This window comes from Phascolarctos cinereus, unplaced genomic scaffold, assembly GCF_003287225.1.
Source record: "Phascolarctos cinereus isolate Bilbo 61053 unplaced genomic scaffold, phaCin_HiC Scaffold_5;HRSCAF=322, whole genome shotgun sequence".
Lineage (NCBI taxonomy): Eukaryota > Metazoa > Chordata > Mammalia > Diprotodontia > Phascolarctidae > Phascolarctos > Phascolarctos cinereus.
In genome coordinates, this window is record NW_027555958.1 from 308,465,735 (window position 1) to 308,537,823 (window position 72,089).

Here is a 72,089-nt window from a genome sequence, read left to right on the forward strand (position 1 = left end):
TTGACCCTTCTATCTTCCATACACACTTTATTTAAGCATTCCTTTATTTCACTGAATATTTCTTATTCATTATCCCTTATGGTACAAAAATATACAACACTTTGATTAGCTATTTCTCAATCATTGGAGGCAGAGTTTGTTTCCATCTTATTTATTTTTTCAATTTACCTAATGGGAAGGCAACACATAAGAGGGTGCAGAAAAGCAAGAGAACGAGTGCTGGGGATATGTAGTACATGGTCATGATAGAGAAATTATGGGAGAATCAGCAGTGAAGCTAGGAGAGAAATGGAGACATAGTAAAACTGAGGTTGTTGAAGGCACCAGTGAGGCAAGGAGGATGGGAAGCATTCCCAGTGTGTAAAATCTAAAGGAAGAGTACAAGGGAGAAGTAAGCTTTCTAGATGAAGAGGTTTCTAGAGCATTGTAGAGAAAAACAAAAGCAGAAGAGTAAGGAGTACAGCTTGGAAAGGAATATAAGTCACTGAGTTAAGAAGAGTATGAACAATTTCATAACTTTTCCTATATAATTCCGTAGTTTTCAAAAATAGTGATAAGGGTTGCACTGGTGATTTAATTGGCATAAGGGATTCCCAGATGAAGAAGTGCTTTCTTTCAGTCTAGGCAGTCTTAGAGAGCTGTGTAGAACACTGAAACTTTAAGTGATCTCCCCAGAATCATACAAACAATGTATGTCAGAGTAAGGAATTGAACCCAGGTTTTTCTGGCTTAAAGGTTAGCTCCTTTATCTATTATACCACACTACCTCCTGTTTTCTAAAATAGTAAAAACAATTCATAGTTTTACCAGCAGTGAATTAGTATATCATTTTCCCACAGCTGTAGCAGTGGTGATTAAGGTGATTAAGGGAACCTGATCAATTTTTATTAGTTTCTCAAACCGATGAGATTATATATTAGTAGAATTATGCCTTCCACAAAAGTATACAAACAATAGAACTCCTATTGAACACATATAGATAATTTCTGCTTCCTTATGATTAATTGACTCAGGCTTGGGAGAAAGGGCTCTTGCTAGAGGAGACATCTTCTTTTCCTTTCCTTTTATTATTTTTTTTTCATTTTGTCTTGTATATCCAGAATGGAATGCATCAAAGTGGAGAGGGGATTTCTCCCTTTTAGTAACCCCCCCCAAAAAAATGAGGAGGTTATTGGTAGATTCTTTCAATTTCTATTTTACCCTTTAGTTTTGGGAAATTGGTGCAGTTTTTCCCTTATGCTTTATTGAAATATGATGTTTAGGCTGTTTCTTTGATTACGGCTCTCAGGCAGTCCAATAATTCTTAAATTATCTCTCCTTAATATATTTTCTAGATCAGATATTTTTCCAATGAAATATTTCATATTTTCTTCTATTTTTCATTCTTTTGACTTTGTTTTATTGTTCCTTGATGTCTCATGGAGTCATTAACTTCAATTTGACCAATTTTAATTGTTAAGAAATTCTTTAGTGAAGTTTTGTATCTCTTTTACCACTGGACCAATTCTGTTTTTAAGGTTTTTTTTTCTTCAGTATATTTTTTATGTCTGTTTTACTAAGTTGTTAATTGTCTTTTCATAATGTTCTTGTGTCATTCTCATTGCTTTTCTCAATTTTTCTAATTTGAGTTTGAAAATTTTTTTTGGCCTTTCTAGAAATTTTTTATTTTCCTTTGTGACATAGCTTATTACTGTTTTGACATCATTTTCTCCTAAGTTTATGTCTTGATCTTCCCTGTCACCATAGTACCTTTTGTATAGTTTAGTTCCTTCTTTGTATTTTAATGTTCGTTAATTTTTCCAATCTATTTCTTGACCTCAAACTTTATGTTAAAGTTGAGCTCTGTTCCCAAAGTTTAGGAGTTGGAGAAGCATACTGTCTGAAGCATCAGGCTTTTTTATGCTGGTGTTCTCAGAGGTAGTTCTGGGAGTTTGGAAGTTTTAGGAGTTTCCGAGGTGGTGTGATGTGAGGAGAGGAGTGGTCACTCCTGCTCTGAGTTCTGGCCCTTACCAAGGAAGGACCCCTTATCCCTTGCAGACATAAAAAAAAAAAAATAGTGCTGCTTCTCAGGGCCCTTGATCCCTTGGGATGGAAAGCAGTTCTACTCCTCAAGGCTTCTGCTCTCTTGGAACTGCAAGCAATACTGCTCCTCAAAGACCCTGATCCAGAGGTGGACCCAAGAAGCCAGAGTAAAGGGAGGGTCTCTCCTGAGTGCTCTGCCCAAAATCGTTCAAATACCTTTAAAATTACTCTAGATAAATGCTAGAGCAGTGGAACCCACAAAAAGATGGAGTGAAACAAATTTCCAGCCCAAGACAACTTGGAAGGTTGGCAGGAAATGTCTGTTGCACCTGGATGAGAGTGGAGTGCAGTCCAGTGCAGGCCACCCCAGCACAGCCCCAGCCACAGCAAATCAGAAGCAGGCCTTGAAAATGACTGAATAAGCAGGGGCAGTGGCTGCTTCTCAGGCCACTGACAGTAAGGGGGGCAAACAACTGGTCAGAAGGAGATTACAGGGTCTTTTTGCTAGCACTGGGGAAGGACTCTGGATTTATGTCAATTCCCTAGAGAATTTTTGATGTTCCACTTTTATGACAGATGTTTAATGTTAAAAAAAAACAAAAAAAACCTACATTAATGTCTTTTCTTCTGATTCTCCTTGTACAAAGTATTTTTTTATTTTGATATATTTAAAACAATTTTTAATCTTTTCTTCAATGTTGCATCTACTTCAGGTTTTTTTTTTCACCTTCTCTATAATCATAGATGATAAAAACTTTTATTCTCTCTCTTTTTTGATGATCTTACATTTTATATTAAAAGAATCCTTTTGGGATGTATTGTAGTACATGCTGTTAGATGCTTTTATGAATGCATTTTCTGTCAAACATCTTTCTAATTTTCCTTATATGTTTTGTTGAATAAACAGCCATTCCCAATAATTTGTGACTGGGGGCTAATTAAACATTATAGACATTTGGCTTTTAAATCTTGGTCATCTAATCTATTTCACTGATCTCTATGGCTATTTTTACTTAATATCAGATCATTAACATAATTATTTAATTTGGATAGTATTGTTGTCTTCATTATCCAACCCAGCCACGGATAGTAAATACTTCTTCATTGCCTTTATTTCCATAAAACATTGCTTGCATTTTTATAAGTTCATAATTTGTGTTTCAGTGTGCTAACTTCCAGATGTTTATCATATGTCATTATTTTAAATGCCATCTCTCTTTCTATCCATTTTCCTGGGTTTTGTTAGAATAAAGAAGAGTCATTTTCAAAAATGTATGTACAGATTAATTTAAATGTTGGTACCAAGGTTTTTCTTTGACAATCAGTGAATTTATTTAAAAAAAAATTAAGGAACTGAACCTCTGCCTTGTCATTCTCCCAAATATTTCATGTCACACAGAATGCATCCACTCCATGGGGTCAAATTTCTTTTCTTTTTTTCTTTTTTCCTTATGTTGTTTCTACCCAGAAGTTTTACTTTTGGGGAAGTTTCAAAATGTAATCTGGCTTCCATCCAAGCCTGAGTTGGTTTTATGTTCTGCTGTGTATTCCATACCTTGGAAACTGATATGATGTGTGATTGGCTGAGAGACCTCTGAGCTTCAGTCTGTGTTCCTGCTATATAGTTCTGGTGTTCTAGATACTTATAGGGAAAGACAGATACAAAAAAAGAGCTTCAGGAAAGAAGTTAAGAAATACTTTGAAAGAGGACTCCAGCCTTCTAAGCCACAGCCATGCTTTGGAGTTAGCTGTATGCATTTTCCTTGACCTCAGGGCCTGAAATTCTAGAGAGGTCTTCCCTAAGTGAAAGATTGTTCTCTCCTCCCTTTCTTTTCCTCACCTGTCCTTGTTTGTGCCTCCCTCCCCACAACTCTCTCTCTCTCTTTCTCCTGGGAGTTTATCTTAATCCCAGCTGAAGAGCTTATTTACTCTTAGGTATTACATGGGATATTCTTGCTTGTAGAATTTATCCAATTTCTGTTTGTTGTTTTGTTTGGATAAAAGTGTTTACTCATTATTTTCTATTTGTGATAGTCTTTTGTGCAACTAGAATTTATTGGTTAGGAGTTGATGGGAAAAAAATAATTTAAGAGCCATACCACCTCCTAAGAGTGATCTATGAAGCAACTTTCCTTCTAAATTCAGAATTGGACCTCTAAACTAGTGATATTTTATGTGTGTCAGGTAGATATATCTTGTTACCCCATTTAGAGACTGGAGAAGAAATTCCCTGCCTCTCCCCCACTTAGAATGTTGGTAGTGCAATCCTAGCCCCATCCCACATTCTGACTTTAGGGATGGACATCAGATACTATCTACCCATGCTGCCTTCAAGCTATATCTATCTATTTAGACAACCTATGGATATATATAAACTTACATGTGAATCCATAATCTATAGATATAATGTTTTTTTCTAGGCTTTCCCAAATGTAGGTAAAAAGGAGTCCAAATTACTAGATGACATTCATCTTATACAGTGAGTATCAGGTATGGGACAGCCTTTTGCCTTTATTTTGCTCACACAGGAAAAGAAAATACAAAAACTCATTGGAACCTGTGAATAGATACAAAAATATAGGAGACTCAAATAGCTCATTGGACTTCCTCTAAAAATTAGGCACTTAGCAGGATTAGGAGAAGGAGAGGCAGCCAGGCAACCAATGCCCTTCACAAGGACTACATTATTTGAATAATACACAGCAATAACAGCTTTGGTAGAGTCAGGATCCTTAGGTACTCTTCCTTCTTCCTCTCCTCCCCCTTGGGGTAGCTTTATTTTTTTTAGCTTTGTGGAGTGGTCTTATGATGGCAATATGCTTTTCCAGGAAGCAGGGTTGTTTAGTTGTTTCAGTCATGTCCAACTCTTTGTGACCTCTTTTGGGGTTTTCTTGGCAAAAATACTAGAGTGGTTTGTCATTTCCTTCTCCAATTCATTTTACAGAAGATGAAACTAAGGCAAGCAGGGTTAAGTGATTTGACTAAGGTCACACTGAGGCCAGATTTGCAATCAGGAAGATCAGTCTTCCTGACTCCAGGCCCAGCACTCTATCCACTGTGCCACCCAGCTACCTACTAAGGAAATCTTCCTTTGGAATTCTAGTGCCTAAATCCTCAAACTCAGGAACCCTCCAGCTTGCTCTTGACCATAAAGCTGCTCCCAAAGCTAGTGTTGCCCAGAGAATCTCCATTTTCTGACTAGAAAATTACACTCTGGGTTAATGTTGGCTAGAGATGTGATGGAATTGCTTAAATAATGGTATCAAAGGCAAAAAGAAACATTATTTCATGGAGTGCTTGGATATATTGCCTTTCAGGGCTTGCTCATGATAAGCCTATTCAAAAAGACCACCACAGACATTATTTTGAACTTACATGCCAACATCTGCTGCTAAAAAAGAAGAAATAAAGCAATTCTACAAAGGCTTTTATAAGATCCTCTAAACCAATTTAACTTGATATTTGATGTCTTCAGGCCTGCTAGTAGTATCTGTTAATATACATTTAAAGGGAAGTCTTTTGTTAGATGACAGCATGAGTGGCATGTTATCAATGTAGAACACCACTGGACGTTAATCAAAAATTAGAGAGACCGTTGCATCTCCTTACCCATCATTTCACTACACACACACACACACACACACACACACACACACGTATGTAACTAGAAATAGGGAAAGAGAGGAACAGGGAAAAAGAAAGGGAGAGGGACAGTGACAAAGAGAGAAAGAGAGAGAGTGAAAGGTTGACAAATGGATCTTACGAAGAAGATTAAGGAAAATATGTTTATTTTATATAAATCAGGTGATTCAAAATTTTATCATCTGATGTTCACTCAAATCGTAGTAACTAGCTCATCCTCTGACTACCAAAGATATTTTGCCATGTGGCTAGATGAACTAAAAATGTCCTAAAGTTTTGGATATGAGAAAATAAATTTCTTTTTTTTTATTATATTTTTTTTCTTAAGAGCCATCTCTGCTGTAGACAGATGTTGATATCTAAAGTCTCATAAAAAATTCTGAAAACCTATGACTTTAGAAAAGTAGATCAAAATTCTTATATTTGCTTCCTCATTCTGTCATCACCTTTCAAGATGAGATATTTTATTAGTGTGAAATGTGACCAAGAATGACTTCAGTCTGATAAGATATATCCATTTCCCTTTTAGGATATGAGATTACATGATTCTGCACTTATTGTATTTCCAACACTGCTAGGATTGATGAAGCTCTTTCATCTAGGTTAAGGTTCAGTATTCAGGTATAGATCCTTGTAGTGAGGGATTTTATATTCTTCTATACCTATGGTCTGTTCCATCTGGGGAAGAGGAAGGCTTGAAAAAAAGGTAGTCCAGGACATAGGTCTGTAACAGTCTAAGACTGAAGACAGTGAGATTAAATAAGAGCTAACCTAAGGATAACAGCTCTTAACTTATAAGAATTTTTTTGGGGGAGAGGGATTTCCAAAAAGGAAGAGGATTTTATTATTATATGGAAAGAATATTAATTACCTAAGACTTCACACATGGGACTGGATTCCCAACTGGTTGTGTGCTCACAGGAGAGATGGGTAGAAAGACAGACTAATTAAGAGTTTTAGGTTGTGGAAATTAATTTAAATAAATGCCTTTAGTTAGTCCTAGAGCATTTATTTGGGTTGGTTGATTTTGAAATATCTCAAGCCTACCCATGCTAGCCTCATTTCAATTCATTTGGATACAACAAATAGCCATTAAGTACTAGTCATGTGTCAGACACTGTGATAGACAGAGAGGACTCAAAAATAACCATTACTGCCATCAAGAAGCTCATGTTCAACTTGAGGGAAATAGTACATACCCAAATGATTAAATACAAAATATAGAATACAATATATTTTTGGTAGGGGGGAGCATTAGCATCTGTGAGAATCAAGGTTTTTGTGTAAGAGGTGACTTTGAACTAAGCTGTGAGGTAAACAAGAGATTAGGAGGGAGAGCATTCTATGTATAAGGACAGTCTGTGCCAAAGCATGAAGAGTAGAAGTGTTATAGCATGAGCAGGAACTCTAGCAGAGCTGGGTGCTGTTTATGACATTCCTGAATGTTTTCACTATAGGTTTGTTCCCAAGAGAAGAACCTTGAATTCTATTTTTTTTAAAAAAAATTCTTATCTAATGTTTATAGTTCTTAAGAGTATTTTAGAATGATGTCTTAAAGTATTTCTCAAAAAGGCAGCTAGGTGGCATAATGAGTATAGCATGTACCTGAATTTAAGTCTGACCTTAGACAGGTACTGTGTGACCTGTGTGCAAGCTGTGTAACTTTTGGTGAGTCACTGAACTTTTTTTTCTGTCTCAGTTTTGGAAAAAATAATAGCCCTTAGCTCATAGGATTGTCATGAGAATGAAATGAGATAATACTGGTAAAGCACGTAGCACAGTGAATGACACATAGTAGGTAGTTAATAAATGTGTGTATCCTTCTCATTTTTTGTCATTGTTTGTACCAAATCTAATGATTCTTACATTATCTCTCCTTGACTTCATTTTCAGGTCAGTTCTTTTCAATAGTAGATACCTAACCTAATCTTTTAATTTTTCAATCCTTTAAGTTTGCATTAATATGTAGGGTCCTCTCATCAAATCTGTCCTACTTTATAAGGAGTCAACTATTTGGAACAATTTTCTTAAAAAAAAAACCCTTCTTCCTAAGTTATTTATTCTCTTTCCAATTTTTTCCCTCAAGTTTTCTAATTTTATTTTATTTTTATCAAGTCAAGTCAATAAACATCAAGCACAAATAAATGCTTAATGCACCTATTATGTGATACGTACCATTCCAAATCCTTTTCTTCCTTCTACTTTTATATTCCTTGTGGTCAAGACATCTGTTTTTTCTTGAACTTATTGTGGAATTATTTTTTATTGTGTGGTTACCTCTTGGTCTTCTCTTTTCCTATTGTATTTCTTCATCATATATGATTCACTTAAATATGTAGTTTTCCTCTGTTTACTAGTATATCATCTTTTTTTTCTGGATTAGAACTTTGTGCCAGGGTCAAGATCTACCCCTTCTTGCATTTGCAGATGGAGTGGACAGGCCTTGCCTCATCCTATCTCTTCTGCAATTCGTATGTGTATCACTGCTGTTGTCATGTTTGGCTGCTGAATATCAGAGATCATGCTAGTTTTCAATACTCCTGGAATTCTTCCTCATATGACTGGGAGAAGAGTGGATACTTTCCCATCACTATCTCCCTCAGTAGGCCTCCTAACCTGACCTGGTTTTTGGCCCCTTCATGCCCCTTGGAAGGCTATAAAGTATTCACACACTATATAGGACAGTCATCTCAGTCTTTACACAGAGATTTATTGAAAGATTTTTGCCCCTAGCAGACTTCGTCTCTTGCTGAGGCTCTGACAGGCCAGGGATAAAATCCTAATGACTTCAGTCCTTCAGGCTTTTCTGTTGTGCTCTTGATCAGAACATCTGCAGTTTTATGGCCACCTTCTTGCAGAGACAATCCATAATCCATCTTGGAAAGCAGGGGGAAGGAAGTCAGGCCACCAACCTTCCCTTCCCCCCATTACCTTCTTTTCATCCCCACTCTGGCCTCAAGTTGCACATACCCTATCTAGGGTTGTGGCATTAATCATATGGCTTAGGTGAAATAGAACATACTAAGACCATTAGACCTTACAATCTTCCCTGACACTGCCTCCCAGCTCTGGCCTTGCCATCTGGCCTGCCTCCATGCCCTCCAGATGCTTATTACTGATATTTAAGCCTATGATATAATCTAAGGATCCCTGGGCACGCCATCCAACCTGACTCTACATCCTTAAGATTTCTAGGCCTTTCTATTTATTGTCTCCTCTAATCAGAAGAGGGTTTTTTTTTTCCTTGAAAAGGGATTTCCTCTTTCAGGAGTGTTTGTTTTTCTATTTATATCCTCACCACTTAGCACAGTGCACTAGGCACATAGCACTTACTACAAGAATTTTTGTTCATTCGCTATTCGTCATTGTTTCCCATGGTGCTCTTTTAAATCTTTGTTGGGAAGTTTCTGTGGTATCTTTTATCACCACAATGTTTTGATGCTGCTTGTGCTCCAAGGTCTTCCAACACTTTGCTTCTCTGGGATGAGTTGCCAAGTTTCCTTCAATGTAGCCAAAAACCCATAATAGAAAGAAAGAAAGAAAGAAAGAAAGAAAGAAAGAAAGAAAGAAAGAAAGAAAGAAAGAAAGAAAGAAAGAAAGCAAGCAAGGAAGCAAGAAAGAAAGAAAGAAGGAGAGAAAGAATAGTAAGCCACTAAAGGTGTCAGCTTACCTCACTGGAAGCAAGGAAACAATGGAATGACATCGGATGGCCTCGGATCTCTTCAACTCTCGGTGACTTTCAGGGTCTATATGTTTTCAAATGGCTTCCATTTTCTTCCCCAGTTCCACTTTAGCACCTCTCAGAGGGGTGTGAGACAATTAGAAACACCTGATAAACTAGGCTTTCATGAGGTGTGGAAAAGCAGTTCAACTCCATATTCAATCCATAACTCAAAGGTCACTTCATACCCTCTTTGCCTTGCTATATGGTAAAAGGTGTGCATTATATTCCAGTGCTGCAGATCTTGAAAGTTATTCTCTTTCCATTGCAAATACAGAGTATTTTAAAAAAAATGTGGTAGATACTTAAAAGCAACTCCCTTAAGAGAGCCCCATTTTGAGTTTGTTTGTTTTTTTTTGATGAAGCATTTGGGGTTAAGTGACTTGCTTAGAGTCATACAGCTAGTGAGTGTTATGCATCTGAGGTCAGATTTGAACTCAGGTCCTCCTGACTCCAGGGCCAGTGCTCCATCTACTGCGCCACCTGGCTCAATCTGAGGGCATTTTTTAAATGTTCAAAATTGCCTCTTAAATTCTTCTTCACAAGGTCCAAATAACTGTACCAAGATGACTAGTGGTTTTCATTTGATTTCATTTTAAATCTGCAAACACCCAGTCCCAGTTATGTCAAAGATTCTCTCCTACTTACCATATAATTAGAAATCTTTATATCTTCTATGCCTTGATTCTTTTGTGTTTGTGCACCCATGTACAACCTTTAAGGAAGGAGTGGTTTGATTCTGGCTAGAGTAAATCTAGACATTATAACAACATAAAGTTGATATAGAAGTTCCCCAGGCTTTACTCTTGGCTATATGGTTTTCAGAGAAAGTCAATCCTTTGGACTCTTGAGAAAAACAAACACTTTATGCCTGTTACAACCTTTTATGATGTCCATTTCTTGGGTTAACGGAATCCTATAAATCGACAATTTTATACATATTATTTGCTATGAGGACCTTTGAACTACTAGTTTAAGCGTCTGAGATTAAGATATTTACTCTAGGTAATGGCTTAGTGCTCTGTGAATCAGAAATGAAAGACCTGAATTCAAAAAGATAAATTTCAATTGGAGATTCCAGCTGAGTTGTTCTTTTTAAGGTCTTACTTATCACTGAATGGTGTGTTTAAATTTCAAGATTCTGTAGAACATTGAGTATAACCCAACTGACTTTAAGATCATTGAAAATGGTAAGACTTTAAATCATTTCCCAAATCTTGCTCCTCACCACTTCCCATCCCTCAAGGAAGGTTTTGCTTCCAAAAACTAGAGTATTATTTTCCATTCTCCTTGCTCTCTCTTGAGAATTCATTATTGTGTGACTTAATACCTTCCTTCCATATCATAAATATCTGTAGTCGAAAGTCACTTTTTCCTCATGTTTTATTTTTTTTCTAGCCTACTTCCAGAATATGATAGGAGATCATTCAACATCCTTCCTGCACTCCATCCCATATTCCCAGAGGTTCCCTTCCTTTCTTCCTTTAACCTCCTATGAAGATAATTGCTAGTAACATCTCTTACCAAACCAGACCTGTAACTCTCTCAACAAATCATAGGCTCAGTGAATTATAGATTTAGAGCACAGAGGTAATCAAATACAGCACCCTCATTTTAGAGTCAGGGAAACGGATGGTTCAATGACTAGTTGAATGTTACATAGATATTACTAATACAGGCTTCAAACCTAAGTCCTCTGAATCCAAATCCAATATTCTTTCCAATGTACCACACTGCTACACAGTAAAACATTTTCTAAAATAATCTCAAAACCTGAGTTTTATTTTAAAGATAAATGGTATAGTAATAGAACACTCAACTTGGAGACAGGAAGTCATGACAACTTTCAGACAGTTTTTAGTTATGTGAACTTGGGCAATTTATTTGACCCTTCAGATTTGGTTTTTAAAATAGGGACTCTGGACCCAATAGATTCTTTTTAGTCCTAAGTGCCTCAGATATGCCATCCAATGATGTCACTACCTTATTCACTGCCTCCTTCCAAACAAAAGCACTGGTTCCCCATTGTCTAGTGAACAAAATCCAAAATACTTGGGAGACTATGCAAAGCCCTAAATTCTCTGGTGTCATCCTTTCTTTCTAGCCTAATCTCCTACAAGTCCATGGACATGGACCCTTCACTACTGCACTTAAGGACCTACTATTCCCTGAAAATAACTCACATCTTCTCTACTTATCATAGGGTTCCTTCTGACTAGATCACCACCTTCCATAGATCTATCCCGCCTGTTAGGGTCTAGTTCCAAGTATAGATAATGCATGAAGACCTTCTGATCCTTACTCCTAATGGGTTTGTGTTCTCCTTAAGAACTCCCATAGATCTTTGGTTCTCTCTTCAGGCACTGACTAAATGTTGCTTTGAAATATAGTTATTTGTCCTATCTTTCATACAGTGTCTTATTCATTTTTCTTTATACCTTCAATGACACGTAACACAGACTCAGTACCCTTCAGTGCTTTTAAAATTATAGAATGAATAAGGCAAAGTGTCACAAAATCAAGCAACCAAACAATCTAAAAAGGTTGAGAATAATGGCTAAAAAGATTCTTTTTGGCATTGTTTTTACATTATCTGTCTTTCAAAGATTCCAGTAGTAAAAAGGTTAAAAAACGTATTACAATACCATTTTCTTTTTACTTTTTTGTTACTTTATGGACCTCTCAAAGCAATTGACAACCATTTTCACATAACACAAGGCTTTGTGGACAATAGTTGGTCAAGTAATATTTCCTGTGTGACTAGTTTCTCATTTCCATACATGTAGATATAACTACAGCTGTAGTTTTCCGTAGTTTTATTTATTCCTTTAAAATGCTAATAAATTTCCTGACCTTTCATAGTGATTTTGTCAAAGTTCAGAGATTGAAGGAGAAAAAAATAGCCTGTGGAGAAGTGATTTCTTTTGGCTTCATTAAGATAGAGGCTGAGTGGGTTAAAAAGAATTTTGGTAATTTTGCTAATTTTTGAACATACTCATTAGACTTCCTTTGAACCTGAACATCAGTAAAGGAAAAAGCCAGACTAAGAGGTAGGATGTAGAAACTGGTGTATTTGTCCATGAATGCAATGTTCAGAGTCAAGGATCATACTTAGTTACCTAAGTTCACCAATTATATGTCATCCTCAACTTCTTACCTAAACTCACTGTATATAACCAATCTGTTATCAAATTTTACTGTTTTAACCTTCATGCAATCTCTTATGCGTCTCTCTCTCTCTAACACAAATACCACCCTCATACAGGTCTTTATCACTTCTCATTTAAACTACTACAAGCATTTCAGTTGTTCCCTCTGCCAGTCTCTCTCTACTCAAATCCATTCTCTATTCAGCTGCCAAAGTTTTTTTTTTTTTTTCTGAAATGTTGGTGTGACAACAATCCCTACCTCCTCTAATAAACTCCATTGGCTCACTATTAAGTCCAGGATCAAATACCAAGCCCTTTATTTGGCATTCCCCTTTATTACCTAGGTCTGTCTTAACTTTTCCTATATTTTTCAAAGCTTGACTCCCCTCAGCACTTTCTACAATCCAGCTATGCTGGTTTACTGGCTGTTCCTCACAAACGACACTTTCTCTCCTCTCTCCTTGCTTAGCACTAGCTGCCCTTCTCTGCCTGGAATGGAGTTTATCAGAGGAGGCAGGGATTGTTGTCACACTAACATTTCAGGGAAAAAAACAAACAAACAAAACTTTGGCAGCTGAATAGAGAATGGATTTGAGTACAGAACTCCTGGCTTCCCAGTCTTTCTTCAAGATTTAGCCTAAACTTTACCTACTGCAGGAGATATGTTCTTGTCTACTTCCCTCATCCCCACTTTAATTGGCCTCCCTATGAAATTGCCTTTTATTTATGTTTTGTATATAGCTTATATGTATATGGCTATTTCAATGCTGTCTCTCCCAATAGAATGTGAATACTTTGAAAGAAGGGACAATGGTTTTATCTTTCTTTGGATCTCCAATGCTTACCAAAATGCCTGGCACACAGTAAATGTTTAATAAATGTTTATTAACTTGTTGCCACCCACATAACTCATAGGTCTATAAATACTATATGTATACAGGTATATGTGTGTATGTACATACGTATACAAATGAAAAAATATTCATTAGTTCAGGAAATATTTATTGAGCTACTACTATATGCAAAACCTTGTACTGTGTGAAAAAGGTCATCAAACCATTTTTAATGTAATTTGCCAGCCTTTCTACCAGAAAGACAATTAACTAACTGGTAATCAAAGTTCAGGCTCTCTCCCCCTCCCTGTCCCTTTCTTTTCTCCTCTCTTCCCTCTCCTTTCTCTCCTTTCCTCTCTTCTCCTCCTCTCCTCACCTCTACTCATCTCTCTCAGACAAATGATATTCAGTATGCATGCATATGTATATACATTCATGCATATCATGTACATATAGATATATATAAATTTGTATAATTGTATGTATACACAAATCAATATATGACTTAATCTGGTGGCTATGTATGCATGAATATATGCATATGCACACATACATGTATATATGTATATTAACAACATCTATGATTTCAGTGACACAGGGAACTCTCAGATGAGGGATTCCTTTTGGTGGAGCAAGTTGGTACCTTTTCTGCAGCTTACCACCTTAGAAAGTTATTTAGAGCATTGAGGAGTTAAGTAACTTGTCTGGGATCACATAGACAGCTAATGTCAGGAGTGAGATTTGATTCTAGGTCATCTTGATCTCAAGCCCAGTTTGAGATACATTTTCAGCTTAGTTGACACAAAAAGTCCTTCCCAATCTAGAACCAGTCTACCTGTCCTGGTTTATTGTATATTACTTCCTTTCATGCACTCTCTCTACAGTAGGGCAGGCAATAACTCTGCACCCTGTCTCTTTTGCATAGGAGATCCCCTCATGAATGGAGTATTCCATTTTCTCACATCTTCCTCATATAATTAGTAGGTTTTCATCCCTTATGTAAAGCCTTTCCTGATCCTTGAATTTTCTAGTACCTCTCTCCTGAAACGTATTTACTTAAAATACCTTATATTTACCTTGAATGTATTTTGCAAATACTTTTATTTTTCTTGATAGAATGTAAGCTCCTTGAGCACAGGGACTATTTCATATTTTTCTTTGTATCCCCAGTCCTGGAACATAACAGGTCTTTTACAAATGCTTTACAGGTTGAAAGGTAATGTTTCTTACATTCATTCCAATTCAATGTCCAGTAAACAAGCTTTTATCTATTAAGTGAGAGGTATGCTAGATACTAGAGAAAGAGTAAAAACAAACAAACAAACAAAAAATCCTTGTCCTTAACAAGATTTAATTCTATTTAAGCACACAACACAGATGAGCAAATTCAAAATATATCCAAATTTAAACAAAATTATATCAAGAAGGAGAGTGACATTGGGCATAAAGATTCAGTTGGCTTTCAGAAAGGAAAAGACCAAACATTCCAATTGGCTCCTTGCCCCTCTTTGCCAACAAAATATTATTTTGTCTCATTAATGCCCACATATTCAAATTGTCCTTCACGTTTGTAGGCTAAAACAACTTAGATCTCTGCCTACACACTTAGAGCTCCCTCTCCAGCCACAGATACACATGGAAACTGAATACAAAAAGAATAGGAAAGAAAGTAACAGAGGGATTTCCAATTCTTTAAAAAGCTTTTGATTTTTTTTTCCTGTCTTCCCTGATTTTTTAGGTTCTAACCTATGGACTCAGGTTTAATTTTATTTTTTTTCCATTTTTTAAGTATAAATTTATTTATTTTCAGTTTTCAATATTTACTTACACAAGATTTTGAGTTCCAAATTTTCACCCATCTCACCCCTTCCCCCACTCCAAGATGGCATGCATTCTGAATATCCCTTCCCCTAGTCCGTCCTCTCTTCTATCTCCCCCCCCTTCTCTTATCCCCTTCCCCTTCTATTTTCCTGTAGGGCAGGACAGACTTCTGTACCCCATTTCCTGTATTTCTTATTTCCCAGTAGCATGTGAAAACATTTTTTTAAACATATGTTTTTAAAACTTTAGGTTTCAAATCTTCTCCCTTCCTCCCCCCCACCACCCTCATTGAAAAGGCAAGCAACTCAATATAAGTTATACATGTGCAGTTATGTAAAACACTTCCATAGTAGACATGTTCTGAAAAGCTAACTCTATTTCCCTTAATCCTATCCTGCCCTCGCATTTGTTCTATTCTTTCTTTTGACCCTGTCCCTCCTCAGAAGTATTTGCTTCTGATTACCCCTTTCCCAATCTGCCCTCCTCTCTATCATCCCCCTGCTCTCTTGTCCCCTTCTCCCCCTATTTTCCTGTAGGGTAAGACAGATTTCCTTACCCAATTGAATGTGTATGTTATTCCCTCCTTAAGCCAAATCCTATGAGAATAAGATTCACTCATTCCCTCTCACCTTCCCCCATTTCCCCTCCACTGTAAGAGCATTTTCTTTTCTGTTTTTTTTGTGAGATAATTTACCCCATTCTACCTCTCCCTTTCTTCTTCTTCTAATACAATCCTCTCTCATCCCTTAATTTTATTCTCCAGATATGACCCCTTAATTTCAACTCACCCTGTGCCATCCATCTCTCTCTCTTCTATCTTCTCTCTCTCTCTCTCTATCTATCTATCTATCTCTCTCTCTACTATACATACATATAATTTTTTCCTTCAACTACCCTAATACTGACAAAGGTCTCATGAGTTATAAATATCATCTTTCCATGCAGGAATGTAAACAGTTCAACCTTAATAAGTCTCTTATGATTTCTCTTTCCTGTTTACCTCTTCATGTTCCACTTGAGTCTTGTATTTGAAAGTCAAATTTTCTATTCAGCTCTGGTTTTTCATCAGAATGCTTGAAAGTCCTCTATTTCACTGAATGACCATTTTTTCCCCTGAAGGATTATACTCAGTTTTGCTGGGTAGGTGATTCTTGGTTGTAATCCTATCTCCTTTGCCCTCCAGAATATTATATTCCATGCCCTGTGGTCCTTTAATGTAGAAGCTGCTAAATCTTGTGTTATCCTGATTGTGTTTCCACAGTACTTGAATTGTGTTTTTCTGGCAGCTTGTAATATTTTCTCCTTGACCTGGGAACTCTGGAATTTGGCTACAATATTCCTAGGAGTTTTCCTTTGGGGATCTCTTTCAGGAGGAGATCTGTGGATTCTTTCAATTTCTATTTTGCCCTCTGGTTCTACTATATCAGGGCAGTTTTCCTTGATAATTTCTTGAAAGATGATGTCCAGGCTTTTTTTTGATCATGGCTTTCAGACAATCCAATAATTTTTAAATTCTCTCTCCTGGATCTATTTTCCAGGTCAGTTGTTTTTCCAATGAGATATTTCACATTCTCTTCTATTTTTCATTCTTTTGGATTTGTTTTACAGTGTCTTGATTTCTCATAAAGTCACTAGCTTCCAATTGCTATTCTAATTTTTAAGGAAGTATTTTCTTCAGTAATCTTTTGGACTTCCTTTTCCATTTGGCCAATTTTTCTTTTTAGGGCATTTTTCTCCTCATTGGCTTTTTTGGACCTCTTTTGCCATTTGGGTTAGGCTATTTTTTAAGGTGTTATTTTCTTCAATTTTTTTGGGGTCTCCTTTAGCAAGCTGTTGACTTGTTTTTCGTGATTTTCTTGCATCACTCTCATTTCTCTTCCCAGTTTTTCCTCTACTTCTCTTATTTGCTTCTCAAAATCCCTTTTGAGCTCTTCCAAGGCCTGGGACTGATTCATATTTTTCTTGGAGACTTTGGATGTAGGAGCTCTGACTTTGTTGTCTTCTTCTGGTTGTATATTTTGATCTTGATCTCACCAAAGTAAGATAATATAGTCTGACTCTTTTTGTGCTGCTTGCTCATGATCCAGGCCAATTATTTGGGTTTTAAACTCTTTGCTAAGATAAGAGTCTATTTCCAATGTGGAGAATGTACTGTCCCAAGCTTCGGGGCTATATAGCTGTTTTCAGAGATACTTGTAGGGACCTGCAAATTTTCAGTTCTTGCAATGTGATATGATAAGGGGCAAGGTGTTTACTCCTTTCCTGGCCTGTGCTGTGGTCTATTGGTGACCACAAGCACTCCTTTCTGTCCTGCAACTGTGAGGAAGGTTTCCTGTCCACAGCCACTACAAGCTCCACTACTCCAGCGCTCCTCCTCACCCCAGGATCCCCATCCAGAACTGTGACCTAGATCCAAGCGCAGGCAAAGCAAGAAATTCCTGCCTCAGCCCCAGCAGAGAGATCCCTGCAATCCCCCTCTGATCAGCCACTCCATTCCACCTCAGTTTGTGGGCCGGAAGCTCTGGAAGCAGCTGCCACCCCAGGGGCATGTTCTCAGGGAACTGGATCTGGACCCCACTTTCCTCTCTCAGCACCGCAGAAACAGACTTTTCCCACTGACCTTCTAAGTTGTCCTTGGTATTTGTGGATTGAGGAGTCTGGAAACTGCCACAGCTGCCTGCGATTCAGTCCTCTGAGGCCTGCTCCAGGTTTGTTGCAGTCTGCCCCCCCACACCACACTGCTCTACGCTCCCAGCCCAGCTCAATATACCTTTCTGATCAATCATCCAGGTTGTCTTGGGCTGGAAATTTGTTTCACTCTGTCTTTTTTTGGGTTCTGCTGCCTTAGAATTTGTTTAGAGCCATTTTTTATAGGTATTTGGAGGGGTTTTGGGGAGAGCTCAAGCAAGTTGCTGCTTTCACTCTGCCATCTTGGCTCCCCCCCCAGCTTTAATTTTATATGTGATGTGCACACACACACACACACACACACACACACACACACACACACACACAAAGACATGCATATATATGTGTGTGTGTGTGTATATATATGTATATATACATATATATACATATAAGTGTGTTATATAGGTAAACACAAATGTATATACCTATATAATAATTGCCTAAGGTGTAATTTGAGAACAGACCTTTTTAACAAGAAGTCCAATATGCATTTTATTACAATTTACACCTTCCTTATCAAGATGAAGTCTTTGAACATCACATAGGATATTTTACTGGTAGAAATGCATTTGGAGTCAGAGACCTGCTGCATGCTACCTGAGTGACCTTGGGTGTATCATTTTACATCTCAATCCCTACATTGCCTTATTTTAAAATAAAGAAGATAGACTAGAGGGCACATAAGGACTCTTCTACCTCCAATTCAGAGATTCTTAATCTGTAATCTGTGGAGGTAAATGGGTAGATTTCAGATGCCCATGAACACGAATAGAGCGAAACATTACATCTTTATTGTTAGTACTTTACAACCATATTGAACATTTCCATAGGCTTTAAAAGACTACCAAAGCAGTCTATGACACAAAAAAGCTTAAGAACTCCTGCTTCTATGGTCTTTCACACTTGCAGATATAGCAATGATCTGTGATCCGGATTTTGGAGGTCAAGGAATTTGTTCATGCTTCCACAGTTAGTAACTATTAAAGGGTGATTTTGAAACCAGATCTGCCTAATTCCAAGTCCAGCATTCACTCGTTTCATGTTGCCTCTTAAATGCACATGCATGCATGCATATGTACATACATACCTGCATACACACATACATGAAGACCTTCGTGGACTCCAGGTTAAGAATTCTTGATTTAAAGATAGAAAGATTCTTTAAGATCTTCTTATTCATCCTATTTGTCTGACCAAAAAGAAAATGGAGAATTTGTGAAATGATATGGTTTAACTAAGGTAGCACAAGTAGTACATAGTAAATCTCTTACTCCAAACAGAAGGACATCCCTGCTACACTATAGCTTCTCAGTAATTTGGCCCATATAGTGTTCAAAGTCTTGACCTTCCCAAGGAAGCAGTGAAATGTAGTAGAATGCATCTTGGACTTCTAGTTAAAAGGTCTAGTCCAGACACTAATCATACCTCGGACACTTATTAACTGTGTTGCCATGGGTAAGTCATCTAACTTCTCACAGTTTGTTTCCTCATATTAAAAGTAGATAAATGTATTTGTACCTAATTCTCAGGCTTGCTGTAAGAAGTTGCTTTATGGACATTGAAATGCAATATAAATGTGAGTTGCTATATCTGTAGTTAATATTGCATTCTAATTAACTGAGGTAACTGTTTAGGTTAGCATTTTTAAAATTAACTAGAACCCTAGAAAAAATGAAAAGGAATATGAAGCTGTGGTTAACTCAATGTGGTGAGTTTAGCTCCAATAAATGTACTTGAAATATTTTCCTGTTCCTTAAATGTACAGGAGTCAGAAGCTATATTTGCCAAATGAGTAACGAAAGAAATATTCATACATTTCTGCTGAAAGGGATTCAATGTAGAATTCACAAATTTTTTACCACTCAAGCCTGATTATTCCTGTTAGCTAAAAAGCCAGGGCAAATAAAGCACACTAAGATGCATCTGGAGATATACAGCATACTTCTTCAACTAACTTGAACCATAAATCTCTTGCTCCTATCATTCCCCATGTGTCTCAGGAGAAAAATCTTAACTATATACAACACCTTTAGCCTTTTTTCTTCTTTCACTTTCTACTTGTTACTGTAACCAGCAAGCTTGTCTTTTTAATAAACTGGAAACGCTTGGATCCAGTTTTCTACTGACAAGAAGCATTTGATACTTAGAATGAGGATTTTCTAAAGTTGGCAAGAAAGAACCTTTTTCTTCAGGGTGTAGAGTCATAAAAATCATGGAGGTTCTAGGGAGGTTCACTGATTGAAATGGTTCATTCTTTCTGTTCCTGGCGTGAATTGAACTGCTAATAGATTTATTGAGAGCCACAATGTCCTGCATTATTAAGGAATTTCCTTCCTTCCTTCCTTCCTTCCTTCCTTCCTTCCTTCCTTCCTTCCTTCCTTCCTTCCTTCCTTCCTTCCTTTTTTCCTTCCTTCCTTCCTTTCCTTCCTTCCTTCCTTCTTCCTTCCTTCCTTCCTTTTTTCTTCCTCCTTCCTTCCTTCCTTCCTTCCTTCCTTCCTTCCTTCCTTCCTTCCTTCCTTCTTTCCTTTATTCCTTCCTTTCTTTTTTCCTTTCTTCTTTCCTTTTTTCTTCATTTCCTCTTTCCTTTTTTCTTCATTTCCTTCTTTCTTTCCTTTCTCTTCCTTCCTTCTTTTATTTCTTCAATCAAATAAGAACTTGTAACATGAAATGAATTTAAATGCAATAAAGCTCTGTAGCTTGTTAAAAACCGTAACTTGGATATTACACAGAAACCTTCAGAATCAGTACCTAAGCAGTGCTTAAGTTGAGGATGTCTTATTTGGTAAATGCATAAATATCAAAATAAAGAAGAGCTACATTTGGATCCTCTGTACTGTATTGGTTATATTCGTATGAGCACTGCCCTTGAAGGCAGACAACTGACAGTCTGATTGCTTTTCAGATTGAATGCTTCACCTGCTGTTGGCAAATGTGTTTTCTTATCTTTTGCCCTGTTACTGAACAAACAGACATTGATTTCTGTCTTATTTTTTTTTCCTAGAGAAACAATATCCCACAGATATTAGATTTGAGGCTGTCTGGTTGGTGAAGGATTTAACTGAGTTACATTAAAATGTAAGAATTTTTTATTGTAACATATTCTATTGGTTATTTCTTCTTAAGGTAAAACATACACGTATACATATATGCATGTATGTGTGTATATTTACATATGCATATACATACATATATTTTGTGTATGTGTATACATATGTATGTGTGTATATATGTATATATATGTATATAAATATATGTATATTTTATTTATTTATTTTTTACAATACTGGTGGCACAGGTATGCTACCAAATTATTACTAATACATACCATCCCAGAGGATTATGGTTTGGGGAAATCCCAATGACAGCATCACAGCTGAAAACAAACAGGCACCCAGAAGACATCAGATGTGGTTGACAAGATGCTAAGCAGAGTGAGCAAAGCCAAAAGTAGGGGGTTTTGAATAGTGCTCACCAGTATTTTATTTATAATAGAGAGGGCGGATGACAATGAGTTAGAAGAGGAGGAGAGGGAAGAAAACAGATTACACAATCATTCCATATAGCATAAGGCATCTAAAATCAAATTGCATTATTTAATGAAAGGCTTTAGGAATAGCCTATTAACAAAGCACCTAACAAAGTTAATTTCCTGTGGGATTTGTGTAATTTATACTACAGAATTTTTCTAATTGTAAATGATCTCCTGTGTAGTTACATATATATAAGTGAGGGAAAAGCTTAGGAGAGGGAAGATTCCTTACCAAAATTCCCATCCTTCATTTCAGATTTGCTGATAACTGATTTTTGACATTATACTATGTGTAACATTTCAGATAGGAACTGCATGGAATTTATGTATTCTAGGTAACACTGAAAGAGGTATTGAAAAGTGAATTACTACTGTTATGACTACTACTTTTTTTGGTGGGGTAGATGTGAGGCAGGTGGAGTGGGGAGAGAAGACTAGACTTATGATTTCACTGGAATAAAGAACCACCAGTGAGGAAATATGACTACAAAGTCAGATTAGGACCTGCTCTACAGGTCTACAAATCTTAGAAAGTTTCCTGGGGGTACCAAGATACTAAGTGACTTTACTGAATATCACATAATCAATATATGGTGAGACAGTGTTTAAACCCATATTTTCCTGACATTAAGGCTGGTTATCTATCCACACAGTACTGCACTGAGTCTTTTGCTGCTATTATTACAATTGTTATTCAACATGTCATCCAAACATTTGAAGACTCATTACTCAAAAATTCAGCCATATGGATTATCTATATGGGACCAAATCTACATACTAGGTGGATTAACTGGATATATTGAAATCATGTCAATGCAATCACTAAACACACACACACACACACACACACACACACATTTAAATAGACACTGCAACCTTGATACAATGGCATTCTTAGACTTTGTGCCTTCGGATTACCTTAGAGGTGAGAATGCTTTTAAATGTGATCTTTTTAGGATTCTATTCACTTTCTCTATCCCATAGGGTCCAAGCTAGAATTATATAATACTGCATTCTATCATATCACAAATAATGTCAAAGAGAGGTCCTAGGAAAATCCTCATCACATGGCAGATGCAAATAAAGCATTTGCTCACAGGATGAAAATTTATTCTTAAGTAGAAAAAATAAAGAAGCCAAAATGTTAGCAGCAGAGGTTTCTAGTCTTCTGTGTCTGTAAGGCTACACTTTAAACTCTTAAGATACATTGCTTTTGATCCAAATCAATCCAATCTATAATGTGCAGTCCAGTCATGTGCAAGGCAAAGAGGAAAAAAGAAAGAAAATAGTCCTCACTCAAAGTAATTTTTATTTATGTGTCACTTTAATGTTTGCAAAACACTTTATACATACATAGAACAGTGAGGAATCATCAATAGAATCTCTGTCTTTTAAATATTTGCCCTATATTCTGCCTGATATCGACCAATGTGAAGGCTTGGTTCTAGAAGTATGTGATAGAAGAGTGGTGCTTTGCCACCCTGATTCAGAGAATTATGTAGGTATGTTCTTTGCATATTGTGAAGCTTCTGTATATTGATTCTTACTATATCTTCTCAGGAAATATCTTTTGTAAATCAAATTGACATTGTATTAAATTAATACTAAAATGATAACTGCATTATGAGAGGCATTATGAGGTATAATATTAGAAAATACCTCAAATTCCTTATGGTTACCCCTAGAACTCCAAGGAGCACAGTAGCCTTATTCAGGTGAGCCAACTCCCAAACGGGGTTTGGCTTGGGAGCTTAAACATGATATACTATATTAGTTATTTTTATCCCTAAAGCCCTATGAGGGAAATGCTATTATTATCCTCACTTTTCACATGAGGAAACTGAGGCAGAGAGAATTTAAATGACATGTTCAGGGTCACACAGTTAGTGACTAAGAAAAGATTCAAAATCACATTGTCCTGACTGCAAGTCTAGGATTCTATCCACTAGGCCACTAAGTTGCCTTTGCCTAACATTTTTAAAGCACTTTATGTTTCATGAAGCACTTTGCTTGTATTATCTCATTTGATTCTCACACTAACTCTGTGAATTATTATTATTATCCCCATTTTACAGGTGATGAAACCCAAACTAAGAAATATGAAGTAAGTAGCCCCAAATCACCTAGCTATTACATGTATGAGGCAAGATATAAACTCAGGTTTTCTTGACTCAAAGTATAATACTTTATCCACTACAGCACCTAGCTGTCCCTTAGATAAGTATACAAATTTTAGGAAGGAAAGAGCACTTAAAGTATTGGGGCAAAAAAAGCTTCTCAGAAAAGGCTGCATTGGGGCAGCTAGGTGGCGCAGTGGATAGAGCACTGGCCCTGGATTCAGCAGGACCTGAGTTCAAATCTGGCCTCAAGCACATAACACTTACCAGCTGTGTGACCTTGGGCAAGTCACTTAACTCCGTTGTCTAGACCCCCTCCCTTCCCCCCCAAAAAAAGAAAAAGAAAAGGCAGCATAAAAGCTGAGACTTAAAAAAAAAAAAAACTAGGGATTCTAAAAGAAGGAGAGGGAAGAAGAGGGAGTGGACAAGGGGAGCAACCTGGGCCCATGCATTGGAGGTATAAGAAAGATTGTTGAAGTAAGGAAATAGCTAATAGTCCAACTTAGCTGCAATATAGAGTGCATTTAAAGGGACTAATGTGAAATTAGCAAGTATTTTTCTTCAGCTTTCTGAGCCTCCTTAATTCCCCAGATATACCTAAATAGGCGCTTACAACTTTTTCAATCCATATTACAGAGTCAAAAATATTAGGCCATTTTCAATTACTTACCTTTTAATATCTTGGCAAGGAACCACGGTATTTTCTTTAAAATCATATAACCATTGATTTATTTCTAAAGAAATACTGAATGATAAAATATTAACACTTGATTATGGTAACCCTTTGAAAGCTAAAGGTGCTTGGTGCTTTCTCTGTCATTTGTGAGTTGTAGAAAGGCTCAGCTGTGATAAGAACAGTTGTCAAGGTGGTGAAAAATCATGAAATCAAGGGACTCATGCATATATTCACAGCGTTCTGTGCGTCTATCTGTGTCTCACTCAGCCTGTCTCTGTCTCTGTTTCTTTGTTGCCTCTGTAACCTCAGCAGCCATAGAGCTGCAGGATGTGATTCCTAACCACATTTTCAGCGATGCTGGCTAAGGTGTCCTGTGGGAGATTTGCCTGGCTGCAAATATGGAATGGGAGCACTGCTATGAAAAGTGGAAATAGAGTGCCTTCACTGGCTTCCTGGCTAGGAACAAGTTGGTTGGGAAATAGTTTTCTCTTTCCTCAATAAGACTTAAAATACAATTAATAATGATTACCTAATAAGTTGTTTGGGGGTGTATATGAAAACCAAGATACATAACCAAATTATACTAAAAGTACTAAAAGAGTTTTAATATTCAACTCTGATCTTGCTTGACTCATCTTCAGCATTTGACATTTTTGATTATGTTCTTCTTCTGAATGTTCTCTCCTTTATTGTCTTTCATGCATGGTATGTGCTGGTAAAGATTTAACAACTACCTATTCCCGTTTGCCCCTTCCCCCAATATATGCATAAAATACTTTTATGTTTAATTTGCATTATTAAAAATTTTACCATCACTTTATTAAGTCTAGAAATCATCAAAACAATAAATCAAACTTTTATTTGTTTTGCTTGTTGATTTCTGAAATACAAATATTCCCACTAAAAATTTAACAGTTGGCTCCCCAAGCTGACTTCAGTGCACCCTTACTTTCACAGCACTGATCCCACCTGGATTTCCTAAATAATAACAACTCCTCAATTCCTTTTGCTGGTTCTTCATCCATGTCATATTCACTAAAAGTGGGAGTCCCCCAATATTCTGTTCTGAGCCAACTTCTATTTTTTAAATATACTATTTCACTTGATCTTTATACCCGGTCTTAGTCTCTGGACAGGTACAATCACAAATCTGTAACTGCCTCTTGGACATGTTGTCCTGGATATTCCATAGGCATCTCACTGTCAGTATATTGAAAATAAACTTAGTGTCTTTTCCCAAAATTCTTACCCTTTTACAAACTTTCTTATGACTTTTGGGGGTACCACTATCCTCCTAGTTAACCAGTCTTACAACTTTAATGTAATCCTTGAGTCTTCGATTGTGATAACCCCCTATATCCAATCCATTGAAAAATCTTATTATTTCTACATTAACAATGCCTCTTTCTACTCACATAACCACAACCCTAGTTTAGGTCCTTATCATCTTCACATGGACTTCTGTAATAGCCTTCTCAATAGTCTTCTGCTTCAGCTCTTTCAATTTAAACTCATTTTCTAGTAAGCTTCCAGAGTGATTTAAAAAAAAATACTGGGGATGGAGGAAGGTTGCTGAGCCAAAAAGGCAGAGTAGAGGAAGCAGCAAAGGTTTCCCAACATTCTTCTCTAAACAATTTTTAAAATAACTCCTCAGATTGAATTCTGGAGTGGCAGAGACAACAAAAAGTAGGGCTGGGATATTTTTCCAGCCTAAGAAAATCTGAAAGCCCCACACCCAGAGAAAGAAATATGGAGTCTGAACTCAGATGGAAGCATACTTTTGGTCTCCTTTTCCTTTGCTGTTTTGTCTTATTGCCTCATTATCATGGTTCCTCCCATTAGTTCTAATGGGACAATATGCTTAACATGAATATATATCTAGAGTTTACATCAGATTGTATGCCATCTTGGGTTTGGGGGAAGAAGTGGGAAGGGGAGAAAATTTAAAACTCAAAATCTTTTAGAAGTGAATGTTGAAAACTAAAAATAAATAAATTAATTTAAAAAATATCTGGGAGGTAAAGAGAAGTCTGTCACACCAGAAAGGGGCATGGCCCAGAATCCACATATTGGTAATGCTATCTACAGGTCTTGGAGACAGAAACAGTAGTAGCAACAGTAGCAACAGCTTTGTGATGGTAAGGAATCGGGTCAAAAAATCTGGTCAGAAAGATATTAAAGGGGATTCCCTCTGCTAGCACTGGGCACAGGACAGGATGCATAGTTGATACCCACTTCTAAGTCATTTTCAAGGCAAAGAGGAGTACTTGAAGTCAGAAGAGAACAAGGGCACTGAGGTTTTCTGTCTTTTTCTGTCTTTTTATGACTTTTTTATATGGCTTTTAGTCCCAAGGTATCAGGGGATATGAGGAGCAGTGTCACTTGCACCTTCTGGGATCAGGGGCCTTTCCTAGATAAAGAAGTGAACAAAAAAGAGAAATCATATGAAACTCAATAAAGTGAAACTATTTATATTCCTATATGGGAAAATGATAAATATAACTACTAAGAATCTTCTCGTTATTAGAACAGTTAGAAAGATTCCACATAAATAGAGGGCATGGGTGGCATGCTCTATGTCAAAAAAAAAAGAAAAAGAAAAAGAAAAAAAAGATAGGTGGGAGAAAAAGAGGGATGCACTTGGAGAAATTGGTGGGGAGAGGAAAAATGGGGAATATTGTCTCACTTAAAAGAGGTGCTAAAAGAAGCACTTCTAGGAGAGTGAAAAAATGGTGGTGTGGGAAAGGCAGGCACTACTTCTACCTCACTTGCATCTAAATTGTTTCAAAGAGTAAAATATATGAAAATAGGTTGAAAGGAAATATACAGTTAGTTATTATAAATATGAATGTGAATGAGATAAACTCACACAAAAGGGAAGCAGATAATAGAATGGATCAGAAATCAGAATTCAACAATACACTGTTTACAAGAGACAAACTTAGGGTGGAGCCAAGATGGCTGAGTAAAGGCAGGGACTTGCCTAAGCTCTCCCTCAAACTCCTCCAAATGTCTCTAAAAATGACTGTAATCAAATTATAGAGCAGCAGGACCCACAAAAAAGATGGATTGAAACAAATTTCCCACACAAAATGACTTAGACAATTCAGCAGGAAAGGTCTGTTGCACCAGAGTGAGAGAGGAGGACAGTGCAGCACAGGCTGCTCCAGCTCAGACTAGGCCCCAGTATACCCAGAGCAGGCCTCAGGGTGACTGAATCACTTGCAGCAGTGGCAGTTTTGCAGACTTCTCAACCCACAGATGCCAAAGACAACTTAGAAGGTCAGCAGGAAGGCCTGATACACCTGGGTGAGAATGGAGCACAGTCCAGTGCAGACCACACCAGCAGAGCCCAGCCACAGCAAACCAGGAGCAGGCCTTGGGAATGACTGAATTAGCAGAGGCAGAGGTAGTGACTACATCTGGAACTCTCAGGCTACAGATGGTAAGGGAACAACTTATTAGAACAACTCATCAGATGAGGATTACAGAGGTGTTTTTGCTAGCACTGAGGCAAGATTCTCTTGCTTTGTCTATTCTTGGATCTGGGTCACAATCCTGGGAGGCAGTCCCAGAGCAAGGAGGCAAAGAATTAGAAGCTGACCTCGATGCCATGTTCATCCTCATTGAAAGCATTTGACAACATGGCTGAAAACATCATGATAAAAAGCATGGGAGCAAGCACACCTCCTTATTTCACCCCATTGATGACTGAACCTGGGCAAGGATGTCATAATAAAATTGACGTACAATGCTGATGAACTCTGGGCAACCAAATTTTGACATAATTTTCCATAAGCCCTGATGACTGACAATATCAAAGGCCTTGGTTAGATCTACAAATATTGTGTACAGATCTCTGCTCTCCTCCTAGCATTTCTCCTGGGGTTGTCAGGCGGCAAACATTATATCAACTATTCCTCAGCCCTTTCTGAAACCACACTGGCTCTCAAGTAGATGACTATCTTCCAGGTGAAGGATCAGTCTATTAAGGAGGACTCTAGCAAGAATCTTGCCAGTATTAGTCATCGCACAATGTGGCTGTTACTGCATACAATGTTCTCTTCATTCTGCTCACTTCACTCAGCATCAGTCCATACAAGTCTTTCCAGGATTTTTCTGAAGTCAGCATGTTCGTCATTTCTTATAGCACAATAGTATTCCATTACATTCATATATCACAACTTTTTCAGCCATTCCCCAATTGATGGGCATCCTCTCAATTTCTAATTCTTTGCCACCATACAAAGAGCTGCTATAAATATTTTTGTACATGTGGGTCCTTTTCCCATTTGTATAATCTCTTTGGGATACAGCCCTAGATACAACCACATTGTGTGATGACTAACATTGATAGACTTAGCCCTTCTCAGCAATGCAAGGATCTAAGACATCTACAAAGGTCTCATGATAGAAAATGCTATCCACATCCAAAGAAAGAACTATGGAGTTTGAATGCAAATTGAAGCATACTATTTGCTATTTTTTTCTTCTGTTTTGTTTTGTTTCCTCTTACTGGTGGTTCCTCCTGTTGGTTCTAATTCTTACAACATGAATGATGTGAAAATATATTTAATAGAAATGTATATGTATAGCCTATATCAGATTGCGTGCCATCTTAGGGAGATAGGAGGGGAGGAAGAGGGGGAAAATTTAAAACTCAAAAGCTTATGGAAGTGATTGTTGATAAATCAAAAGAAATTAATAAAAAAAATAAAAAAATATTGTCAGCAATAACTGAGAGACCCCCTCCCCCATGATTGTCATAGGATGATCTATTTCCTTTATCTTTATGGAGATAGACAATGGAGGCATCCTTAAACTCCTGGGGGATAACCTCCTCTTGCCATATAACCTAGAAAATTTCAGTCAGTTTTCATATGAGCAATCAACCCCCTACCTTGTAAATTTCAGCTGGAATAAAATCAGCACCAGGTGCTTTGCCACATGAAAGGAGCCTAATGGCATTCAAATCCTCTTCTTCAGTTGGAACTTCAGTTAGGGAGGTATTGACTTCAACCTGAGGTAAACAGTCAATGGCTTCAGCACTGATTAATGATGGTCTATTGAGAACATTATGGAAATGTTCAGCTCATCTCTCTAGGATCATGTCCTTGTCACTAATCAGTGTGGCTCCTTCAGCAATGAGTAGTTGAGATGCATCACACATCTTTGACCCATAAATAGCCTTCAGAGCATCATAAAAACACTTTGGATTGGTACTATCAGCATAAAACTGAATTTCTTCTGCCTTCTTATTGAGCCCAAAATCCTGCATCTCTCTAAGCTTTGCTTGTACTTCACTTTTGAAAGAATGAAATGCTGTCTTCTTAGATTGTTCATCCATTTTGATGGATGAACTATCCTGCTGGTAAACCTTGTGCAGTTTTCATTTTTCGTTTAGTAGCTTCTAAATTTCCCATCATTTTTATCAAACCAGTCTTGATATTTGTGAGTGTTCTGACCCAGATGAGCAAATGCAGTGCTATACACCAAGTCTCTGAAACTAGCCTCTCTTTTTCTGCTCCACTGTTGCCAACTGTGTGTTGGATCAACTTCCTCTCCAAGTTAGCAACAAACTATTCCCACTTAGGGAAGAGCTCTAATTTGTTGACATTAATTCTGGTAATCATTTTGCCATGGGGATGCCACTTTTGTTGAATGCAAATATTTAGCTTGGAGAGGATAAGTCTATGATCAGTCCAGCAGTCTGTGCCACTCATTGCCTTCATCATTCTCCCTAAGGGAAAAAAAAGAAAAAAAGAAAAAAGGAATCTCCCTAAGGAAAAAAAAAATCCTCCAGAACAGAATATCAAGGGAATCAAATGAAAACAAAAAGGAAGTGTAGCAGTACCAAATTTCAAACTATATTACAAATCAGTAATCATGAAAACAATCTGGCACTAGTCAGTAAACAAAATGGTGGATCAGTGGATTAGGCACACAATACACAACAGTAAATGACCATAGGAATCTAGTGTTTGATAAACCAAAAGATCTAGTTTTCGGAGACAAGAACTCACTATCTGACAAAAATTTCTGGGAAAACTGGAAAGCAGTTAAGCAGAAAGTAGGTATAGATAAATGTTTCACACTGTATACCAGGATAAGGTCAAATGTTTGGAAATAAAGGGTGATATCATAAGTAAACAAGGCAATCATTCAAAATTTTACCTATCAGATCTATGATAACAGAAGAATTTAAGACCAAACAGGAGATAGAAAGGATCATGGAAAGGAGAATTGATCATTTTTATTATATTAAATTTTAAAAAAAGTAGCACAAACAAAATGGATGTAGCCAAGATTAGAAGAAAAGCAGGAAACTCAGAAAATATTTTTTAGCAAATTTCTTTGAAAAAGGCCTCATTTCCCAAATATATGGGGAACTGAATCAAATTAAAAAAAAATACAAGCCAGTCCCCAATTGATAAATGGTCAAAGGGTATGAACAGGAAATTTTTTCAGGAGAAATCAAAGCTATCTATAGTCATAAAATGTTCCAAATCATTATTGATTAGCAAAATGAAAATTAAAACAACTGTGAGATACTACTTCATACCTATCAGATTAGCAAACATGATAGAAAAGGAAAATGACTTAATTGAAAATCATTACTCTGAAAAAAAATACAGTGAATTTCTCTGGTAAAGACTTCATTTCTCAAGCATATAGAAAACTGAGTCAAATTTATAGAAATAAGAGCCATTCCCAATTAATAAATGGTCAAAGGATATGAATAGGAAGTTTTCATAGTAATCACAGCTATCTATAGTCATGTAAAAAAATGCTCTAAATCACAATTGATGAGAGAAATGCAAATCAAAATAACTATGAGCTACTACTTCACACCTGTCAAATTGGCTAATGTGACAGAAAAGGAAAATGACAAATGTTGGAGTGGATGTAGTAAAATGAAAACATTGTCTTTTTGGTGACGTTGTATTCTGATTCCACCATTCTGGAGAACAATTTGGAACTATGCCCAAAGGGCTATAAAACCATGCATACCCTTTGACCAAGCAATACCACTACTAGGTCTGTATCCCAAAGAGATAAAAAATAGGAAAAGGACCTATGTGTACAAAAATATTTATAGCAGCTCTTTTAGTGGTGTCAAAGAATTTGAAATGGAGAGGATGTCCATCAATTGGGGAATGGCTGAATAAGTTGTTATATATGATTGTGATGGAATACTATTGTGCTTTAAGAAATGATGAGCAAGATGCTGTCAGAGAAACCTGGAACGACTTACATGAACTGATGCAAAGTGAAATGAGCAGAATTAAGAGAACATCGTACACAGTAATATCAAGATGATGATCTACTATGAATAATTTAGCTATTTTCAGTAATACAATAATTGAAGGTAATTCTATAGGATTTATGGTGAAAAGTGCTGTCCATCTCCAGAGAGAGAACTGGTGGAACTTAAATGCAGATCAAAGATACTTTCTTCTTTATTTTCTTTTTCTTTTTTGTCTGTTTTCTTTCACAGAATGACTTCCATGGAAATGTGTTTTGCGTGACTACACATGTATAACCTATGTCAAATTGCTTGCCTTCTCAATAATTGGAGGGGGAGCAGAGGGAAGAATAGAATTTGTAATTCAAAATTTGAAAAAAAAAGAATTTTAAAATTGGTTTTACATGTAACTGGGAAAACAAAATATTAAATAAGATTTTTAAAAAGTAAAATGACTGATGTTGAAGAGGATGTGGAAAAAAAACTGGGACACTAATGCATTGTTGGTGGAGTTGTGAACTGGTCCATCCATTCTGGAGAGCAATTTGGAACTATGCACAAAGGGCTATAAAACTGTCCATACCCTTTGACCCAGCAATATCACTACCAGGGCTATAACCCAAAGAGATCAAAGAAAAGAGGAAAGAACTTATATTACAGTAGTATTTATAACATCTCTTTTGGTGGTGGCAAAGAACTGGAAGTTAAGAGGATGCTCATCAACTGAGGAATAGCTGAATAACTTGTGGAACATGATTATGATGGAATGGTATTGTGCTATAAGAAATGAAAAGTGGGGCAACTAGGAGGTTCAATGGATAGAGCATTGGCCCTGGAGTCAGGAGGACCTGAGTTCAAATCCCGCATCAGACCGAACACTTGACACTTAATAGCTGTGTGATCCTGGGCAAGTCACTTACCCCCATTTGCCGCACCAGAAAAAAAAAAAGAAAAGAAAAGAAAAAGAAAACGAAAAAAGAAATGACAAGCACGGTGGCTTCAGAAAATCCTGGGACTGCTTACATGAACTGATGCAAAGTAAAGTGAGCAGAACCAAGAGAACACTGTACACAGCAATATCATTTTTAAAAATATTTATTTTATTCTGAGCTTAAGAAATAAAACAAGGATTTCCTTAAGATAGTAAAATACAAAAAAAGATGATTGCACATGAAACTACATGTTTATTATGCACAAATTGTTATTCCTTTTAAATATATGATACTGTTATCATGTAACTTCTTTTTTGTCCTTTTACTCCCCATGCTCTAGAGATGGCTACCATTAGACATAAATATGAACAGTTTTCCCTTTCACATCACAACTTTCCCCATTGCAATATTGATATATCATTGGTCTACATTAGAGATTAAATGGGATTTTTTCAGAAACTACAAATGAAATGTGAAGGCCAGATGATGGCACAGAAAATGTTTAGGGACTCAGAAATGCATAAAATATATAATTATAGTATGTTTATATGTTGATATTATAAATACCTCTTAAAAGAAAAAGAAAAATTCAAACTTCTCTAGTACAAAAGGAAGGCCAAAAATTTTTATGCAGATTTTTCAGATTGCAGGGGCGCCATGCTCTTAACCCCAGTGATGTGGAAGGGATAACTACAAATATGTGTGTATGTATGTATGTAAAGCCACAAGATATCTACTTCTATTTATCAGTTGTTTATTTGGACACAGATAGTGTTTTCCTTCATATATCCTGTGTAGCTAACTCGGGTATTTATATTAGTCAAAATGATCTAGTCACTCAAAGTTCTTAAAAACAATATTTTTGTTACTGTGTACAACAGTTTCTTGATTCTGTTCATTCACTCTTCATTATTTTGTTAATTATAATCAACTGTGAAAGACTTGCCTACTCTGATCAATAAAATAATCCAAGACAGTTCCAAAGGATCCTTGAGGAAAAATGCTATCCACCTCCAAAGAGAAACACTGATGAACTCTGCTTGCAGATTGAATTTTACTTTTCATTTTTTGCATTTTGATTTTTATTTTTTGGGGAATATGACTAATAGGGAAATATGTTTTGCCTGATTTCACATATATAATTGTTATCCTATCACAAACCTTTTTAATGTGTGGGAAACAGCTGGAGGTAGAGAGAATTTGAAAGTCAGTTTTTAAAACAATGTTAAAAATATTTTTTAAAATGAAAAAATTGGATTGCATTACCCCTCTATTCAATGAGATCCACTGGCTCCCTGTTATGTTTGCAATCAAATAAAATATGAAGTGTTTCTATGACATATCATGCTCTTTATAATCTGGCCCCTCCTTGTATTTCCAAACTTCTTAATCTTTACTTTCCCTCACACATTCTACAATTTAGCTACACTGGCCTACTTGCTGTCCCTCATGCATGGTACTGTATTTCCCATCTCTGTGCCTTTGTACTAGCTGTCGTCAATAACTGAAATATTCTGGTCCATCACCTATGTATTTTAGTTGTTCTCATTTCCTTCATGATTCAGCTCAAAGTCCTCCTTCTTCAGGAGGCCTTTCCTGGACCCCCTCAGTTGCTAATGGAATCCTCTTTCAGATTTCTTTCTTCTAATCTGCATATATCACCTGTTTATTTATTTGCATGTCTCTTCCACTGTATCTCCCCAGCAGAATGTATCTTTAATGGAAAGGCTTCTTTTCCATCTTGTTTTGTGTTTGTTTTTTTACCTTGTATCTCCAGCACTTAGTAAAGTCCCTTAGCCTCATTTTCCTTTGTTAATAGTCCCTAATTGCTATCATACTACTGGAAGTCAATGCAAATATTGTTTTTCTCGGCTTTAGTAAATTCTCATCCCAACTCCAACTGGCATTTTATCATCCTAATGTGTGAAGATCACAGAACTCTTCATGGTTACCTAGTCCAAACTCGATTTTTTTTCAGATATGGGACCTGAGTATGAAAGAAGATTAATATCTTTCCTAACATTACATCGTAAGGATTTTAACCAACACCTTTTGACTTCAAATTTGGCATTATTTTCAATGCACCAAATAAACTTCCATTGTAACTATTCACATACAAGAATTCAAATGGGAAGAATATTATCATTGTACTTTTTTTTTCAGATAGTCTGAAACCACACTCCTCCAGTTTAAGTAGATCTTCAAAGACCGTATAGTAAAATGACCTCCCTTTCTTATATCTTCAATTGACAACATGACACAAAATTTATGACATGTCCTTTCTTTCACTCTAACATCTCTGCATGTGATCCAAATAGCAACAAAACCTATTTAAATAATCTCACCCCAAAATTCTCTGTTCTTTGACAGAGACACAATAGCTTCTTTTTTTTTAATCAAATACATGCCAACGTAATAAATTTTTCTAACATAAACAGTTATTTTGACGCATTTAGATCAGCCTTGTTTCAATTCTCACCAAACATATCTGCTAACTTACTGCCTTCACCTCAAGCCAACTGTGTCGTCAAATGAGACATTTAAGGATTTACCTTTGAAAATGGATTTGGAATCAAGACATAGGTCAAATGCTAATTCTGCTATATGCATCCCATATCACTGGACAAATCACTTCCTTTCTCTGATTCTATGTTTCCTCATTTCTTACATGAAGGAATTGAACTAGGTGAACTCCTAATTCCTTGCTACCTCCAAATCTATGATCCTATGATTCTTTTAAAAAATATTATTAATTTTATTTTTAACTTATGCAATAAAACAAGCATTTCTATAACATACTACAATAAAAAATACACATGAAACTGCAAATCTGTTATGTGCAACTTGCTATTCCTTTTAAATATATAATAAAGTTATCATGCAAAATTTCTTTTTTTCTTTTTTCTCCCCTGCTCTAGAGATGGCTGCTATTAGACATAAATATGTATATATACATATACATATACATATATATATGCATATGTGTGTATGTGCATTTGTATATGTATCTATGTGTGTGTACATACATATGCGTATATATACATATATATACACACACACACACACACACATAATCATTTCATATATGCTTCTATTCATCACTTCTTTCTCTGGATGCAAATAGCATCATCCTTATGTCCTCTGTAGATATTTTGTTTGCTCAAAATTGTTCTTAAAACAATATTGCTGCTACTGTATATGATGTTCTCTTGGTTCTGCTCATTTCACTCTTCATTACTTCATGCAAGTCTATCCATGTTTTTGTAAGATCACTGAGCTCATCATTTCTCTTTTTTATAATATTAATTTATTTTTAGTTTTCAAAATTCATTTCCATAACTTTTGAGTTTTAAATTTTCTCTGCCTCCCTCTCCAAGACAATGTGCAATCTGATATAGGCTCTACAAATATATTCCTATTAAACATATTTTCACATTAGTCATGTTGTAAAGAATTATAACCAATAGGAGGAACTACAAGGAAAAAAAGAGCAAAGAGTATGCTTAGATCTGCATTCAGACTCTGTAGTTCTTTCTCTGGATGTGGATAACATTTTCCATCATGAGACTTTTAAAGATATCGTAGATCCTTGCACTGCTGGGAAGAGCTAAGTCTATTAAATTTAGTCATTGATCAAGATCTCATCATTTCTTATAGAACAGTAGCATTCCATCACAATCATATACCTCAACTTGTTTCAGCCATTCCCAGTTGATAGGCATCTGCACAATTTTTGGTTCGTCAAACTGACCACCATCTTTAATACTGTCAGTCATGAAGGCCTGATATTTTTAATGCAAACAGACCCCTGTTATGCTCCTGGCATTTCTCCTGAAACTGTTGGGCAGTAAATATCATGTTGACTATTGCTTGACCCCTTTCAGAAGCCATGCTGGCTCTCAGGCAGATGACAATCTTCCAGGTGAAGAATCAGCCAATTAAAGAGGCCTCTGGCAAGAATCTTGCCAGCAATGACTAGGAAGGAGACATCTTCTGTGATTGTAACAGGAAAACTTGTTTCCTTTTTCTTTGTAGAGAAGGACAATGTAGACATAATTAATTTCCTGGAGGATAACCTCCTCTTGCCATATAACCTGGAAGATTTCTATCAGCTTCCATATAAGCAGTGGAACCCATGCCTTGGAGATCTCTGCTGGAATGGAATCAGTGCCAGGTGCTTTGCCACATGAGAGGAGCCTAACAGCATTCAGCACTTGCCAAGCATTCAAATTCTACTGCAGAGAGCACAACTCCAATGAGCTGGCCACATAGCCTACGTGTGAAATGTATGTTGACTATTTTAAGGATTTAAAGGACTATTTTATGAAGAAGTCTCATAAGGCAAGCACGCACACAAAGGTCAGAAGAAGCAAACAAAACGTTCTCAAGGTCTCACTGAAAAACTTTATTAATTATGAGATTGTAAGTATTGCTTGTGAGACATGGGAGATTGTGGCATAGGCTGCCCAGCATGGCATGCACACATCAAAAAAGTGCTGTGCTCTATATTAGCAAAGCAGAACCACAATAGCACGAAAGAAACGTGTGAAGCACAAATTTAGGGTCATTTCCATACAAATATCCAAATGAAGTATTTGTAGAGCCTTCCTGGCTCATATTGGACTACTCATCCATAGCTGAACACTCTGTACCTTTAACCCAACATCATGATGCCATTGATCCTTTTCTGGTATGAATGATAAACAACAGCATGATCCTTATTTGGTAAGTTATTAACTCAGCAAAATTTAGTATAGATCATGCATTAATCAAACATTAAGTATTTCCTAAAACATATTAATATGTTCTCCCTCTTAACATTACTTTGTATCATTTTCTATGTGCTTTTTATTTATTTACTTGTGTATGACTTGCATCTTTCAAGTACAATGTAATCTCCATGAAGGTGGTACTATTTCACTTTTTTGTTTGTTTTTGTATGCCTAGTGCTTACCACACAGCATTACAAATAGTAAGCACTTTATAAACATTGTCAAATTAAATTGAATTGAGAACTTACCTTATGGATTCCTTGCTAATATAATTTTCCCAGCAAAGGGAAACTGAGTACTTCTTATTGCCAAAAAAGTGGTATCTGTAGTTGAAAGGTTTTGCTGAGACCATTTGAAGCTCAAACTATAGTTCTTTATGTTCTTGAGGTACTGAGAATTGCTGCTAACATTCCTGAAGCAGTCATTGGTCAGTGAAACCCAGGGATGATTCCCAGTGAGTATGCAAACAGCTGATGCAACTTTCAAATCCATTCTTCTCAACAGAGGCAACAATTTAATTGAATCTAAAATCAATTTTCAATTAGTGATGGTTTAGCATTTCATATTAGCTGTTAAAATTATAAATAAAGGTAAAGAGAAAAGCATGTGAGTTGATAATTCTTTTTTCCTAAATCAAAAGAACAACAGCAGCTGAGAATCAGAGACTAAGAGCCTTAAAATGATGGAACTGCCTTGGAAGAGCTACTTGGTGTTAGGTAGGTTTAGTTTGAAGGTGACAGAGATGTAGTTTTGAATCATTCTCAATTCTTCCTTTTCATTCATGGCTTGTTATTGCTAACCATTTACATTCATTACCATCTCCTTCTGCTCTTCATCATATAATCAGTAAATTATAAAATGTTATAAGGGGAGAAATAAACACATTAGAAAAGGATTTCTTGGGGCAAAGCCAAGATGGCAGAGTCAAGATGGTGGAGTAAAAGCAGTGATTTGCTTGAGCTCTCCCCCAAACCCCTCCAAATACCTGTAAAAAATGGCTCTAAACAAATTCTAGAGCAACAGAACCCACAAAAGACAGAATTAACAAATTTCCAGCCAAAGACAACCTGGATTGTTGATTAGAAATGTCTATCACACAGGGCTGGGAAAGAAACACAGTTCAGTGTGGGTGCACACAGGCAAAGACCAGGCCTGAGCAAGCCAGGAGCAGGCCTCAGAGGACTGAATTACAAGAAGCTGTGGTGGTTTCCAGACTTCCCAACCCACAAACACCAAAGAAAACTTAGAAGGTCAGTAGGAAAAGTCTATAACCCCAGTGAGAGAGAAGTTCATTCCCAACCCCAATGTAGCACAACCCTGGGGCAGAAGTTGCTTCCAGAGCTCTCGGCCCATAGACTGAGGGGGAATCAAGTGCCTGATCAGAGGGGGATTGCAGATATCTCTTTGCTGGTGATGAGGCAGAATTCTCTTGCTTTGCCTGTTCTTGGATCTGGGTCACAGTTCTGGATGGAGATCCTGGGGTGAGGAGGAGTGCTGGCATTGTGGAGCTTATAGTGGCTGTACAGAGCGAATCCTCTGTACATGGTTCAAAGGCAGAAAAAGGTGCTTGTGGTCACTCATAGACCAGAGCACAAGCCAGGAAAGGAGTAAACACCTCACCCCTTATTATACCACCTTGGAAGAACTGAAAACTTACAAGTTCCTAGAAGTATCTCTGAAAACAGCTGCACAAAGAAGCTTGGGGCAATACATTATCCACACTGGAAGCAGACCCCTACCTTAACAAATAGTTTGAAATCCAAGAGATTGGTTCAAATCATGAGCAAATTGCACACAAAAAGTCAGACCATAGAATCTTTCTTTCATGACAAAGAAGATCAAAACACACAACCTGAAGAAGACAACAAAATCAAAGCTCCTACGTCCAAAGCCTCCAAGAAAAATATGAATCAGTCCTAGGTCATGGAAGAGCTCAAAAAGGATTTTGAGAAGCAAGTAGAAGAAGTAGAGGAAAAATTGGGGAGAGAAATGAGAGTGATGCAAGAAAATCATGAAAAACAAGTCAATAGCTTGCTAAAGGACACCCCAAAATACTGAAGGAAATAACACCTTAAAAACATGCTAACCCAAATGGCAAAAGAGGTACAAAAAAACAATGAGAAGAAGAATGCCTTCAAAAGCAGAATTGGCCAGATGGGAAAGGAAGTCCAAAAGCTAATTGAAGAAAATATTTCCTTAAAAATTAGAATGGAGCAATTGGAAGTTAGTGACTTTATGAGAAATCAAGACACTGTAAAACAAATCCAAAAGAATTAAAACATGGAAAACAATGAGAAATATCTCATTGGAAAAACAAGTGACCTGGAAAATACATCCAGGAGAGAGAATTTAAAAATTATTGGACTCTCTGAGAGTCATGATAAAAAAAAAAAGCCCAGACATCATCTTTCAAGAAATTATCAAGGAAAACTGCCTGATATTCTGGAACCAGAGGGTAAAATAGAAATGGAAAGAATCCACTGATCACCTCCTGAAAGAGATCTGCGAAGGAAAACTCCTAGGAATATTGTAGCCAAATTCCAGAGTTCCAAGGTCAAGAAGAAAATATTGCCAGTAGCCATAAAGAAACAGTTCAAGTATTGTGGAAACACAATCAGGATAACACAACATTTAACAGCTTCTCCATTAAAGGATCACAGAGCTTGGAATATGATATCCCTGAGGGCAAAGGAGATAGGATTACAGCCAAGAATCACCTACCAAGAAAAACTGAGCATAATCCTTCAGGGGAGAAAATGGACATTCAGTGAAATAGAAGACTTTCAAGCATTCTTGATGAAAAGACCATAGCTGAATTTGACTTTCAAATACAAGACTCAAGAGAAGCATGAAGAGGTAAACAGGAAAGAGAAATCATAAGGTACTTATTAAGGTTGAACTGTTTACATTCCTACATGGAAAGATGGTATTTGTAACCCATGAGACCTTTATCAGTATTAGGGTGGTTAGAGGGGAAAAATATGTATGTATAGATAGATTGATAGATAGAGGGTACAGCATGAGTTGAAGATGAAGGGGTGATATCTGGAGAAAAACATTAAGGTATGGGAGAGGATTATACTGGGAGAAGGAGAAAGAGAGGTAGAATGGGGTAAATTCTCATATAAAATAGACAAGGAAAGGCTTTTATAGGGATGGGGAGTGGGGGAAGGTGAGAGGGAATGAGTGAATCTTATTCTCATTGGATTTGGCTTGAGGACGGAATACCATACACACTCAATGGGGTATGTAAACTATCTTACCCTACTGAAAATAGGGGGAAAGGGGAAAAGAGAGCAGGAGCTTAATAAAGGGGAGGGCAGATTGGGGGAGGGGGTGATCAGAAACAAACATTTCTGAGGAGAGACAGGGTCAAAAGAGAGAACAGAATAAATAGGGGTGTGGGATATGATGAAGGGAAATATAGTTAGTTTTCCACTGCATGACTGCTATAGAAGTGTTTTGCATGACTACACAAGTATAACCTGTATTGAGTTGCTTGCCTTCTCAATGAAGGTAGGTGGGGAGGGAGGAAGGAAGACAATTTGGAACCTAAAGTTTTGAAAACAAATGTTAAAAAATTGTTTTCACATGGAATTTGGAAATAAGATATACAGGCAATGGGGTATAGAAATCTATCCTGCCCTACAGGGAATAGAAGAGGAAGAGGATTAGAGAAGGGGGACATAGAAGAAAGGGCAAATTAGGGAAAACTGTATTCAGAATGCATGCTGTCTTGTGGTTGGGGGGGATGAGATGGGGAGAAAATCTGGAACTTAAAATCTTGTGGAAGTGAATGTTGAAAACTAAATGTAAATAAATTAATGAATCTCAAGAAAAAAAAGAAAAGCCTTTCTTAATCTGTGTAGTTGATGTCATGGACCTGTGTGATAGCCTGGTAAAGCCTATGCACCCCTTCTCAAATGAATACTTTCAAATGAATAAAATAAAATCCACAGGATTATGTAGAATATAAGTTAGATAGAAATATATGTATTACAATTTATTTATGCATTAAGTTTGTAGACTCCAGGCTAAGAACCCTACATTAGAGAGTTAAAAAAAGAATTATGAAAGATTTTTTCCCAAAAAATCTTATCCAGGCTTCTTCTCATAGACATGTCTCTTTAAAGTGTATGCTTTGGAAAAAAAAGTAAGATCTCTCAAAATAGGGAAAGACCATCTTATATGGAATTTAGAAACTTTTGTTTATTAATTTTAAATCTAAATGTCATAAATAACACCTACATGCAGATATATATAGACGTGCACACATTACAGGGTTATGTTGAGGCTATGACCAGCATAAAGAATATCTGAATCAGACAGATTTTCTAAGGAGACAAGTGCAAGGAATATGAAAAGGTATTACCTAATGACTGCAATGTGTGAAAGTGGGCTTTTCCTCATGGGATTTTACTTCTGGTTAGTTAACCTCAGTCATTACTTGCTGCTGTTAAGAGTACAAAAAGTTTCCATGTCTAAGTCTTTGCTTTGTTTAGAAAGCTAACTGCACTTTTTTAACCTTTCACTGTTATGGCATCCCTTTATATTACATCCGCAAATCTGACATTTATAAAACAATTTGTGGTTTAGAGAGCACTTCATATGCTTCTTTATCTCATTTAAAACTCATAACAGTTCTATGAGATAAGAGTGCCAGATTTGTTATTCTTATTTTCCAAATGAGGAAACTGAGGAACATCTAGGTTAATTGATTTGCCTAAGGTCAAAAAGATAATAAATGTCATAGTTCAGGTCTTTTGACTCCACATTCAGAACTATATCCATTGCTCAATATAGATATGAATACTTGTGTGTGATTGGAGATAAGCCACAACCCCATGGTCCTTAAACACAGCAAAATATGACATTCCCTCTTGAGAGATGAAAGTGTATGCCAAAGTATTACCTTTTTTTTCCTCTTACTTTTCTGAACACTCCTTCTTATTCTCCTTTGTTAGTTAATTTCCATATCATGCCCCTAATTGTAGCTGTAACCTAAGGCTCTCTAATGGACTTTCCTCTTTCCTCTATATACTATTTCACTTTGTGGATTCGTTAACCTCCTTGGGTTCAGTAAGATGTGTGCTAGCATATGTCTAACTCTACTCTCTTTTGTTTCCAGCTCTCTGGTGGGAAAAAGTAGGTAAAGCACTCTTTTAAGGTTATTCTGAATTATTAACATTTTCTTCATCATGTTCTTAAGTGTAGAAAATGAACAAAATAATTAATCAAGCTATAATTTTTAGCCTTTGCTTATTTCTGAGGTATAAATATTTAGACTGAAAACTTAGCAATCAGTTCACAGGAGCCAGCCTGAATTAACTTCTGCGCACACTGGTTTAATTATTATCTCTATATAGATGACTCTGAGAACTATGTATCCAACCATCTGTATCCAACATCTTTCCTGAGCTCTAGCATAAAGTAGTAGAAAAAGCACTGTCTATGGAGTCAGAGAACTTAGGTTCAAATCTCTAAAAGTTATCACTGTGTGACCTTAGGTAAATCATGTAACTTTCCTGGGTCTTAATTTGTTCATCAACAAAAAGGAGTTGGACTAACTTGCCCCTGAAGTACCTTCCCATTCATAATCTCTCATCCGGTATCACCAACTGCCTATTGAACGTTTTGAACTAGACATTCTCCAGGTATTTCAAATGACATATGTCAAAATAGAACTAATTAGCTCCCTCCAATAAGTAAATATACCATTTTTATTTATTTATGTATTCATTGTCTCCCCCATTAAAAGATATCAGGTGATGTGCTTTTGTGTTTGTTTCTGCAATGTCTGGCACATAGTAGGCGTTTAATAAATGTCTGCTGATTGATTCCAAAGGCAAGAATTTAGGATTTAAATCTCTCTAGAGAATTAATAACTAAAATAGTATATTATGTATAAGAAGTAGTGCTCAATAAATATTTGTTGAATGAAAAAATAAATGAATGAAGAATTTAAATTTCAAAACAGGTAATAGTCTTAGAAATTGCCATCTGTTTCTACCCTCTAACTAATGCACTATATATATTAAAGACACCCTGAGTGTTGCTCTGGAGGAAAAGCACTAACATGCAACTTCTCATATCAGCTTTTTTGGGCCAAGTAGCTTTTAATTTTGATGTCCATTCTGATGGTCACCTGAGTGGCATAGGAACTTTCATTAATTAACGTAAAGCTACCACTTTGTTGCCAACAATGATGGTTAGGGGAGGAGTGTACTTCTATGGGCTACTGCTATCCCATATTTCTATTTTGCTAGCTACACTGTCCATGAAACTGGACCTGTGAGAAGATGATAATGCATGTGAGCTAATGTGTGTTGGGTTGCAGGTTTTTCCTACAGCTCCCTTCATCCTTACAGATGGCGGCTCAGTAGATAGAGCACTAGGCCTAACGTGAGAAAAATTGTTTAAATGTGGCATCAGATACATAGCTATGCGACCCTGGAAAAGGCAACTTAACCTCTGTTTGTCTTGAATTCCTCAACTAAAAAATATGGTTAATAATAACACCTTTTTTGAAGAGTTGTTGTGAGGATCAAATGAGATAATATATATATATATATAAATGTATATATATATATATACATTTTTTTAATGAGATGATAGTATAATGCCTGGCACACAATATGTGCCATATCAATGCTTATTCCCTTCTCTTCTTTTGCCTGTAGTATACTACAGGGCATAGAAGCAACTAAGGGGGAAAAAAAAAAGAAAAGGTCTATAGGTAAATAGGAAATCTTATTCTATATTTTTGTTTTGTTTTGTTTGCCATTGCAAGTAAGTAATCCCATGAAAGAAATATTTGCAAGATTGGGTAGTTTAATATTTCAATGTTATAAAATATTATTAATTTCTTTGGTACAAAATCTCTTTGCAATGATGCATATCCCAATGATACAAGTCTTGGTCTGCATAACCAGAATGAGGTTAAGAATTAAGCCATCTGATGAGCTCAAGTCTTAAAGAGAAGCCCTAGATTTCAAAACTATCTAAATTGGTTATATGTACACAGAATACAATCTTCACTTGCTTTAATGTTATCAACTTACTTCAATATTTGCATCTATGTTCAGGATGAGAAATAGACATTGCAGACCTTGCAAGAATTACAAAAGAAGCAAGAACAATAGCCTTAATCCAGTCTATAAGCAATCCATACATTGTTGACATTCAAAATAATTTAGTAATGTTTTCTAATAACTCTACTTCATATCCCCCACTTTTTTTTTTATCTGGGAGGATTGTAATAGATTGTTGTTATTATTTAATTATAATAAGACTGAGGTAAAACAAGTACATTGATACAGCATTTACCATTCTGTAACTTACCACATAGGCTCCTTGAGTTCTTGTGGCAAAGAAAAAAAAATAAAGAACAGAAAGTGGCATCATTTGATGTCCAAGCCTCTGGTTACTGGCCAGGCTAAATACATCTACAATGGCTTTCACCTGATAAGACACACAGTTAATTCCCTAGACTCATATGTGAAGGTTTTTTTCAGATTAGTAGGATCTAGTAAATCTCATATTGCATAGACAAAGCTTTTGAGAATCCAGATTTACTTCATAACACAAGAAGGCAATGGAGAAGAATTTTAGCGGAGAACTGCTATTTTTTTAATATTGTAAACATCAATCAAGTGTTTTGCCTAGACAATGGAGTTATGAACTGTTCTTAGATTTATTTAGTAAACATATTTAGTTATGTTTAATGACCACAGCCTCAAAAGCTACTCATTTATGGGCTAATGTAGAGGAATCTCAAGAGAGAAGTCATTACATAAAATGAAATTATAGCTTCTTCCTTGATAGCATATGCAAATGTTATTATAAAGTAATGATACTGGTCCCATAAGCTCTGCAAGAAAATCTCTTATTAATTCATAGTAATATCTAACATATATTTATAATATGTACAATGACATATAACTTATATTTCTAAGAGATGTTAGGGGTGTGCGAACGAACTTTGCAATTTCCTATAGGCAATCCAGTTCACTATTGCTTCTGTGTAATAGTCTGCCCAACATGCAAAAGCAATTCCCAACACATGATATTCTCACCGACACTTAATTTCTTTTTCTGGGAGACATTTCCAGGATTCTTGATCACTGAAGTTTTAAAAATGAAAACTTTTATAATCTAGTTAATGATTATAAAAGTGAGAACCACAAAATAAAAACCTACAGAGCACCCACAAAAATTCCTTGTTTAGTATAATTCATTACATTTAGGAACGAACACCAACCTATTATAATCTTTCCAGGAAAAAAAGAGTAAAAAAGAGAAATAGAGTTATTAGAAAACATTAACAAATTATTTTAAATGTCAGTAATGGTGGGGATTGCTTCTGGCCTGGATTAAGGTTATTATTCTTGATATTTTTTAATTACTTCAAGATCTGCAATATATATTTCTCATCTTGAACATAGATCCAAATACCAAAGCAAGTCAATATCGTCAATATCAGTAAAACACACAAAGAGTGTATTTTATGTATACAGAACCAATTTGGATGGTTTTTAAATCCATCTAGGGCTTCTCTACAGGACTTGGGCTCATCAGATGATGGCCCAACTCTACACCTCATTCTGGCTATGTAGACCAAGTCTTAACTGAATGCTGGCAGAAGAACTTTATATATACATGTGTGTGTGTGTGTGTGTGTGTGTGTATGTGTGTGTGTGTATATATATATATATATATATATACATATGTGTGTGTATGTGTGTGTGTATATATATATATGTGTGTGTGTATGTGTGTGTGTATATATATATATGTGTGTGTGTGTGTGTGTGTGTGTGTGTATACATACACACACACACACACATACCCATGTCATTCACAACCATATGAAAAAGTGTACTAAATAGTGAATAAGTAGAGAAATGCAAATTAAAGCAACTTTGAGGTGTCACCTCACTCATCTGATTGGCAAAGTTGACCAAAGTGGAAGGATGATAAATATTAGAAAGACTGAGGCAAAACAAGTACATTGATGCAGTGTTGCTGGACCTGTAAACTGGTCCAGCCATTCTGGAAAACAAATTGGAGCCATGCCTACAGTGATGCAAATGTGTATATATCCTTTGGCCCATTGCACTCAGAGGAGATAAAGTACAGAGGAAAAGGCCTTATATGCACATACAAAAATAGTGAGGGCAACTTTTTTTATAGAAGCAAAGGACTACAAACTAAAGGAATGTTCATCAACTGGGGAATAACTGAACAAGGTATGACATATGGATATAATGGAATACAACTACATTTTAAGAAATTAAAAAGAATTGGTTTTAAGGAAATTGAAAGACTTTTATGAATTGACTCAGAATGAGATGAAGAGAACCCAGAAAAGGAACTACTATAATAACATCAAAATTATAAAAACAACCAATTTTGATAAATGTGAGAATTCTGATCAACCCAATTATCCAACAGAATTTCAGATAAGCAATGATATTGAATGCTACCCACTTCCTGACATAGACATGATGAGATAAAAGAAATCATGCATTTTTTCACCTGGACAACATAGAATTTTGCTTCACTTGATTATGCTTATTCATTACAAGGCTTTTGTTTTTCTTACCATCAGCCCCAATCCCCATGAGGTAGAGGAGGGGGTTTGGGGTAAGAAAAAATAAATATTTAACAACTGAAAAAATAAAAATACCTACTTACATGTAGAAACTGAGTTCTATGGTGGGTAGTAAATGAATAAAACATATCTCCTTCAAAGATCATGCAATCCAATAACACATACCGATTCAAATAACTATAAGATTAAATAAACTATGATAAATACATGCAACAAATAAAAAATAACCCCATCTTTGAGGAAAATAGGCATTTGAACGGAACTCTAATTAGTAAATTTGCTAATTGTCTTCTCCTTGTGTGGACCTCAGTTGTAACATATATAATCTGAGTATGATGTGATTATAATATGTGTATTGAAATAAAGATGGCACAAAATAATTGGAAATTACTTAGAAATAAAAACTAACCAACTTGGATACAATTCCTTACTGTCCATTTCTTTGAGATTGGCTAATTGGTATGCAATGTGCAAAATTTGTCCATTTGTTTCACATTGATTACGCATTTGGATGCTGTATTTCTCTACATACTTTTTGTTTCTTCATTTCAAGGAAATACAACAATACTGGATCAAATGCAGAAGGACAGGTGTCAGGATATTACCTAGTTAGATCTCATAAAAATCACTCTGAGTCCATCAGTTTGGCACATTCTCTCTCTCTCTCTCCTTGCCTCATCTTGTGCTCCTCTGAATTTAATAACTCAGGATCAGGAGGAATTGAATTAACTTCTACTCAGCTTTCCTCTCAATGTTCTTATCTTAAAGATTAAAAAGAAGTTTAGTGGTACTATCTCAAAACATTTTGGATCAGGTGGAAAAAGCCCTCAGAATCCATTTATTTTTTGCTGGGTCCCAGTAGCAGCAGGGAAACATAACCTTATAATTCTGTCTTGAAGAAAGAAAAACAACAGCCACAGAAGTTGCAGCAGCAGCAACAACAACTTCAATAACTCTGTCTTCGATATCCCACAAGCCAAACCTATGAATGAAGCAATGGGTCCCCGAAACTGTTCTCATAGCAATACCATTCAGGCTTGTCTTTTACTTTTCAAACACTTTGAAGGAAGAATCTTAGTGACATAATGAATAGAGTGGTAGACTTTTAGCCCAGAAGACCAGAATTCAAATTCTGCCTCATATAGCAGCTGTGTGACACTCAGAGAATGTCACAAATTCATTCAGCCTTGATTTCTTTATCTGTAAGAAAAGAATAATTATAACATTTACTGCATATGATTGTGGTGATGATGCAATGAGACAATGTGTAACATGCTTTGCAATCCTCAAACTACTATAGAAATAAAACTAGGTTTTTGTTATTGTTGTATTTTCTTGACATGTTGCAATTTGACTCTATTAAAGCCAACTAAACTGGGTACAATATTAAGAGAATCTTCAGTTTTCTAGGATGTCTAGATTCCCTTGCAACAGTGTGGTTCTCTTGTTTTTTTCATTTTTCCAAAGCAACAAATAGTGAAAAAAGTACAACTACATAGTTCCCATCTTTTAAGAACTCTCAGACTTCTTTTTTAAAATGATTTAATTTATTCTGAACTTAAGAAATAAAACAAGCATTACCAGAACATAGTAGAATAGAAAAAAAATATGATTGTACATGAAACTGCAATTCTATTAAGCACGACTTGTTATTCCTTTTAAATATATATCAAAGTTATCTTGTAACTTTCTTGTTTTTATATTTTTCCTTCCCTACCCCCCCCACCCTCGGGATGGCTACTAGAAACAAATATGTGTATATCTATATCTATATGTAGATATAGGTAATGCGCACACATACAAAATCATTCTATACATACTTCTATTTATTAATTCTTTCTCTGGATTCAGATAATATCCTCCTTCATATGTCCTTTGTAGTTAATTTGAGTATTTATAATAATCAAAATGACTGAATCACTCAAACTTGCTCTTAAACTAATGTTGTTACTGTATACAACATTCTCTTCATTCTGCTAATTTCACTCTTCATTATTTTTCTTTAACAATATTTTGTTTTTTCCAATTACATATCAAGAAAAATTTTGGCGCTCATTTTTTAGGGAGCGAGGCAGTTGGGGTTAAATGACTTGCCCAGGGTCACACAGCTGGTAAGTGTCAAGAGTCTGAGTCTGGCTTTGAACTCAGGTCCTCTCGACTCCAGGGCCAGTGTTCCATTCACTGTGCCACCCAGCTGCCACTTTAACACTCATTTCTACAAGATTTTGAGTTCCAGATTTTTCTCCCTCCTTCCCTTCATTTCCCTTTTCTGAAAATGGTAGGTGATTTGATATAGGTTATACATGTTTTATCAATTAAAACATATTTCTATATTAACCATATTTCTGAAAAAAAACAGATTCAAAGATAAAAAAACAAAAAAGAGTTAAGTAAGTGAAGAAAATATGCTTCGATCTGCATTCAGAGTCCATTATTTCTTTATCTAGATGCAGAAAGCATTTTCCTTCTTGAATCTTTTGTACTTGGATCATTGTGGCAATGAGAAGAGCTGAGTCATTCATAGAAAGTCATCACAGAGTGCTGCTGATCCATGTTTTCCTGGTTCTGCTCATTTCACTTTGCATCAGTTCATAAAAGTCTTTCCAGGTTTTTTTTTTTTCTGAAATCTGCCTGTTCATCATGTCTTATTTCACAATAGTATTCCATTACATTCATATACCACAGCTTGTTCAGCCATTCCCCAATTAATGGGCATCCCCTCAATTTCCAATATTTTGCCGCCATGCAAAAGGCTGTAAAATATTTTTTGCACATGTAGGTCTTTTTATCATTTTTATGATCTCCTTGGGATACAGACCAAGTGCTGGTATTGCTGGATCAAAGGGTATGCCCTTTGGGTATAGTTCCAAATTGCTTTCCAGAATGGTTGGTTCATTCAATTCACAACTCACAACCAACAGTTCATTAGTACACTCTTCATTATTTCGTTTAAGTCTATCCATGACTTCCAAAACATGAACCTAAAAGAGGATCCAAAGAAACAAATTAAATGAAAGGCATTGTACTGTAGCAGAAAAAGTACTGGGTTTGGAGCAAAATTATGAGTTTGAATGATTACCATTTACTACGTGGGTGACTTTGGGCAAGGCACAGAATGTATATGTGTTTCAATTTTCTCATATGTAAAATGAAGATAGTAGAATAAATGCCATTTAAGACCCCTTCCATATCTAACCTGATGAATTCACATTCTACATAAACTGTGTGTTCTTTGAGTGTGAAAAAGCAGCTCATGGAGAGCCAATAACAAATAAGCATGCAAGATAGTAACAGTAGAACTAGGATCAGTCAGTTCATTTAGGAGGTTATTTTGGTGTTTAAAAATGGCCACAAAAGATAAGATATTTTTCTTTTCTTTTTCTTTTTAGTTTTCTATTCATTTTAATTGATTATTTGTTTGCTTGTTTTTAACATCTTTTTTTTTTAATTTTGAGTTCCAAATTCTCTCCCTTCCTGAACTTCCTCCCCCAGTCATTGAGAAGGTAAGCAATACAACAAACATCATACTCGTGAAATCATTCAAAACCTATTTCCATATTAAATATGTTGCAAAGAAAGAGAGAAAAATAATGTGCAAACAGTATACTTTAATCTGAACTTTGAATTCATCAGTTCTCTCTCTAGAGGTGGATAACATTTTTCATCATGAGTCCTTTGGAATTGTTATGGATCGTTGTCCTGATCAGAACAGCTAATTCTTTTGCAGTTATCATCATTATGACCTTGCTGTTACTGTGGACAATGTTCTCCTAGTTCTCCTAGTTCTTAACTTTTTGTTCAATTAATAGTATTTTTTTCCAATTACATATCAAGATAGTTTTCAACATTCATTTTTGTAAGATTTTGAGTTTCAATTTTTTCTCTCACCTTTCCTTCCCTCCCTCCACCCCTCCCAATATAGCAAACAGTCCGATATAGGTTATAAGTGTACAATCATGTTAAACATGTTTCCAAATTAGTCATATTGTGAAAGAAGAATCAGAACAAAAGAGAAAAACTGTGAGAAAGAAAAACAAAAAAGTGAAAATTGTATGCTTCAATATGCATTTAGACTTCATAGTTTTTTTTCTCTGGATCTAGATAACATTTTTATTATTACTCTTTTGGAATTGCCTTGGATAGTGGTATTGCTGAGAAGATCTAAGTGTATCATAGTTAATCATCATACAATATTGCTGTTACTGTGTACAATGCTCTCCTTTTTCTACTCATTTCATTGAGCATCAGTTCAAGTAAGTCTTTCCAGGTTTTTCTGAAATCCACCTCCTCATCATTTCTTATAGCACAATAGTATTCTATTACATTCATATGCCAAAATTTGTTCGGCCATTGCCCAATTGATGGACATCCCCTTAATTTCTGATTTTTTTTTTGCCAGCACAAAAAGCTGCTATAAATATTTTTTTGTGCTTGTGGGTCTTTTCCCCTTTTTTATGATCTCTTTGGGATACAGGCCTAGTAGTGGTATTGCTGGATCAAAGGGTATGCACAGTTTTATAGCCCTTTGGGCAAAGTTCCAAATTGCTCTCCAGAAGGGTTGGATCAGTTCACAACTCCAGCAACAATGCATTAGGTGTTCCAATTTCCCCACATCCTCTCCAATATTTATCACTTTGCTTTTTTTTTTTTTTAGTATTATTAGCCAATCTGTTAGGTGTGATGCTTTACCTCAGAGTTGTTCAAATTTTCATTTCTCTAATCAGTTATGATTTAGAACATCTGAAAACTATCTGTTCATATCCTTTGACCATTTATCAATTGGAACTTGTATTCTTATAAATTTGATTCCATTCTCTACATAGTTTATAAATGAGGCCTTTATCAGAAACTCTGGCTGTAAAAATTGTTTCCCAGCTTTTGGCTTTCCTTCTAATCTTGGTTGCATTGATTTTGTTTGTGCAAAAACCTTTTAATGCAATGAAAATTATCTATTTTGCATTTCATAACATTTTCTATCTCTTGCTTGGTCATAAATTCTTCCTTTCTCCATACATCCAACAGGTAAACTATTCCTTGCTCTCCTAATTTGCTTATGATTTCACTCTTTATGTCTAAATCACGTACCCATTTTTACTTCATCTTGGTTTATACAACATGTGATGTTGGTCTATACCTAGTTTGTATCCTATTGTCCAGTTTTCTAAGCATTTTTTTTTGGTCAGATAGTGAGTTCTTATCCCAAAAGCTGGAATCTAGTAGATTACTGTAGTCACTGACTACTGTGTTTTGTGTACCTAACCTATTTCACTGTTTCACCACTCAATTTCTTAGTCAGTAACAAATAGTTCTGATGATTGCCACTTGATAATATAGTTTTAGAGCTGGTATGGCTAGGCCATTTTCCTTTGTATTTTTTTTTCATTAATTACCTTGATACTCTTGACCTTTTGTTCTTCCAGATGAATTTTGTTATTTTTTTCTAGCTCTATAAAATATTTGTTGGTAATTTGATTGGTAGGACCAGATAAGTAAATTGGTTTAGGTAGATTGACATTTTTATTATATTAGCTCTGCCTACCATAAACAATTGATATTTTTCTAATTGTTTAGAACTGACTTCATATGTATGAAAAGTGTTTTGTAACTGTCTTCATATAGCTTCTGGGTTTGTCTTGGAAGGTAGACTCCCAATATTTTATATTGTCTACAATTATTTTAAATGGAATTTCTCTTTCTATCTATCTCTTGTTGCTAGGCTATGTTGGTAATATGTAGAAATGATGATGGTTTATGTGGGTTTATTTTATGTTTTGCAACTTTGCTAATTGTTCACTTCACTTTGCATCTTTTTTTGTGTAAGTCTCCCCAGGTTTTTCTGAAACCATCTTGTTTATCATTTACAATAGCACAATTATCTCAGGAGTCCAGACCCAGTGCTCTATTTATTGCAACACTTTGCTGGTGCCTTGCACTACTTGGATGCTGTGCTTCTTGGATAATACTCTGGCCTGTCTCTTACTCTGGGTCTTTGCTGTTTACATGGTTTCCTTTCCACCTATCCTGGGTTGTCACCAGTTAGAGGTTCTCTAAGATCATGGTAGTATTTTTGTGCAGTCCTAAAGTGGATAAAGGAACTATTAACTGCTTCTCTTTCATTTTCTTTATCAATACTTCTTCTGGTACAGATTTAGAGCTTTTCTCAAGTGTTTGTGAGGGATATGTGTTTATATTGTTCCTAAAGTACAGCCATCTTCCCCTCCATTCCTCTTGTATATAGTTTTTAGGACTTTAAAAAGAGTCTGACAGTAATTGCTTACTTATTTCCAGACAAGGAAATAAAATCAATTGACACTTTCATCCCATACAGTTATTGTGTGTGTATATGTGTGTGTGTGTACATATACATATATATACACACATATACATATACACACACATATATATACACCTACACATATATGTGTGTATGTGTGTGTGTATCCCATATATACACACACATATATATGCATATCCCAGATATATATACATATATACACACATATATGTATGTGTGTGTATATACATATCAATGATCATAACAAGATCAATACATAACAAGATCAATCTATCTATCCCAAATCTATTTATTTAGCCCTTGTTTTTACTGTACAGTGCAGTTAGGTGATGCATCAGAGACAGTTCCTGGCCTGAAGTCAGGATGACTGGATTCAAATCTGGCCTTATGCACTAACTAGCTATGTGACACTGGAAAAGTCACTTAACCTTGTTTGCTTCAGTTTCCTCATCTATGAAATGAACTGGGGAATAAAATAGCAAACCACTCCAGTACCTCTACCAAGACAATCCCAAGTGGGGTCACAAAGAGTAAGACACAACTGAAAACAACTGAACAACATTGAAAAGTCTCAGCTGAGCTTACAGTCTTGTATCACTTATTACGAACTGGGCATTTTGAAATACATGACCCATTGTTATCTGAACTCAACATTTCCAAAACAGAACTTATTTCTGTACCCCATCTTCACCCTACCAACATTTTTCTCTCAACATTTTCTATTTTAGGCATGGAAACCACTACCATTCCAGTCACCCAGGTGCATAACTTGATATCATCATTTACTTCTTATCCTCCATTAAACCACATACCCAATTAGTTGCCAAATGATGTTCCTTTTTTTTTGTATTCCCAGAAATTAACACAATGCTTAGCTTATTATAAGTGCTTAATAAATCCTTGTAGTAAATGCATAATAAATACTTGATAAATTCAAAATGACTTACTATTATTTCAAAGTCTGCAAAATTTCTTGCAACTGATCTCTCCTATTCACTCATATAGCGACAGTCATCATTATCTCTCACCGAGACTTTTTAAAATGGTCTCCTATGCTCAAGCTTCTCTCCTCTCCAATCTATCCTCCACATAGTTGTAAAGGTGATTTTGTTCAAGTGTGAGTGTGATCATGTCACTCATTAAACACCAGCAGCTCCCTATTATTTCTATGATTAAATAAAAAAAAGTCCTTTCTTTGACTTTTAAATTATTTCACAACTGGTTTCCACTTACTTTCCCAGACTTATTTCACTCTGTTCATATACTCTACAATCCAGTCAAACTGGTTGTGCTGCAATTCCTCATATACTACATCTCAACATCTTTCACCATATCTTTGCACAAATTTTCCTATGTAACCCCCTGCTTCCATTTCTGCCTCTTTTTTAAGAGTTCTTCTTCAAAGAACTACTTTCTTCATGACATTTTTCCTCTCACATGGTTGTTAAGACCAATGTCCTGTAATTATCATGTATGTATTCTGTTTATACCCTTATATGCATATGTTGGCTTCCATAGTGGAAAGTTCCTTAAGGGCTGGGTCTGTCTTAATTAACTCTTTGTATTAGAGTACCTAGTATAATGCCTAGAATTTTGTAGGCATGTAATAAATGGTTATTGATTAAAAGGTATTTAAAGATCTTCATTATCTAAATCCAATCCACCTTTCCAAAATTATTTCATACTATTCTCTTTCATTTACTTTATCTTCCAGCCAAGCTAGCCCACTTATTGTTCCCCTAAAGTCATGATTGCATCTCCTATCTCTGAGTCTTTGCATAGGCCTTGTTTATTTCTGGAATCCTTTCTCTCATCATTTCTTTCTCTAATAATTTCTAGACTTCTTCAAGTCTCAGTTCAGCTATCACTGGATGTCACTAGTTTGCATACTTTACCCATCTTCACATTATCTTCTGTTTATGTATCTGTTTACATATCACATTTAATAGCAGAATGCAAACTCTTTAATAATATCTATTTTTCATTTCTGCCTTTGTATCCCTGAAAAAGTATCATTTTTATGTTAGCAACTTAATATATGTTCATTGAATTCAATTTTGTTATATTGGCCCAGAAATCATCACATTATAGTGAATTCTCCATTTGAGCTTGTTCATTTTGTTTCTCAGTGTTGTTGGAAGTGTGTTGTCATGTATTTGTTTATTTACTTTCTTCCTGGACATTGTTTGAAGGTGCAATGTGCAGATGTGAACTTTCCCTCCAGAGATTTAAGTGTAGATTTACATGTAATGTCTTTGTCCTTGTCCTCAGTTCTCTATTGTCTTAAATTCCGATGAAGTCCCCTTTTAAAGGTCAAGTTTAGACATTTGAACTAGCCATGAACTTCAAGAGAAATGTGATTTTAATGAGCAACAATAACTCGGGACAGTGGCTGTTCACTTCTTGTTAAGGTGACACCATTGAGATTAGGAAAGGTGGAGCAACAAAGACTGAGGACAAAGCAATTTCATAGCATGTCAAAAAATTGACATTGTAGACAAAGGACAGAAGCATTCAATACATGCACATAAACATATTCTGGAAGACAAAGCCATATGGCTCTAGCTGAAGCCAAAAATTATCTGGGGATTTAAGGCAGCAAACCTACCTCTGCTTGATTACTTGGATGTTTTAGGTGAAAGCAGACTTCCCCCGTGTAATTATGGTTGTGCAGCAATCTCAGACATCTCTACTCTCTGCTATATCAGCAAGTCACTGGATGACTGCCCAGAAGAATAAGGAGATTCATTGAAAAATCACTGTTTCTCTTAGACTGTGTGAGTGTTTTGTTTTTAAATAATAACAAAAAAAGACAGGGAGCCATCTGTCAAAAGACATTGAATTTTCTTTTCTTTTTTCAAATAAGTGGGAGTGAAGAAGCTGCAAAATTGTATCCTCCTAATTTAGCTACATTGGCAAGAATAATTACATCTTTTTATACTCAGTTGAGGCAAATATTTAATATTCCTTATTATACTAATGTGACACATCTATTTTCTCTGCCTGCAATATGTATGTTATGGAGGAAAAACTTCAGTCTCAAAGCCTTATAGATTGGCTTCCACCAAGTATTGATTTCCTGGATCCTTACACTTAAAAAAAAAAAGAATCAGGAAAAAATGAGAGGAAATCAAGTTCTAATTTATTAGTTTCAAAGAAATCTGATGTAGACAATTTGTAAAAACTTTGATATGCTAATGTACACATTTGAAGATGATCTGAGATGACTATAATTAAAAATAAATGTCTTTAAAAATTTCCAAAATTATACATTTTTCCCATGAATAGCCAGTCTGTCAGACTAAGTCAAATTTGGAGGGATATGTGTTGTCAGATAAAACAAATTCTAGCAACAACAACAAAAATATGAAAATGATCCTCATTTTACTTCACTGAAATAACACAAATCAACTGATTGTTCTGTTTCTTATTGCCACCAAACTTTATAATTATTCACTTAGAAATCACCTGGCAATATATTTTAAAATTTACTTTTGTTTTTTAATAGTCAATACTGATATATCCTTTCCATGTAAGTACATAATATATTTTATATACAAATAGGAATAGAGACTGTATCTACAATTCTACTGTTATAGCAAGCTCCCAGATAAGCATACTCAATCTACCAGTTTTATTAGGTACCTTCTTTTCAATGTATAGTCTTAGAACAGTGCCTAGAAGACTAAGAGGTCAAATAACTTGTTCAACATCACACAGCCTATATGTATCAAAGATGAACTTAATTCTTCCTATTATCACTGTTAGCTGTCTATCTACAGTCATGCTGTATGCAATATACACACAACATACATAAGTCTGTATGCATATATTATATGTAATACACACATATTAGATGCACAGTATGTGATATATTTTATATAACTAAATTGTAGAATTAATATATGGTATATAATAATGAAATCATTTAATGTGGGACATAATTTGTACTATATTAATACGTATGATAAACTATATATGGTATTATATATTATACATTATAAATATGTAAATATTCAAAATCTATCTCTATGGTATGAATGGTACATATACCCAACCTACATATCTCTTCTTTTCCTTTACAAATTTCCCTGGTACATTTGAAGATGTAGTGTTTTCCATTCCTAGGGAGAATAACCACCTTGTATTCTTTCCTACTTTCTCTGACTCCTAGTATTTGGGAAGCTGTAAGCCAAAGATAATCTTGTTTGTGTTCAGTAGGCATCCTGGATAAAGTAGCTTACTTATTTTCTAGCTGAAATATTAGTTTGATTTGATAGTTCTTGCTGTCATTATTTAATCAGGATTTGGTCATGAGCCTAGGTCGGTGGACCATAAATTAAGGAGGAATGTCATGGAAGAAGGAAGTCTTATCTTCTTCCCATGCAATGTTAGGTTATTTCCTATTGTTTAAGCTCATCTTCTTGACATTGTTTGGATTGAAAGGATTTTTCAATTGGAAGGTGATGAATGATACAATATAATTTTTTTTTAAGGACCGAGGAAAATCAAACCAGTAATTTAATTTTTTTAGTGCTTTGAAAAACTGAATTCAGTCAGTACTTTCAAAATGAGCTTAGTTATCGTAACCACTTCTCCTGATTCTTGTGACTTATATTTTAAAATACTTTAAAGATTTGATACAACAAAATGATGGCAGGAAAATTAAATGGGACTTTTTGTTCCTTTTTTTTTTTAAGAATTCCACTATGTAACTGATTGAATTCCAAGGACTCTATTTTCCCTTCAGTTTATTATTGAAAACTAACATTATTTGTCAGAATAGTGGAATGTTCTATCTCTTGAGTGTAGTTCACTATTTTATGCTAAATTGGAAAAGACAATGTGTAAAATAACAGAATCAAAGAAGGAAGAATGTGTGTGTGTGTGTGTGTGTGTGTGTGTGTGTGTAGTATATGCACATATATGTGTATATGTGTGTGTATTTGATTGAAAAAGGAAAGCAAGAGGGGAAGGATACAAGAAAATAGGGGCTGAAAATAGGTAGGGTAGATTAAGGGAGGCAATAGAGAGAAGCAAAATAGATTTTTAAAGAGGGGTAGTTGAAAAAAGAAAATAGTAAAAATAAAAGAAAGAAAATAGATTGGAAGAAATATACAGTTAGCAATCATAAGTATGAATGTGAAAGGAGTGAACTCACCTATAAAATGGAAGCAGATAGCAGAATGCATTAAAGACCAGAATCTAACAATATGTTGCTTTTAAGAGAAGCACTTGGAGCAGAAACACAGGCAGAGAGTTAAAATAAAGTACTGGAAGACTCACAAAGGAAAATGCTATCCACATCCAGATAAAGAGTTGATGAACTCTGACTGCAGATTGAAGCATTTTTTTTACTTACTTTATTCTTTTTTTGTGTGTTTTTTTTTCCTTTTTGATCTGTTTCTTCCTTTGCAACTGTAATTAATATGGAAATGTGTTTTATCTCATAGCACATATATAATGTATATCAAATTGTCTGTCATTTTCAAAAGAGGAGAGAGGGGGAGGCAGGGAGAAAAATTTGGATCTCAAAATCTTACAAAACTGAAAGCTAAAAAATATCTTAACATGTAACTGGGAAAAATAAAATACTATTAAAAATAAAATAAAATAAAGGACTAGCTGAAATAAAAGAGGCAGATGTAGAAATCATGATCTCAGACAAAGTAAAAGTAAAAATACACCTAATAAAAGAGATAATCAGGGAAACTACATTATACTATTGGGGACCATAGAAAATGAAGTTGCATCAAATATGCATCAAATAACATAGTGTCTAAATTCTTAATGGAAAATATATAGATACAGGAGAAAATAGTGAAACTATACTAAGGGATATTGGCTTTTCCCTTTTAGAATTAGATAAATCTAATCATAAAATAAGAAAAAAGTTAGGGACATTAATAGAATTGTAGAAACATTAGCTGTGGTAGACCTCTGAAGAAAATGAAATGAGACTAGAAAAAAGTTTATTTTTCTTATGCTGTATGCATGGCATCTTCAAAAACATGTATTACAGCATAAAAATTTCACAAATAAATGAAGAAAAGGAGAAATATTAAATATACACTTTTAGACCTTAATGCCATAAAAATAACATTCAATTAAAGGTAATTGAAATATAAACTTAAAATTAACTGAAAACTAAATAAGCTAATTCTAAAGAATCAGTGGGTCAAAAAACAAATTATGGAAACAATCAATAGTTTCATTAAAAATAATGACAAAAAATAAGATGATGTCTTGAAATGTGTGTGATGTGGCCAAAGGAGTACTTTGGATAAATTTTATGTCTCTAAATGGGTACATTAACAAAAATAGAAGAGTAGATCAATGAACTGAGCATGTAACCAAAAAAACAAAACAAAACAAAACTAGCAAAAGAACAAATTAAAATCTTCAATGGAACACCAAAATGTATATCCTGAATACCAAAAACAAGAATAATAAAATAGAAAGTTTAAAAAAAGAATTAATAAATAAAACTAGGATCTGGTTTTGTATATAAAAAAGATAAAGCACTGGTTAACTTCATTAAAAAGGAAGAATAAAACCAAATTATCAGTATCAAAGAAGAAAAGGGTCAATGCATCCCAATGAAGATGATATTAAAACTACTATTCATAGCTATTTTGCCTTATTAAATGCTAATTGAATAAGCCATTAATGAACTCCCTAAAAAAAATCCCCAGAACTAGACAGATTTGCAAATGAATTCTTCTAAACATCTAAAGAACAATTAATTTTAGTACTATATAAACTATTTGAAAAGTTCAGTAAAGAAGGAGTCCTACCAGATTCCATGGCACAAATATGTTTTGGATATCTAAATCAGGGAAAGCAACAACAAAGAAAGAAAATTATGAAATAATTTCCCTAATGAATATTGATCCAAAAATTTAAATAAAATACTAGCCAGGAGACTACAGTAATGTATAACAAAAATCACACATTACAAACAATGGGATTTATACCAGGAATGCAGTACTGGTTCAATATTAAAAAAAAATTTAATCATACTTTTCCATATCAATAACAAAATCAACATTGTCATATGATTTATATCAATAGATACAGAAAAAGGGTTTCTCATGTAAAATACAACAACTATTCCTATTAAAAACACTGGAAATTATAGAAATAAATGGAACTTTCCTTAAAATGATGGGTTGCTATTGTTGAGTTGTTTTCAGTAGTGTGTTACTCTTTATAACCTCATATAGGATTTTCTTGGCAAAGATACCGGGTCATTGGCCAAAGTAAAGTATTGTTTGACAAACCCAAAGAACTGAACTTGGGGGACAAGAAATCACTATTCAACAAAAAATGCTGGGAAATCTGGAAAGCAGTCTAGAAGAACATAGGCACAGACCCACATGTCACAGTGCCAAGATAAGGTCGAAATGAGTATGTGTTAGAAACACAAAATAAGAAAATTAAGAGAACATGGCAATATATACATACATACGTGTATATATATATATATATATATATATATATATATATATAATATATATATATATATATATATATATTATATATATTATATTATATATATATATATATTAATATATATATATATATATATATATATATATATGTATATATATATATATATATATATATATATATATATATATATATATATATATATGTATATACCCACACACATACATATACATACATACATACATACATACACACATACATATGTATACCTGCTATAATTATGCCTCTCAGATCTTTGGATAAGGGAAGAATTTATGGCCAAACATGATAGAGAAAATCATAGGAAGTTAAATGGATAACTTTTATTGCTGTTGTGCAGTTGTTTCAGTCATGTCCAACTCTTTGTCATTCCATTTGAGGTTTTCTTGGCAAAAATAGAGTGGTTTGCTATTTCATCCTCCAGATCATTGTACAGATGAGGAAACTGAGGAAAACTAGGTTAAGTGACTTGCCCAGGGTCACATAGCTAGTAAGTATCTGAGGCCAAATATGAACTCAGGCAGATGAGTCTTTCTGACTTCAGGCACGGCACTTCATCCACCATGCTGCCTAGTTGCCCTAGCCCTTCTAACTGTTCAGGGAAAGAATTTGGAACTCAAATTCCAAAATGAACATTAAAAAGGCAAATAAAAATAACAATGTATAAAAGCAAGTGCCCCCCTGCCAAATTTTAAAAATAAAAACATCATTTTATAGTAAGAAGCATACAGTTGCTCTCTACTCAATCGAAAAGTTATGTGCTTAAAAAGTGTGATGTCTGTCTAGCTTCCTCTTCCATATGATTTGTTCTTTGTCATATTGCCTATGCCAGTTAGTTGATGAGTGTTTTATGAGTATCTTCTATGAATCAAGCATTGTGCTGAACATTGAGTATACAGAAAAAGGAAAAAAAAATACTCCCTTTCCTCAAGATAATATGTTGATCTGAGAATCAGCATGCAAATAAATATGTATAAATATGATATATATCATATTTTACATAGATTTATACATTTATATTCATACATATGTTACAATTGTAGATATAAATGTATTGTATATATGTGTGTATATGTATGTATGCATGCATGTATACATGTATCTATGTATGTATGTGATGATATGGAAATAATCTTCGAGGAAGGGCACTAACGAAACTGAGATGGACATCTGGCAGAGAAGACAGAGTTTTCGTTGGGCCCTGAAGAAAATCAGGGAAGCCAGGAAAGCAAGATGAGAAGGGAGAAAAATTCAGGCATGCTGCATGATGTGACCCTGGGAAATTCTGTTAACCTGTGAGGCCCTCTAATTTCTTTATCTATAAAATGAGCTTTATATGAGCTCACAGTTTTATTCCATCCCTTAATCTCTGATCATATGACCACTACTTGGCCTTTTACCAGTATACCCTCAGTATTTTAGAATGTATGTAGACTCTACCTTTCAGCTCAAAGTTAGCATCCCATCTTCATTATTTTCACCCTTCAATTGTTTATTCAACTGTGATTTATTCATGCTATTGATATTGATGCTGTGTCCCACCCCTTTCAGATGGACTATAGTTTATATGTTGAATATTTCTTCTATCTTTCCTGCTTGTAGATGCTAAATGTTAGCTCATCATTCAGGAACTACTTTGATATCCAGGTGACATCCACTTTGCGCATATTATTTGCAGGAAGCACTTCTGTTCTCATGGACTGACATTGATTTAACTCCTTTTTGTTGGAAATCTTATCTTGTCATTAAATGTTAAGTATAAGTTTTGTGTGACCCTGATGGAATTGTTCTGAAAATTGAGACTGTTTTACGACTGGAAATTGTGACCATTGTAGGAATGGATGTGTGATTTCATGGACTTCATTCACCTAGGGAAATCATGGATAAGGATAGATAGCATTTATAGAATAACTGGGATTCATATTTTGCTATAAGGTTATCAAAGCATTTTACAAATATTCACCCATTATATCCTTACCCCAACCCTCCAACATAGGTTCTAGTTATCTTTATTTTATAGCTGAAGAAACTGAGGCAGGCAGAGGTTAAGTGACTTGCCCAGGGTCACACAGCTACTAAGCATCTAAAGTCAGGTTTAAACTCAGGCCTTTCTGATTCCAGGCCCAGCACTCTTACCACTGTACCACCTCTTATAGGAAATTCAAATGTGAACAAGTCATGGACCTTGGTCAAATGGAGTTGACCAACTTGTAGTAGTGATGAGCAACATTTCTAACAACATTTGTGATAAACCTTTTCATTATGTTAGTTAAAAATAATTTCACTGGCAATATTTTCCTCAGCAGGAAAAAAGTCTCTAGGTAGTTCACTGCCAATTTATACATCATTAGACAGTAATGTTCAGGTAGCTGCCTAACAGCACAATTTTAAGATCTCTGATACTGATAGACATTTTCCCCAGGATTTAGGGTTTCACTGGGTCAGTGTCATAGCTAGGTTATTCTGGAGGTTTATTACCAGTTCATAGCTCCATGCATACTATACAGTATTCTCTGCTGCTTGCTCACCTCCTTCAGAGCCCCTTAACCTTTTAGTCATCCTCAGGTTGGATGGTGGTCTTACAGTTGTTTTATCTGTTCTTTTTTAAAATCTCATTGTGAACTTCCTGAGAGCAAATATCCTTTCTTTTCTCTGTATCTCTACTTTTATCTCTCCTTACCCCCACAGGATATAACTCCATTTTGTTGTTCAGTTGTTTTTCAGTCATATCCAGCTCCATGACCCCATTTGGGGTTTTCTTGGCAAAGATACTGGAGTGGTTTGCCACTTTTTTCTCCAGCTCATTACAGATGATGAAATTAGGCAAACAGGGTTAAGTGACTTGTCTAGGTTCACACAACTAGTAAGTGCCTAAGGCCAGATTTGAGCTCATGAAGGTAAATCTTTCTGCTTATAATCTCAGTGCTCTGTGTACTGTGCCACTTAGCTGCCCTACATAACTCCATAATGGTTAAATATTTGTCTGTTCAATTCAATAATATATTAATATCTATTATTCATGGTTTTATATTATCATATTGAATTGTTGAATTGATATAAATTTGAATGATACTTGTAGCATGTTTAGTTGAAGGACTTTCCAAAGAATAGTAATAATGGGAATTCATTATTGAGGTTTGTGAAGTGTTACATACATTATTTCATTTTATTTTTACAACCTTGTGAAATACATTCTGTCAGAATTATTATCATTCCCATTTTTGAGGTAAGAAAAATGAGGCTCAGAGAAGTTGGGCCTTGTTTTGTGCTCGCATGATTAGTCAATGTTGGAGGTAACCAAGGTAACTCTCATTCGAATCCAGATCTTGACTCTTAGCTAACAGAACCCCCTTCTCATTATATCACTACGTGTTTCTTCGCAGCATAAATTTGGCTTATAGAAAAGGTTATGAAGCTAACTCACTGTGCAAGTCACTTGCCCTCTATTACTCAGTTTTTGCATTTGTAAAAATTAAGATGTTGGACCAGGTTATCTTTAGTCTACCTCAAAAATACAGCATGTTGATCTGGGGAAAAATGATATATCTGTAATCAGAGGACCTGTATTCAACCCTAGCTCTGGTATCATCTACCTATGTTGTGTTGGGAACCTGCCTACACAGTCTGTTTCCTCCAATGTAAGGTGATTAGGTTGAACTAGAGGGTTTCTAATGTCCTTTCCAGACCAATATATCTATGATTCAAAGGAATTTCTGAAGTAATAATAATAATAATAATAATAATAATAATAATTTATACTTTGAGATGTCTTTGATTTAGGTAACAGCTTTAACCTGAAAATTCTACCATTGAATAAAAAAACAACCCTTTTTAATTTATCAATTTATTTTTCTATCCATTCATAGTATATCTCTCCCATGATCATCTTTGTTGAAAACAGCAGAAAAAATGAACAAACCAACCAAAAACCCTCATGCATAGTGCAGCTAAATTAATTCCAACATAGAACTTGTCTAAAAATATCTTTCACTGCATTTTAAATTGATCACTTCTGTGGCAGGGGATGAAGAGAAAGTAGTGTGCTTCATCTTGAGTTTGGTGGACTTGTGTTTTACCATTTCATTGATCAGTGTTTTTAAGTCTTTCAAAGTTATTTTTCTCTTCAATATTGTTGTCATTGTAAATTGTATGAATTTTTCTCCTAGTTCTCTTTACTTCTCTCTAGATCATTTCATAGTGGTCCTCCTAGTTCCTTCTAAAATGCTACATTTTGTCATTTTTTTTCATGGAGCAATAATATTCTATTACATTCATATGTGATAATTTTAGTTATTTCCTTCAAAAGAGGGCAGGCCCTTAAATTCAAATTTGTAGCTATTATATGAAAAGAGCTGCTACACATATTTTGTGTATATGTAGTATTTTCTTCTTTCTTTGATTTTTCTTAGGATATAGGCCTAATTGTTACAAATTGCTTTCCAGGATGGCCAGACAAATTTGGCTCCACCCAAAGTGCCCTAGTGTGACATTTCCCATAACCTTGCCAATATTTATTATTTTCTTCTTTCGTCAGTTTTGTAGGGTTGTTGATAGCTTGAATTTCTTACTTTGAAACTGTATTTAATATTCTTTGACTATTTAGCTTAAGGGGGAGGACAGGGTCTTAATTTGATAAATTTGAATCCATTTCCTAAACATTGGTTGTTAATGCCCTAAACTTGGGCTTCATGCTATGGTGCCTTAGGTTACTATAAAACAGTTGTAAGTGCTAATGAAAATATATGCCCTCCCCCCAATTTGGATCAATCAATTAACCCAATTCATCCATAATATGTCATGATATGATATAATAGAGAATAGCATAATACATTATAATTCAGTAGTATACCATTATATTATATTGCATTGTATTATGTTGCATTATATTAATTAATTATATTGTATTATACTTAATGTATATAATATGTTGTAATATATTGGGAAAGGAACTGAAACTATTATTTCATTAGAAACAGAAACTTATGGGTGAGGAAATTCCTTTTACCAACACAATTTGGTACCTTTTCTGAAACTTATAATGTTTTATATGTATATATGTATACATATATGTATATATATGCATATATATTATACATACATATATGTGCATGTGTGTATTATATATACACATATATGTATATATATAATTTATGGAATAAGAAAAGCATTTTTGTAACATAGCACAATTTTTTTAAAAAAAGATGATTGCACATGAAACTGCAAATCTATTGTGTACAAATTGATATTTCTTTTAAATATATAATAAAGGTATTATGTACATTTCTTCTTTTTCTTTTTTCCCTAACCTTTCACCCTAGAGATGGCTACCATTAGACACAAATGTATGTATGTATATATATATATATATATATATATATATATATATATATATATATATATATATTTGTGTGTGTGTGTATGTGTGTATGTATGTAAAATCATTCTTTACCTACTTCCATTTATCAGTTCTTTCTTTGGATGCAGGTAGTGTCTTCCTTCACAGGTCCTTTGTAGTTAATTTGCGTATTTATAATAGTCAAAATGACTCAGTCACTCAAAGTTCTTCTTAAAATGATATTGTTACTTTGCATACCATTCTCTTGGTTCTGCTCATTTTGCTCTTCATTATTTTGTGCAAGTCTATACAAGTTTTTCTAAGATCATTGAGCTCTTCATTTCTTATAGCATAGTAGCATTCCATCACAGTTATATACCACAACTCATTCAATCATGCCCACAATATCTGTTTCTTTACCACCACAGAGTGCTGTTTTAAATCTTTTAGGACACATAGGTTCCTTTCTTTTTCCTCTAATCACCTTTGGTAATAGACCTAGTAATGGTATTGCTGGGTCAAAGTGTATAGGCAGAAACTCATAGTCTTAAAGTATTACCTGGAGTACTGAGAGATTAAGTAACTTGCCCAGAATCACACAGGTAGATGATGACAGAGATAATAATAAATCCAGATCTTTTGTTTTGAAATGCAGTTATTTCCACTATATTTAATACAATATTACAATGCCATATAATGTAATATAACATACTGATATAACATTATACCACATCATATTATTTATGTTGTGTTATACTATATTATAATATTCTACATTGTATTATGTTTTATTATATCATATCATGTCAAATCATATTGTTTCATGTTGTATCGTATGATGTCATGTCATGAGTTGTGTCATGTCATGTTATATTATGCTATATTACATAGTATTGCATTATATTGTATTATATCATGTTGTACTGTATTCCATTAGATTAGATTAGATTAAAACACAGTTTTCATATCATATCATATTGTATCATTTTATGATCTGACAAAACATAACAGCATACCATAACAACAATAAACAATATTACAATACAACATAATGTAATATGATGTGCTATAATGGAATACACACATATTACAATTCGCATATTATTCCCTTAAAAGTAATTATTTAAATTATTGCTTATTTGTAATAGAATCAAAATTTCAAAACTGGTGCCAATTGGCCTATAGGAACTATATTAGATGTCATGTTCTTCTGGCAGTATATGCTGGCTCATGGCTAACATGGCTTTGTAGACCCCTCATCCAAGGACACTCTAAAGTATTTGCAAAGCTCCTTGATTACATATTGGGCTCAATAAAAACAATTTGGTGATTAAGCACCAAGCTATATAGAAGATGCTGCCACAGATGGGGCATCACAGACAAAAATTAAATAGTCCCTGACCTCCAGAGTGTACATTCTACCGAAAGAATATTACCTATGTTAATTAAATTAATTGGCAGTTCGAGAGAATGACAACTTGACTGACATCAACAGAGGATTCATGAAGCATGTAGCAGCTGAGTTAAATCTTTAAGGAAGGTAGGCATTCTCTTAGGCAAAATGAAGAAGGGAGAACATTGTGCTCCTGTAAAAAGACATAAAAACTGGAGGTGAACTGCATCTTTCCAGAAACAGTAACTGTAAGTGTTTGACTTGAACATTGTATGTGGTAGAGTAATGTGAAATAAGTCTGGAAATGTAGTCTGGAAGCACATTGTGAAAGGCCTTAAATGGCTCAGATCAAATGGAATGAATGAAACCTGTCACAAGAATAGCATGAATCCACCAAAATGGCTTCACTTAAACATCAACAAGACACCTCTGGGGATGTGCCTTTTTGTAAAGCAGCCTTCAAAGTGAATTGTATGGGACAGAGCTTAATAAAAGAAAAATCCCCAAATGCTGATTGTACAGAAGTGATGTATATTGCTTGAAAATTTTCTAGTGCATTAATTTTCCTCTTTGCTGTTGCTTTGAGAATGGTGAGCTCTTGAGTGCTTGCTGCCATAATTCTTCAATAGCAAAAAGGAGTCTCAGTCAATTAATACTTAACAACTTCATAAATTGTGTATGATGGAATCAGATTACTGTTAGAGGGGAAACATGGAGACTAATAGGTCTGACTAGGGAATGCCATAAAAACCCACACATCTTGAATCTTACCAAGCTGCCAAAGTTGGGGGGGGGCAGGGATGGGAGCAGCCATTCCTAAACATTTTAAGGGTTTTTGTTTTGTTTTGTGTTGTTTGGCAATGTTGACTAGTCACATATGTGGAAAGCCACTAGCAGCTGTAATTAAAATTTCTTTAAGTGTATTTAATTTATGGTTGACTTAGTCTTTTAATCAGAATTTCCTTTTAGAGCTCAAGGATGTTATTAGACAAACTCCAGAACAATCTTAATAAGTTTCTACATCTTATTCAGTTCTTGAATTATCTTTAATGGATTTTGCTGTTGAGACCTTCCTATAGGTTATTCATCTGTCTTTTCATGTTTGGATTAAATTCAATCTTAAATGGTTACTAATTGTTCCCCAGAACCATTCTGGAAGTAATTTGGTTGAAAAGCAAATGCAATACACAATAGGTGAAATCACAATTGGTAATGAAGAAACTTCAAAGGGTGTAGAACTAGGGCTTGGTGAAGATACAGATCCAAAAGTTCATATGCTAATTCAGGTTTATGTATGTCATGCATATTTATCTTAAGATCTGACAAAATATTAGGTTTTTAAAAAAATGTCAGACATCTCTGCTCCTCCTCTCAGCCAAAAAGGCTATTGAATGACTTGGAGATTCTAGTATACTTTAGAATCCAGAAGTAGGGTAAATACAGGCAAGAAAATGCAAAGAAACAAATTACTTTATAACTTAAAAGTACTTCTCTCTATAACTCATATCCAATAACTAAACCTGATCAAAAAACCCCCAAAAATCTCTAAACCTATTTATCAAGGAAAGAGACATGAGGTAAATAGTTTGGACATGATGAAACTTAAAGAAAGAAAATGGACCTGGAAAATCAACTGATCAAAAAAGCCCAAACACTAAAATAGAAAGTCTTAAAAGAAAAGAAAAAATAAACAAAATAGAAAACAAAAATTTAACTTAATAACTAAAACTTGGAATTTTGGAAAGAAAAAACAATAAAGTAAACCATTAGCTTACTAGCCTGATGTTTTAGAAAGAGGAAAATCAAATCACTAATATAAAAATGAAAGAGAAATCACAACACACAGAGAGGGAACAAAAGAAATCATTAGAAATGATTTTGCCTAAATACATATATGCATTTGTGTATGTATATATACATGTATAAATATATGCTACTATATATGTACATATGCCCAAAGAATTGCTAACTTAAAATAAATTAATGAGTAATGATACAATTATGAAGTATCTATAGTAACAAAACAAGGAGTAGATCATGAAAATAACAATCATAGAACAGATAATAGAATAAATAATAAATTTTCAAAAAAAAGTTTAGGCAAGACTTTTCTTTAAGGAAGATAGGCATTCTATTAGGCAAAGTGAAGAAGGGCAAGCATTGTGGTCCTGGAAAAAGACATAAAAACTGAAAGTGAACTGTATCTTTCCAGAAACAGTAAATATAAGTGATTGACTTGAACATAGTATATAGTAATGTGAAATAAGTCTGGAAATGTATACTAGACAGCTTTTTTTATTTCAAATACATTTTAATTTATTTCATTAAATATTTCTCAATTGCATTTTATATTTTTTCTCTTTATATTTTTTTCTATTTTTTGAAATATATTAATATATTTTTAATTTTTAACATTCATCTCCATAAGATTTTGAGTTCCAAATTCTCTCCCCATCTTGTTCCTCCCCCCACCCCAAGATGGTGTGCATTCTGAATACTCCTTCCCCTAATCTGCCCTCCCTTCTATGTCCTCCTACCTTCTCTTATTCCCTTCCCCTTCTATTTTCTTGTAGGGCAAGATAGATTTTTATACCCCTTTGCCTGTATATCTTATTTCCCAGTTGCAAGTGAAAACAATTTTTAATATTTGTTTTTAAAACCTTGGGTTCAAATTTTTTCCCTCCCTCCCCACCCATCCTCATTAAGAAGGCAAGCAACTCGAAACAGGTTATACATGTGTAGTCTTGCAAAAAACTTCCATAGTAGTCATTTTGTGGAAAACAAATTATATTTCTCTTCATCCTATTCACCCACCATTTATTTTATTCTGTGTTTTGACCCTCTCCCTTCTCAGAAGAATTTGCTTCTAATCCCCCTCCTTGAATCTGCCCTCCCTTCTATCATTCCCCCCTCTCTCTTATCCCCTTCTTCCTATTTTCCTGTAGGGTAAGATGGATTTCTTTACCCTATTGAGTATTTATGTTATTCCTTCCTTAAGCCAAATCCCGTGAGAGTAAGATTCATTCATTCCCTCTCACCTTGCCCCACTTACCCTCCACTGTAAAAGCCTTTTCTTGTCTATTTTATGGGAGATAATTTACTCCATTCTATCTCTTCCTTTCTCCTTCTCCCAGTACAATCCTCTACCACCCCTTAATTTTATTCTCCAGATATCACCCCTTCATCTTCAACTCACCCTGTACGCTCTCTCTCTCTCTCTCTCTCTCTCTCTCTCTCTCTCTCTCTCTCTCTCTCTCTCTCTCCATATATATATACATTTTACAGTACTATTTTTTCCCTCCAACTACCCTAATATTGACAAAAGTCTCATGAGTTACGAATATCATTTTTCCACATAGGAATGCAAATAGTTCAACTTTGATAAGTCCCTTATGATTTCTCTTCTCTGTTTACCTCTTCTTGCTTCTCTTGAGTCTTGTATTTGAAAGTCAAATTTTCTATTCAGCTCTAGTCTTTTCATCAAGAATGCTTGAAAGTCCTCTATTTCACTGAATGTCAATTTTTTCCTCTGAAGGATTGCACTCAGTTTTGTTGGGTAGGTGACTCTTGATAGTAATCCTATCTCCTTTACCTTCTGGAATATTATATTCCAAGCCCTCTTATCCTTTAATGTAGAAACTGTTAAATCTTGTGTTATCCTGATTGTGTTTCCACAATACTTGACTTGTTTCTTTCTGGCTATTGGCAATATTTCCTCCTTGACCTGGGAACTCTGGAATTTGGCTACAATATTCCTAGGAGTTTTCCTTTGGGGATCTTTTTCAGGAGGTGATTGGTGGATTCTTTCCATTTGCATTTTTCCCTCTGGTTCTAGAATATCAGGGCAGTTTTCCTTGAAAGATGATGTCTAGGCTCTTTTTTTTTTTATCATGGCTTTCAGATAGTCTAAAATTTTTAAATTCTCTCTTCTGGAGCTATTTTCCAGGTCAGTTGTTTTTCAAATGAGATATTTCATGTTTTCTTTCATTTTTTCATTCTTTTGGTTTTGTTTTACAATTTCTTGATTTCTCATAAAGTCACTAGCTTCCACTTACTCCGTTCTTTCTTTTTTTTTTGTGAGACAATTGGGGTTAAGTGACTTGCCCAGAGTCACACAGCTAGTGACTGTTATATGCCTGAGGACAGATTTGAACTCAGGTCCTCCTGATTGCAGTGTCAGTGCTCTATCCACTGAGTGACCTAGCTGCATGACTCCATTCTAATTTTTAAGGAACTGTTTTCTTCAGTGAGGTTTTATACTTCCTTTTCTATCTAGACAATTCTACTTTTGACAGCATTCTCCTCATTGACTTTTTGGACCTCTTTTGCCATATGGATTAGACTGTCTTTTGAAATGTTATTTTTCTCAGTATTTTGGGGGGGTTTCCTTTAGTGAGCTGTTGATTTGTTTTTCATGATTTGCTTGCATTACTCTCATTACTCTTCCCAGTTTTTTTCCTCTACTTGTCTTACTTGCTTCTCAAAATCCTTTTTGAGCTCTTCCATGGCCTGGGACTGATTCAGATTTTTCTTGGAGGCTTTTCTTGGAGCTTTGACTTTGTTGTCTTCTTCTAGTTGTATGTTTTGATCTTCTTTGTCACCACAGAAAGATTCTATGATCTGACTTTTTTTCCACAGTTTGCTCATGTTCCCAGCCAATTACTTGAGTCTTAAACACTTTGTTAAGGTAGGGGTCTGTTTCCAGTGTGAAGAACGTACTATCCCAAGCTTCGGGGGTTTTATGCAGCTTTTTTCTGAGATGCTTCTAGGACCTGTAAGTTTTCAGTTCTTCCAAGGTGTTTATTCCTTTCCTT